At 40.6% G+C, this 71,938-nt stretch overlaps 4 protein-coding genes across 4 annotated transcripts; 2 read left to right on the top strand and 2 right to left on the bottom strand.

Annotated features, from left to right (window-relative positions):
• Positions 1–12,365: 12,365 nt before the first annotated feature.
• mettl1 (methyltransferase 1, tRNA methylguanosine) lies at positions 12,366–20,560 on the bottom strand. Its single transcript, XM_071910801.2, has 6 exons — positions 20,355–20,560; positions 19,934–20,061; positions 19,578–19,762; positions 15,698–15,811; positions 13,864–13,965; positions 12,366–13,312 (listed from the first exon to the last, which is right to left on the bottom strand). Exons 1-6 carry the CDS (start codon positions 20,432–20,434, stop codon positions 13,196–13,198), a joined length of 726 nt encoding a protein of 241 aa, XP_071766902.1. The 5' UTR covers positions 20,435–20,560; the 3' UTR covers positions 12,366–13,195.
• Positions 20,561–23,358: 2,798 nt separating this feature from the next.
• LOC139920876 (E3 ubiquitin-protein ligase MARCHF9-like) lies at positions 23,359–31,626 on the bottom strand. Its single transcript, XM_071910968.2, has 4 exons — positions 31,291–31,626; positions 26,781–26,936; positions 24,580–24,772; positions 23,359–23,687 (listed from the first exon to the last, which is right to left on the bottom strand). The coding sequence occupies exons 1-4, from the start codon at positions 31,624–31,626 to the stop codon at positions 23,359–23,361; spliced, it is 1,014 nt and encodes a 337-aa protein (XP_071767069.1).
• Positions 31,627–38,444: 6,818 nt separating this feature from the next.
• cdk4 (cyclin dependent kinase 4) lies at positions 38,445–51,172 on the top strand. Its single transcript, XM_071910034.2, has 8 exons — positions 38,445–38,664; positions 45,652–45,892; positions 46,011–46,146; positions 46,352–46,519; positions 46,640–46,749; positions 48,990–49,040; positions 49,176–49,311; positions 50,120–51,172. Exons 2-8 carry the CDS (start codon positions 45,675–45,677, stop codon positions 50,198–50,200), a joined length of 900 nt encoding a protein of 299 aa, XP_071766135.1. The 5' UTR covers positions 38,445–38,664; positions 45,652–45,674; the 3' UTR covers positions 50,201–51,172.
• Positions 51,173–54,892: 3,720 nt separating this feature from the next.
• LOC139920926 (arf-GAP with GTPase, ANK repeat and PH domain-containing protein 1-like) lies at positions 54,893–69,075 on the top strand. Its single transcript, XM_078283656.1, has 19 exons — positions 54,893–56,030; positions 60,321–60,379; positions 60,498–60,585; positions 60,701–60,786; positions 60,939–61,080; positions 61,175–61,309; positions 61,458–61,579; positions 61,795–61,956; positions 62,051–62,134; positions 62,414–62,518; positions 62,636–62,795; positions 63,583–63,711; positions 63,808–63,945; positions 64,251–64,310; positions 65,542–65,693; positions 66,242–66,332; positions 67,508–67,730; positions 67,935–68,238; positions 68,794–69,075. Exons 1-19 carry the CDS (start codon positions 54,893–54,895, stop codon positions 69,073–69,075), a joined length of 3,660 nt encoding a protein of 1,219 aa, XP_078139782.1.
• The last annotated feature ends 2,863 nt before the right edge of the window (positions 69,076–71,938 follow it).

The following is a 71,938-nucleotide window of genomic DNA, read 5'->3' as shown; positions in this document are numbered from 1 at the left end:
ATGTGGATTCTGTTTATCTAAATAGGGAAAACTTGTCAATAGCCCATCATCATATGGTTTTCACAATTAGTATGGAGCAGGTCCTTTGCACAGCGAGTTGGCTGGAGTTTAGTTTCACCTTCAAATGATTATCCTATTTTAGAAAGAAACCCCCCAAAACAAAACAGAAAAACTACAGGGGGGTAATAGTATTACCATAGGACATAAAAATACCACAAATTATGATGAAGTCATAATTTAGTCACTAATGAGCACCATAGACACACCATAAGTTCCTATGGGAATATCAGAATGACCTTGCATTAGTTGCAGGCCCCTATAGTACAGTGACAAGGAGACTGGGGTTTTATTGTCAACCTAAATTGATGCCAAATAAGCAGAGACTTTTCCAGGCCTGGTGGCATTCATTGTTGGCCTACCTATTACCAAGTCTTTGCTGACTTGGGGGTTTCCTGGCTAGAGAGAAAATCCTGACCTGATTTAATTTGAACTGGAGTCTGTCCAAAGCGCCATGTGTGCGGACTGTGGTGTGAAGTAACCCCAGGCTGTACTCGGAATCTGCTTTCACATTTGCTCTAACTACCTCTCAGATCGCCCAGTTTCACAGAAATATGGCAATGAAGTTGACTGCCTGTATGCAATCTCAGCAGGACCATAAAGATAAACAAAAATTATAGCCCCGGCGAACAATCACCATATATTCCTATTGGGACATGTAGTGTGTGACCTTATCCTGTACTTTACTGTACTTTTTTATCTCTTCTCTATGATGTTCCTATATAGGTCCTTATAGTTTTGCTGTGATGTTTGTGTGGAATCCTTCTAAACTTTATAACTAGGGATCTTTTTGGGAAATAACTAATTACCAATCACTCTAATACCAGGCCTTTCCCCATTTAGAATTAGGAAATATGACTGTATAGGCCCACTAGTCAAATGCTGCAGTTCTATAGGTGTGTATAAAACTGTGTGTAGCCTGTGTCAGACTGAAAGGAAAAGCTTTATGGATTGGCGCCTAAAACTGAGCACAGCAGCATACCAAAGGTTATCCCAAAAACGACGTGTCAGCTTTCTTCGGATGCTTAATCTACTTCCTGATATCAACAATAACAGTGGACCCAGATTACCAGCACATTATTTAGGTTGGAGTAAACCACTGGCCTGTGAGGCTGAGTCAGTCATGAAGAGACAGCACGGTGTTTTATGGAGTGGAACAGTGAGTAAGCAAAATCAATTCCACAGAGGATTCTTCTCACTGCAGCATCACATGTCCGCCCCGGCCCGCTGTATGGGTTAAAGGGTTACTTTTGACATAATACATGTTTTTGTTGTGTCATGGGCCACTTGGGATTATGGGATCTTGTGCATAACACTTTTACAAACAGACCTTGTGTTTTGGGAAAATTACTGTTTTTTGACTTTGGCTGAGCTCACGTGTCGGCACGCTACAAAGGCGCAAAAGCATGGAGCGCTTGATTTATTTTGCCGGGGGGAGGGGGGGGGAGTAAATATGAGAAATGTGGAAACCCTGGAAGCAGTTAAAAGTGTAAATAAAACATTAATGATGCAAAATTGGGAAGCATACAAGAATACTATGAATAAGTAAGCATTGTTGCTACATGTGATGAACTGAGAGAAAGATTGAAAGAGATTCACACAGACCCGCTGGTATACATTAATGCCCAGAATCAGACACTGTAATGCTGTCAATGGTCAAGGCAAGCTATGGCTGCAACTGTCTGTAGGAGTTTTTGTCACACCAGGTAGGTGAAATAAAATAAAATAAAATAAAATATTTCAAGAAATTCAAGAAATTCCATCCAATGCTTAGAGGTCAGAGGTGCAGAAACAGGCTGTATTTTAAGAAAAACAAGCAAGCACAAGTTACATTACTTATAACACAGGGAAGGTGCAAGAAAACTGAACAAGTGACAGAAGCATGACCAAGACAGCAGCAGTGAAGGTTGTGATATAACAGGGTTAGATCAGTTTGCACAACGATCATGCACAATAAGTCGATGAACATGAGCTCGATGAAAAGTCTCGGGTCGTGGGGAGCTGCAGCTGGAACGAATGAAGGGAAGAGAGTTATTGCAAGAGCACTTTAAAGCACTGCAGACCCCTCAGATCTGAGCTCTCTACTTACTTGACCTGGACACGTGAAGCAGACTCCTTTTATGGAAACCACAAAACAAATTGTAATGCGGAGTTATGAGTTATGAGGATGAAAGCTCAACATAGGGCAAAGATCAAACCCAATGTGTCAGAAAGAGGTCTATACACGAGACATGTACACGAGACTTCTACAACATCCGAGCATTGCATGGTCAAATGATCACTCAATGGAAGATGTACAGTTATCTTCCAGTGTGAAAGATAACCAGTGACCTCTGAAATTTACATTAGCACACAAACAACTTTTACACAACGGCTTCTTCAGCGATGGTTTCATGAAACTTTAGTTGCACTCTTACGCAACACATTGCAAACAAATCACTCCCAAGATTTACCGTTTAACAAATTTAAAAGATCGAACCACATCCTCAGCCTGGCACAGCGACTCAGATGCTCATCTTCAGCCTCCCTCCTTGTTCAGCACATTGGTTTTAAGACCACACAAGACGCCGACACAAACAAAACTCTCTCCAAAACCAGACGTTTTAATTAATCTGGCTCTGCCGGAGAAAAGGGGATTAATATTGATTATGAAAAACATAATATGAAATCCTGTGAAAGAATGGTCTCTTTGTGCTGCGGTGCGGTGCGAACTGATGTGGCCCAGTTGTAGATCATGCTATGGAGCGCGGCGGGGAAAGCCTGAGAGGTCTTTCCCTCTACTGTATTGGCCCAGTGCCCAGAAGGGAGGCTGCTACTCCCAGACTAGTGTGTTAAAGTTCATGGCTGCAGTCTGCCTGTCTGGGTGGTATTAGGAGAGCGTCTCTGCATGTGTGTGTGTGTATGTATGCACCTAAATGTGCACATGAATGAGAAGTACCTAAGTCCGGGGGCGTGTTTACTGTTTTCCCTCACTCAGCAGGATGGTGAGAATGGCATATTTAGCCCCCTTGCTCTGCCTCTGCTGCTTGAATGGCCATGCTTGTTACACGGTCACCCACACATGTCAAATAATCACACAAAGAGTGACCTCATACACTGTAAGAGGAGAGTGACTCAACATTGTGAGTGTTTTAATCCCCGAGTGCATATTGTGAGACATAATTCAGCGCTTGTTGAGATAATTACTTAAATTGCGCGTCAAAGTGCTGTCTTTTCATTGTTTTTCTCCACAGTGATGTACAACAACCCTGACAGTTCACATTTAACTATCACACATCACATAATCAGGAATTGAGTTATTGTGCACATATATCTCGCTCCATAATGTTCACTGTTCAGGATATGCTTTCTGTGATCACTGTGGATGACAGGATTCAGGATTTAATGACGTAAATGCAAATCATTATTAATTATTCATTTACAAATAAAAATACAAACCATTTTATTCATTTCACGTGTTTTGTACAAAAATAAACTATCACAGCACGTGTCATCAGTCATTCCATTATGCGACACAGATGTCGTGTGTTATTTGGGGTCACAGTCAGCTCTGTTCTGTTGCTCACTTCATTCAGATGGTACCTGTGAGTGGGTGCTTGAGCGTTAAAGCCAAGAAAGGTTGTGTATACAATTTTGCATCCAGTGTTTGCCAGGTAAATGTGTTATCTGTCCAAAAGAGCCTAGGTTCCTTTTTAAATTAAGTTAAGGCAAAGGGATGTAATGAATATTTCTGGGGGGGTTTTGGTGCAGATTAAAGACTACACCAAAACACTAAAAGAAGGTTTACTTTGCATCGCTGTGTTCTTCAAGACCCCATGAAAAGGAAATTAGATTGCAGTTCATTACTGCTCTAATAAAAAGTAAATATGGGAAGCAGCTATGTGAGTTGAACAGTGGGGGTGTGCATGGAGTTTGTAACAATGCTAGCCAAATGCCCAACGGCAGCATCTGATTACACAGAATCTGAGGATGTGGTAATAAAGAACAAAGAGAAAGTAATGAAATGACCCTCGTTTTATTGCCATACTCGCTATAACTTACTATAATCATTGTGCTGTTTTTTAAATCACTTTCATGCTAATTGGCTATAAATGTGAAACGGGTGTTTAAGGGACGTGTGATGAAGAGAATCTGTATTGTTTCAGTAGCATTCAGAGCACATCGGGACACCTGGCACTGACTCCAGCCGCGCTGTAGTTTACTTACTTCTATAACTCTAATTTCCTTTTTTGCCACCCCCGATTCCTACTTGCTTTACAAGAAAGAGTTTTTCATACTGTCTACTACAGCGTTAGCACTCACTCAGCCAAGATGGATTTTGCTCTTCGGCTTTGATAACTGCTTATATCTCACAAGCACATCTACAATGTATAATGACACTATGATCAGTGGAATTAATCAAAGGGCATGATGCACAGGTGAATTCTTTATTTTTCCATAAATTCTCACTAAAATCTATAATTAACAAGGAGATGCCATTCCGCTCACACCTGACTCTGCTTAGTCCTGTTCGTCAAAAGGTCACCCTGGTAGGGAGGAAGGGAATGATGTGGAAAGTAAAACCACAGACAATCTTAAATTTCAAACATACACCATGCAATCCAACGCTTGTTTGTGTTCACGCTGTCTTTACCAGAGACTTGCTGTGTCATGGGTTTTGATGTAATAAATAGCAAACATGTACTACAGACATGGTGTCTAGCCAATAATGATCACATTGTTTGTAGCACTGATATCTGAAATTGTAATCTTAGTTGAAATCCGTATTACATTAAGAGGTATGAAATGGTATGCCAAGTGCTCCGTCAACTATGGTTTCAGTTCATAATAATATTAAAGAAAGAGAAATACCCAAACTGTATATTAGCAAGCAATCTAATAATATGACATATTCTGTCTCAGCTAGCTAAGGGATATATCAGAGGTTTCTCTGGGTGTCTTTCATTTTCCAATCATACTTGCATTTTGATCATCTTTAGGCATTTTGCAACTTCCAATGAATCCAATGAATGCAATGGTAGAAAAAGCTTAAATTCATAGATCACCACCATTACAACCAGCCAAAAGTAAGGAGTACAAGGTGCCTTGACGATGAATGTAACAAATTATTTCTGTGACCTTAGAATGGCAAAGGTAGAACTTTTTTTCAAGCTAAGAACATATTGGACCATGTAGAGGAGGAAGATATGGGAAAGGGAGATGTGATCAGGGTGGAGAGAGTGATGTGAAGTGTTTCTTGACAGGGAGTGACTCCTCCCTCAGGAATTAGTTTTGATATTAAGGGCATCATATCTTGCAAAACGAAAAATGTAATATATATGCTGAAATGTCCTTGTGGCCTTGCATATTTTGGAAAAACAACGAGAGCCCTTAAAACCAGGATCACTGAACACAGGAGTGCCATTCGTAATCATGATGCATCAAGCCCAGTAGCTGTCCACTTTACAAAAGCCCGACACAACATATCCACTCTCAGATACATTGGCATCGAGGCTATCAAATGCCCTCGGAGAGGAGGGGACATTGACTCTCTACTCCTGAGGAGAGAACTGTTTTGGATTTATACACTGGATACTCTCGCACCAAGAGGTCTGAATGAGGATTTTAGTATCAGACCGTTCTTGTGAAGATTTTGTCTAAAAGGGCAACATAAGAGACTCTATGGACTTTAACAGACTACTATGTTGATTATTTATGATTGTGATGCCATCCTGTGGTTATATGCTACTTATTATGATTGGTGCTGTGTTCTAGATTGAAATAATTGTAGATTCCTGTTTCTATATCTTAGGGACATCCCCGTTTAAATATAGAGGCGCCTCTATTTATATTTAGCCATATTTAAGGTATGACGGCCACTGGCCTGATGGAATTTTCTAATGTGCTGTTAGGGCCTTATATATATTTTGTTGTATAATATATGTATATATTTATTAACATTATTTTTGTAACATATATTTGCATTTTCCATCATGTATTTGTAGCAGTGGGTCAAATGTGTTGTATGTGTTTTTTCACCGGGATCATGTGATGATCATGTGACCAGAGGGTACTGTGTATTTAAAGATGGCGTCTTTATATACTTGTTTATGTCTGAAGAAGAGCAGTAGCTCGAAACGTCATATGTGGGATGTTTAATTAAAAGGACTAAAGGGAGCTACAGTGTGCGGACCTTCCTCTTTCTTTCATGCCGTTTTCTATTGGTCCAGCACCTGCCTTGAAAGCTTTTGGATGTGTGCGACTACTTCACAGTATTGACAGGGAGTGACCCTGCAGTCCTGACTGGAGTGGGAAGGTCATTCCACCTCGAGGGGAGCCATGAGGTTGAAGAGTCGAAGTTGGATGGAGTGATGACCAAGTGGGTGCAGGACAGGGGGAGCTAAGCGGCTGGTAGAAGCAGACTACAGTAGAGACTGGTGCATAAGGCTCAACCATGACCTGGATGTATTGAGATAAAGCTCAGCACCAGGATTTTTCATTTGATATGAATAGTCACATGCAGTCTTTGGGAGTGCAGGGGGGTAGGGGGGTGGGGGTGGTGACATGGGACAGTTTGGGGAAGTTGACGATAAGGAGAACTGCAGCATTCTGGATGAGTTTAAGGGACTGAAGAGATTTGGCTAGGACCCCGGTCAGTAGTCCAGACTTGATATAACTTAAGCTTGAAGAAAGACTTGAGTCCCTGGTGAGGAAGGGTTTGATTCTCTGTATGTTGTAGAGTGCGCAAGCCTGCAGGACGTGGGCATTGCACAACAGCTGGCTGTGCAGAATCACACCGAGCTTGTTGGTGGTCTGGGCAGGAGTCACTGTGGTGTTGTTGAACGGTGACAGAGAGGTCTTTCAGAGGACAGGGTTTGCCAGGGAAGAATAGCAGCTCAGTGTTGTCTAGGCTGAACCTGGTGGGCAGACACCCAACGGGAGATGTCTGTCAGAGATGCGCGCCTCAACCTGAGTATCAGGAAGGAAAAGAAAGACAGAGTTGAGTGTCAATGACATGGCAGAAGGAGGAAAGATTGTGGAATGTAATTACAGAGCCAAGAGCGTAGGGAGGGGAAGTATGGGGTGGGGGGGTGGGGGGTGAAGACAGAGTCCCCCTCCATGATACCTGATGAGTGTGGTTGGATAGGTAGGAGGCGAACGACGGGAGTCCAGATCCAGAGTCTCCCTGGTCAGCCTGGGTCAGCTAGGGGAATCTTGTGGTTGATAGTGTCAGATGACGCACTGACTACAACAGTGGATAGCTGCCTCTGTAAACAAGCAGTGAGGGGGATTCACCTTTGACCTCCTTAACATTCTGATGTCCCAGACGCAACAAATTCCTTGGCCAAGAAGCAAAGGCAACATCCACATCCCTTTACTGCATAGTGTTGCCAAATGCCAATAATTAGGTTACTTTCTCTTTGTTTCCCCACAAGCTTGTTTATTTAAACTTCTGTTTGATGACCTGATTGTACTGCTTGACAGGCATCAATAAGCAATAACGGATCAGCAGCTCGTCTTTCTAACATCAGAGATTGGATAAACTAGACTGGTCAGCAGCCGTATTATAACTTTTATAACCTTTGGACACCATAAAGAAATTCTGTGACCAATCATACTTTTTTTTTACATTCATAGAAACCTATTTAGAGCTAGAAATAGATCAGAGATTTTTTTTTTTGTGTTTGCAGTAACAAAAAAAGTTTTGTAGTTAGAAATGTAATCTAATCTAATCTATGTAAAAGTGTTTCCAATTTAAATGAAATTGTTCAATTAAAACATTACTGTCTGATGGATAGATGCTATGCTAAATGCAATGCATTTGGCAATGATACTTAAAGAAATTCAACACAGGTCATGTTTAAAAAAATATATCAAGGAAAAATGTTCCTGTGCAGATTATTGCCATGAAATATTTTTTTTTTTTTTTTTTTTACAAAATGTGTTTTATTTCCTTTAATTAAGCCACTTTCCATCGTCATTGCATGATTAATGCTAAAAAGGGAATATTAATCTCCATATCTTAATTAAAATGTTAGTTGAGCAATTAGGCTTTTTTTTTCTCATAGCCTACCGAACTTGTGTAACTATCCAATAACGGGCAAATGTCACCTCTATACATTTATTCCAGAATAAATTATTTATTTGTGGATCTGTTAATGTGTTTTCCAGGGGTACAGATTTGCACTGAAAGGGAGATGTACATGTTCCTTCTCTGCTGACTAATGCTTAGCTTTCCCTGCTTACGGGACTCCTGCTGCTACCAGACATTAATTCAGCTCCATTAAATGACAGCTATACTCTACTTAATGAAACTACTGGCAGAGCAATAGAGCATTATACAACTTCAACTGATAACAATGATAAGGCCTTTTGCCAAATGCTAACTTTTACATTTATCTACAGCAGAATAAAAATAGCATTTATCTAAACAGGTCACTGGACTCTAGTCTCCGTGATAGTAAGTAGAGTCCAGAAAATTGCTTAACTATTAAGAGCTTAACTATTTCATCATAACCTGGTGCAGCTAGGCTGGGAACAGATGGAGAAATGTTCAATGGCAAGGGGCTGAGCAAATACTGCTTGGTGTGTGTGTGCATGTATTATGTGTGCGTTTATCATGTCCACAGATGGAGCTTAACCCACATGCTCATGGTGAATAACTACTTGCAGTATACCTAGGATTATTGGGAGAGGGGGAATAAAGCACATTGTCTGCTTACTGCATATTCAGAGAAGCAGACTGGGTTTCAGGAATAGAGATTTCAGTCATGTTTGGCTCTGGATAGCTCCTGGGAAACACATGCCTGGAGGGGATCCATCTTCGTATCACTGCTGACCGATAAAAAGGTCCACTAGGTCCACTATCTAAAACGCAGTCTGCTTGCTAGGATGGTCTGCTGCAATCCTGTGGGCAGCCTGCTCACTGTGTGTGTAACTAAACATTTGTTTCGGTGCATTTGTGGAAATATTGACAGTACCAGAATACAGTGAAATCCTGCACAAGAGAATTTGAGAAGTGGTTGACAAGCAGCTGCAACATATGTGAGTGGATTCCCTGCTTGATGGTGTAAAGGTGATGCATGCAAAGAGAAATAACTAAGGGTAAAAATGTAATTTACACAAGTCTGCTGGTATGATGCAAGGCTATCTAATACTTTCAAAAGCGTGTGCTTGGCAAAGTTTAAATAGAATAGTGGTTATACAAACGTTACAATCCAAAATGAAGACAGTGAGATGTAACACTTGCAGAGTCTGCACCATAAAATGATGCATGGAAGTTGGCCACGTATCTTAAGTTATTTGGTCCACTGGGGAAGAAATCAGTTGGGTTAAGATGTGGAAAAATGATCCAGGTAGCAAACTCAGTGTCAGCCATAATGAAAAAATACAAGCAAATTCAACAAAACATACAAGCATATGTGAAGTGTATTGTTTTGTTAATTTAACCCTATCCCCTAGTTTCCTAGTTTGTGAGTGTATGAGTGCTTACATTACACTCTACATTCGTCAAGTTTTCCAGTGTGGGTATTTATCATTGAGGCATGTGCTGTCCTGTTCCTAACCACCACCCCCTGCAGCTGCAAAGGGGCAGACTTCAAACCTGCACCGTCCCGTTTCCAAACTCCTGACAGACAAAAATACCTACCTGCAATATATAGTTAAAAGCATAAAAATGCGGGCATTTAGTAGGCAGTTTAGAGGCACATGTAGAGGTAAAGTCATGGTCATTTCAAATGTGCATACGTAAATATGAATTACTTCAGAGAGTACCATTAAGTAATTTAAAAATGTCTTTGGGCACAAAATTCTTAAGTAACAGTTTGATGTAGCATCATCTACAGTGCCTTCATAAAGTCTTCAACCCCCCTTGACTTTTTCCATTTTGTGGTGTTATAGCTTGAATTCACAATGAATTAAGACATTTTTTTGTCACTGACCTAGACACAATAACCCAAAATGTCAAAAGTGGAGTTTTTTGATTACTTTTTTATTTATAAATCCTAAATTAATAAAAAATGAAAAGCATAAATGTTTTGAGTCAAGAAGTACTCAACGGCTTTGCAGTGACAAACTGAATTAAGGTGCATCCAAATTCCTTTGAATGTCCAACAGATGACAGTGAATGTCAGAGCATAAACTCTACCACCAAGTCCAAGGGACTGTCTGTAGAATTCAGACACAAAATTGTTAGAGGACATAGATCTGGGGAAAGGTATACAACTATTTCTAAACTGTTGGGAGTTTACAAGAGCACAGCAGGCTCTATCATTGGGAAAAAAATATAGAACTACCTAGACACTTCCTAGAACTGGTCGTCTGACCAAACTGAGCAGTCACTGCCAGAGACACCGGGAGCTCCCAGTCAGCAAACTGGTGCTGTGGGAGCCAACACACGGGCATCGATCACGGGGGTGTCCCACACCAACGTACGTGGACGTACTAAAGAAAGATGCAGGGGCGGAAAGTACTGGCGAGCTAGTCAGATGCATGGAGGATCGAGATGACTGGAAACGCCGCTGGAGGGCTCGTCCGAGGACGACCTAGAGAGAGCAATTGCCCAAGGACCTTGGTCAGGGAGGAGACCAAAGACCACTCTGACACAACTGCAGAGTTCCTTGGCTGTGATGGGAGATCTGCTGAAAGGACAATACTCAGTGAAGCACTTGACAAATCTGGGCTGTATGGTAGAGTGGCCAGAAGGAAGCCACTCCTGGAAAAAAGGCACGCCAGCATCCCTGGAATTTGAAAAAGGGAAAGTAAAAGACTCTGAGACCATGAGGCAAAAGATTGTGGTCTGCTGAAATGAAATGTGAACTCCCTAGCTGTAAGACAAAGTGCTATGTCTAGTGGAAACTGGGCACACCTCATCATGCACTAACACCATCCCTACCGTGAAGCATGGTGGCGGCAGCATCATGCTGTGGGGGGACTTTTCACCGTCAGGGACTGGGAGAGTTGTAAGGATAGAGCGAACTGTGAATTGAGTCAAACACAGACAAATTCCTGACTGCAAAAAGCAAATGCTTCACTGCACTCAAGTCAGAAAAGGCCCGCTTCACCATAAGATTAATGTAGCAGGAGAGTGTGTTTACACTCAAAAGTTTAAAAGTTTTAATTCAGAGGAGCAGATAAAGGTACAGGCGTTTTAGCCCTTGGCTTTCATTCGTTTGTACCTTTATCTGCTCCTCAAAACTTTTAAACGTGACTGTGTGTCAGTCATCTCTTTGAGTGCAAGCGCTCTCTCCTGCAACAAATTCTTGAAGAGAACCTGCTTTAGCATGCCAAAGATGTTAGACTGCGGCCACAATTTATGTCCCAACAGGACAATGACCCTAACCATGACACCAAATCAACACTGGAATGGCTTCACAACAAGAATGGGAGAATCCTTGAGTGGCCCAGTCAAGAGACAGACTTGAATCCCATTGAAAATCTGTGGAATGACTTGAAGGTTGCTGTTCACAGATGCTCCCCATCCAATTTGACCAAGCCTGAGCAAATTTTTGCAAGGAAGAATGGGAGAAAATCCCCATGTCCAGATGTGCCAAGCTGTGCTCCGGTTTCCTCCCATAGTCCGAAGACATGCAGGTCAGGTGAACTGAAGACTCTAAATTTAGAGTCTTCGCCCATAGGTGAGTGTGTGATGTAGTATGGTATACAGTGATGTATGTATATGATGTATGTAAAAGCCTTTTGAGATATGCTTGTGATAAAGGGCTATATAAATAAACTGGAATAGAAACTGTCATCACTTTTGGGGTGTTTTGTGTATATTGTTGACAGAATTCTAAATTCAATCCATTTAGAATTCAGGCTGCACACCACAAAACGCCACAAAATATAGAAAAAGGCAAGGGGGTTGAATTCTTTCTGAAGGAATCTTGCTTTATATCTTCCTTTGAAATCCCCTGAACAAGCCCTAAATGCAGCCTCATGCATCTAAATGGCAGTTCAGCAGTGGGATGTGTTCTACTCCTTCCCCAGTGCAGTGCAGGTTGACCTTTTGACTGACTACATTTCCAGGTCCTGGGCCAATGCAGTAAATCCTAACCATAGCCACCAAGGTTCAATTCATGTGTTGAAGTAACCTTTTTAACTTAATCTATGGTAGAAACAATGCCAAGGTTTTTGCTGTGGAACTCACACAGAGCCTTGTCATTGAGTCAACTATGTATTTCCACTGTGCTGTGGTATTACTGCAGCAGAGGCTCCATCCCCCAGTAACAACGCACATTTACAGCTGTGGATCCTATCCACATAGAGTGACTCTCTTTTAATATGGTTCTAAAATGGAGCCAAAAAAAAAAGACCAAAAGCTGCAAGTCTGTATTTCGGACTGCAATTACTTTATGTGAAACTGGCACAAAGAAAATAACCTTTAGCTCACTAGCCTTTTGGATCAATCTGGAATGTATTATAGCAATGTCCTGAATCTTGATGTTTGAATTCACATTAGGAGCATAATCTCAAAGAAGACACTAAATTCACTACATGAGCACCGCAAAAACATAATTTCATAGAAACTTTAGCCATTTGAAAGATTTTCAAATAAGTTAAAAACAACAAATCACTAAGATAACCACTATGGCAAGAACAAAATGTGTGTGAAGACAATGTCTTTAATCTTAGCCATTCCATTTCCCTCGTTCCTGCTCTCTTCACTGTTTCCAGACAATGTCCCCACCATAAGTAGCATGGAACCAAAACCAACATTTCCTTCTTCTGTTACAAGTTGATATTTAGAAAGAATTTATGGTAACTGCAGTCCATAATTAAAAAGAATGAAAAATTAGGCTATAAGAAAAAGCTATACAAAACACTTCAAAAGTGTATGTTGAATAGATACAAATCCTCGTAGATTTACTTCCCACCTGGCACATCTTTGTGAACTGACAACAGATTTCAAGCATTGATCAAAAGGAAAAAAAAGTTTAAAGTACTTTCTCCAAATCTTCCATCAGGTGAAAATAAATGTGTCCATTTGTATCAGAAAACAAACCCCTGTTCATCAATTTGGAAAAATTTGCTGTGTCTCCATACAGGAGACACAGCAGCTCCTTTTTGGTCGTCCATTGTGCTGTCCATGCATGGATGACTGTTGAAGATCCTATTTTCCAGTTTATTTCACATCCAAGCTGTTGTGCACCCTTAGGTCTTAGTTTGAATCCTCTATCCTCCGGAAAACTGCGAGGAAATTCTTCCCTCCATTTCTCTGCACCTTCTTCCCTTCCTCTGTACAGGTACCCAAGCGGTTTATGATGACGTCCCCATCCTGCCAAGCAACAACACACGTTTTTCTTAAAGCTTATTTAACATGATTACATATAGGGACGCAGTGCAGGATAAACACACTAAAACTCAGTTCATCCATGCTTTTCAATCGTGACAGTTTACTCAACCTTTTCAGTTAATATAGAAATCTCTGACATAAATTCATAGTATACATTATTGTAAGTGGCATCAAACTGAAGTATGTTAACTCAAATTGTGTCTTTTCAGGAAAATAAACCAAATTGATTTCTATTCTGAAAATATAATTGTTTTTTATTGATACTGGTGGTTGTTCGCCTAATGCTGATCATTGAGTGGAGGTCATAAATTACCCATCATTCACAATTCATTCTTGTTCTGGCACTCATGTAAGAACGCTACTCGATTTTTAAGATCAAGACAGACTTTGTCTCTCAGATAATGCATGAACAAGTTCAACTGAGTCGCCATGATGATGACGTCCTGAATTTCCCCAAGCGGATCAATAAAGTGCTATCTTATCTTATCTTATGATTTGCAGAGATAATGATGAAAAGCTCCTTGTCAGCATACCAGTTCTTCATCAGGGACGCGTTTAAATAGCGGATGCTCAGTGAAATGTTTCACAATCCAGAGGTGAACTTCCTCCACATCCGTGTTGGTGTACACCAAACCCTGAAATGACCAGGCAAACACACGAGTTAAAGGATAAGGCCGGTGTTTTTTAATGCATTGCTTACCGTCAACAAATCCTATGAAAATAACAAAATCAACAATGCGTTTGCTCTACTCCCGTTACTTTCTGACTTCCCACGTACCGTTTTTAGCCGTCAACCCAGAAGTCATTGGCTCCAATTGTAAGCTAAAAACCTTGAAAAACAGCTCACAAAGACATAGTTTTAATTTTAAAAATTGCGAACTGTTACCATGAAAAGTCAGGCTGTTGTAGTTATTACCAAATCAAATTCAAATGGGTACAAATTCTTCATTACGCCGGGGACTATTTTCGGTGCTACGGAACTACTTTCCTGAGATCGCAAACGTCTTTACAACCGGCTTATTAAGTTGTTTGAGGAAAAAGTCGGCTGGCCCGGTGCATCGTGATGATGAAATATGTTGCCCAGAGCAACGGCATGGCTCTTTGACCTGTTTTTAATCGTTTTTTTAATACAATGGAGTTCTATGGCTTCATTGGGCACCGGCTACATGGACGAGACTTGTTGGCAAAACAAAATCATTGCTGATTTTGTTATTTTTATAGGATTTTTTGACGGTAAGCAATGCATTAAAAAACACCAGCCTTATCCTTTAAGGTTAGTTAATACAATTAAGACCTAATACAGTTACTTTATGGAAAAAACTTAACAAAACATTACTGGTGGCCAAACAAATAAACCTTTATAAATCACATGAAAAATGCACACTAGGGATTCAGTATTGACAAAGGATGGCAAATACAAACATCTGTCTTTCTTTCTTAATCTTTTTTTTTTTTTTTTACATTTCTAAACCTTCCAGCCTGAGTGAAGTCATTTCAATACTCTAAAGAGCAATGTTCCTTGCAAAAAAGACAAAAATAACCTAAAGACAACACAGAGGTTAATCACCTATGTCATTGTAGTTTACTTTGGAGCCTGGACAGATAGTATTACTAGAACATAGATTTCTTGGAAAATTCAGCAATGGCACAGATTTCACGGGAGTGTGTATTAGCACGGTGATGCTGCTGCAGTAAAGCCAGGATGTGGAGAGATAGAAGTGGGGATGAGAGCTTGGTATCTGGGCAGGTTAATGTGGGTATGAAACTGCTTCTAAAAAAAAAAAAACTAATTCTTGACAGCCTCTCCACCCACCACCACAGGTTTTGGCTGCATGCCAGTGCTGAATGTCCTTGTAGAGCTTACATACACACTCACACGTGCAAGCACATGCACGCACACACACACGCACAGACGAGGACAAATTATTAAGGTAAATTTAGATACAAGCCTTCCATTGTTCCCCATAACCTCTATAGGCATAAAATCCAAGCGCCCCACTGCAACTCAGATCTGACAGGTAGGAGAGGGGGGTGTGTGTGCAGAAGTCAACCACCTGCAGGCCATGGTGGCTGTTCATTTTCATTTCAATCAATTCAGGGAGTGGATTTCTTCACACTACAAATAACTGATAAACTGATGAAGAGTGTAATAAAATTTCCATCCAACTACTGAAGGAACTGTCTGAACTTAATTTGGAAATCGTTGAATTGAGAAAATGACGCGTCTCCAAACGCGAGCAGCATCGTTCATAATATTCATATGCCACCTGCATGACTTGGTACACAAACATGCTGTAACAGAAACCGGAGGAAAGCGCCGGCCCTATGGGCGACCTCAGCTCAAACAAGGCTTACTTATGCACTCACCCCGGGTCTCAGTATGTAGGCATACTCTGCCAACAGAGTGGGACTAATGATCCTCCACTTGTGCTTGGTCTTCTTAAAGTGAGGGTCAGGGAAGAGAAAAAACATCTTACTGAGCTAAGGGACAGAGACAAAACATAGTAAGGTAAGCATATGGTTTCAACTGGATTTGACCTCAAAATCAAATTTTCTTGAATTAACTTTTTCACTGTAGTTATACAATATATGAATGTCATCACTTAAATGTGGCCCCCATAATATTTTGTTGTTAGTTGTTACGCAGCCTGGATTGCAAAACTGGAATTTCCCTCCCTGATTCTTTTTTTTTTTTTTCCATCAAGTTCCCCATGTCTCCGTCTTTGACATGAAGTATATAACTAGAACAGCCGGCTTGACTGATATTAGTCTGGCTGATACATTTAAAACCATTCCAGTAACTTTTTATTAGTTAAAATAAATAATGTCAGGTAAAGACAGAGAGACGTGGGGATAATCACTGGGGACTGCCGCAGCCTCAGGGGCTGGTTCTGTGTTGATGGAAGATGGAAAAACCTTACACTTTGAATTATTTTCGTTTGCAAAAAGTACTAAGAAAAAAAAAGAAAAGACATTTTGGGGATTAGAGCGTGTTGTTTCAACACTTACATCGTGCATGTGGGAAGGGGTGGAACTGGATTCTGAGCGCTAGTCTGGACGGTTGTCTTCCAAGGGTGAAGCAAGCTAGTAAAACTTTCATCTCCAGGGATGCTGTTCATATATGTGCTGAAGACGGTGACATTGTCTGAATAAAGCACCTTTATGTAAAATGGTCAAGACTGAAATAACAGTCTTCAAGTCAAGCCTCTATGTCCAAACCGTGTAAATGTCTGGATGGTCGTGGTTCTCAAACACTTAAAAACTTAAATGAATGAAGGTGCAGTGATTTACACAGTACTGTAACTCACTCTTCAGCTAATTTAAAAACTTAAATCTAGCTGTACAAATATTAGTCAAATAACACATTCAGATTCAAAAAAAATTAAATCAACATTTGTGTTCTTTATATTTAAAACACCCACATGATTTCTATTTTGCATAAATGCGTCTTGTGTTGCAGCACTGACGCTTTTCTGTTCAACCTCATGTTACAGTCCATACTATATAACACACGGTGCATTTCAGGTAAAGTTTTATCCAGGGTACCTAATTTAACCCTGGTACACTAAGCCCACTGTAATCTAATGCTTGTTTCAACAAGTTATAGATTACTACAGCTAATTGGAACGGATAAGTGGCGTCTTGCATGGTTCTATACTCAGCTGATGCCTGGCGTATCATTCAATAACCCCATTGTTGTGAAATCCTGGATTTATTCAGCAATTCTTATTAATTAACTCTGCCCTGATGAGTCTGGAGTTAATTTGTACGACCAAGTTGACGTTAAAGATAAACCCTCCATATGTTAAACATGAGGAAGGAAAACATTTGTTTGTCAGCAACACATTCATGTTTCGGCTCCACATTCTTATTACTTTAGCAGGACAGACAACTTTAATTTGAGGTCAGTACCAGCCACATCAGATGAAATATTAAAAAACTACAGCCCTCTTTGTACTTTATACTATTGGCACCCCACTTCAGGGTGCCAAAGAATATATACAGTAAAGTAGTCATTTCCACATACAGTCACAATTCATAATTTGCATTATTCTTCAAGCCTTCAGCCCATTAACCTCGCCAGAAGTTTGGTCTTATTTTCAGATGCTCTTATTTAACTCTGACATTTTCCTCAAAATGAAGCCCAATCATGACATGGCGGATCACGGAATTTGGCAAAGTGGCTGGGTATAGATGTGTCTTAGAAGAAGTGTCCATTCTTTTAATTTAAAATTCCAAATGACCACCAAATGTGTGCTAATATTTCAAATAAGAAATATTCCTTTCAAAATTATTTTAAATATTTACAACATGTTTATTATACACCTTTTTAAAATTAAAATAAAATCTGAAATATTAGATGCCAGAGGCTCCTAGTGTAAATGTTTTGCCTCTGTGTAGCCTGGTAGTCATACATTCCAAATTAACTATATTTTGCAGAGAATATATCCAAAATGCATACAAACATCTGGAGTAATCCAGTTTTGAAGAATTGTTTTCTTGGCTGCTGCCCGCAAATAACATTTTTTGTTCAGTAACTCTTAATCAGAATCATCATGATAGACATAAAAAAAAAAGGTTTGATACAAAAAGAATCAAGTCACAGAGAATAGTTTTGAAATGAAAGAGTTGATGAGCTTGATTGTTCGAATTACAATTAAGATGTCAACCTAAAGCCCTTCGCTCTCGATCCCATAAAGCTAAAGTGTTGAGTATCTGGCTGTCGATCTTAGAGAGGAGAATTTACCAAACTGGACACTGGATGGTTAGACAGTGTGGTAATCCATGGGTTATTAGGGCTAATCTTTGTTGTAAGTAAAGAAAATGTGATGTAGCTGTAAGGCTGAACTTTGTTTGGAGGTGTTGGGATGAACATAATAGACCACAGTCATCATAGACTACGGTCTTGTACAGGTACTTGAGAGGACCAAGTGTGCTCCACAGATGGTCGACTGCCACACAGCACATTCAAATTATTTAACTCCGCATTTTCTCTGCATGTTTCCACCCCCTTCACTTTTTACGATGCAGCCAAATCTATGTTTCAAATTCTTATGTCGTGCTCCAGAATTAAGAAGTGAACTAACCGAAGACGTGAACTTAACCCAAGCTGCCTCTACTTCTCCGCACGGCACTTTACAATCTAAATCTGACCATAAGCAAAGACGTCTAATCTGAAAGGCCAGATAATATGTTTTGACAGCCAGCCCAGCTGATAATATAGTCGGCTGCATTAATGTTGTGAGATGAATTCTAGCATGAGTGCCAGCCCACATAAATATAGAAACCGTGGAGCCAATATTATCAAAATATTTAGGAGGAGGTGGTAGCGGTGACATGAAAACCAAAACGTTTTCCCTGGCAATACGTTCATCTTGGCTGTCGTGACTCTGTCTTGGCGAGATCCTTCGAGGTTATCCCACATTTGAATGTCACTTTTGATCTTATTCAGGGCCAAGTCAAAATTATCTTGCGCTATTTCTGAAATAGTTGGACATATTGTAACCCCCGAGGTAGGTAAATGAGTTTTTCACTGGAGTGACTGAGGGAAAACCAGGAGATTGGGACCTCAATATTTTCTAAAAACAGAACGTCATCTGCATGTAATGGGATATGATATATGTGGCCATGAATTGAAACAGGGGAGATAAGGTGGCTCTGTCTAATGGGTGGTGCTCGGGGTTCAAGGGATAAACAGAGCAAAATATTACCAGTCAAAAAACAGATGTAGTGGGAGTATTGTGTATGGAGCTGGAAGTTGAACAAAGACCAAAACATCCCATGTACATATAACTCCACTCATGCCTATCAAAAGCCAAGTGTGGTATGTTTAATGAAAATTAGAAAAAAGCTGCTTCATGATGTAAGTAATATTGGAATATTTTATATATTTTTGGACAGTTACCTGCTGTAGAACATTTTGCACCATCTATCTCTTAATGTCTTGTTTTAAATTTATTATCAAGAATACATTTGGTGCGATAACAAATTTGGTACAAGTCAGACATTTCATGCTATTGTGACATTTCCATTCTTTTCAAATGGAAATGTCAAATGTGTTTTCTTACAACTTTTTTCCACAAATTCATTTTCAAGAAATGCCCCTCAGCAGTGACAGGGTTACTGGCTACATTAAAGTACGTCAAGCATCTGTTTAGGAGCAGGAAGATTAATGTGTGTTAAAAGTGAAACACTTCCATCTGTCCTGTGATTAGACAGCAGCTTGAATGGAGAGGCCCAAACCTACCTGTCCCTTAGAGAAGAAGTTGGGGAGGTACTTCATGGCATTACTGCGAAGGCAGGCGATATTCTGGTAGCTTCCAGGTGTTGAGGCACGCAGAGATCGGATGCGGTCCTGCACATAATCTGACACTTTCACACGGATTTCCAGGCCCAAGATCAGCTTGTCTGGGAAGAGTGGAGATAACTCCACTGAGAGAAGGCAAACAGACAGAGACATGAAGGGGACATGAGACTATGAAATCAAATTTTCTGGATGTAGGATTTATAGTTGCATGGAATAGTTTCTTTGCTTTAATTATTTCAGCAAACCACAGACTGGTGATAGCTGTAAAAACGCCAGCAGATCAGTGACACAGCTACCTAAAAGCCCTCCGTATCCACATCCAATGTCTGCAAACTCGACTTGAGACGCCTCTGTCTCAGACTGGCTGCCAGTGAAGAAGTGTGGGTACAGCTGGGACCAGTCCATGTCCTCAGGGCAGACGGGACTGACGGATCAAAGAGGAAGAAAACAGCGACTAATGATGACCTGGGCTTTATAAATAAACCTTTGATGAGGAACTGGCAAGCAGAGCAGGTAGGTTAGCTGTGCAACAACATGCTTTTCTTGTCAGCGTCTGTATAGCTTCAAGGAACATACACACACACACTTATCGTTAGGTAGTAAAAGAAAGCAAACAGTCCAGACTAGTTCAGTACAGCAGCTACCTAGTTGTCAGAGCAGTATTTACTGTAGGTAGTTATCTGGATAGACACTTAGAGACACATGTGCATCACTCACTACTCAAACGTGTGGTCTGCCATTGGGTTTGAATGGGCTCGCTGTCTGTAGTAACGTTTCTGGGGCATGGACAAACTCATCTTGGATTAAAAAGATTAACGTTATTCAAAAAAATATATATTTAAAAGTGCGAGCTTATTAAATGAAACACAAACGGCTTCCACCCGTCAGTTTCAGCTCTTCAGATAGTCACGTTAGATTTTACCACCGGCTACGAGTCGCGCTCTTTTCTACGTCAGCAGCGAGCGACTGTTCAGGGTTGCCAGATTTTCCGAAGGATAACAGTAAAATAAGCACATAATCCGACACTGACATGGCTTGAGGTGTTTCCACCAGTTTAATACATCCATGGTTTCCACAGCACAGACAGTGGATGACAGTATATGATGTGATGGTAAATGTATCGATGTCGGGCTCCAGAGACCGCGCGCTGCAGGCTCGTCAGACTCAGACAGAGACCAAACCTCCATGGAAACCAGCTCACTTCCTCTCCCAACGTGGCTGCAGGGCTCCACAAGTCAACGGCACAGGACAGATCCACACCACTTTGTACTGATGAGATATTTTGCAATCCAAATATTGTTCCATTCATTCACCCATACACAGCTCATGTGTCTTTTTGGTTAACTGGCATGCTAATCAACTGCCAGAAACCCCTGGCAGCAGCTACACCCATAGGTGCCCCAGGACATGGGATCTAGCAACTGGTGAAATGATTGTCATTTTCTTACCACACGATTAAGTATCTTGTTAACAATCGACCAAGGCTGGAAAAAGTCGTTTGACTTTAATAAACAGCTTATTGTAAAGTATGATTACCTATCCAAATATTTCAGTGACTTGAGCGAGTCTGATCCTGATCTCACACATCACACCAAACCCTCAATGCTACAACTGCTGGAGATGAGTCTAGCCAAAGCATTTGATCTAAATGAGTTATGCCATTTCTATAAGATTACACAATGTTCAGAGCTAATGTTGCTAGGGAATTAATACATTGTCAGCCAATAAGCTTTAAGCTATGTTTTGTGAAACCATGGTGGAGCTGTTGGAAAATTATAGGGTCCAGTATTGTAACTGTTCTGTGTGAAAACCTTTTTAAAAACGAACAAGATTCTAACTAGATTAAATTTGTTTGAAAAACATTATGAAGCACATAATTTGTATCCTGTGAGTGCATTTGAAAACAAACTAGATGAAACAGTTTCATATGAAGCTTTGTGAGCTGAAAGCGCATGAATTGTTGCATTGGTTAATACAAACATACAGGACATATACTATGTAAGTCCAAATTTTCACACATAATATACACCTAAAATTACACACACACACACACACGCACAAACACACACACACACACACACACACACACACACACACAGGTATGTCAACAAATAGATACCAATTAACTGAAAACACTAATTAACAAGAAAGGAATGTTTAAGTGACACTGAAGACAATGACCTGATTGGACATTTTGTAAGAAGAATTGATTTTGGGCCGTCCTGACTGTTCCTGTCTCCAGGTTAAAGACTAAAGGTGACCAGGCTTTGACTGTCAGAGACCCGAGGCTCGACGACCTGCCTGAAGAGCTCCGGCTGGCAGAGTCATTATCATCTTTTAATTCTTGTGCAAAGCTTTAGGTCTCTAGCATAGATAATCTCACTGGAAGTTATAAAGCACTATATGATAACCCATGGCCACATTGACCAATCACAACCAAATTCAAAGGGTACAAATTCAAATTGAAATACAGAAATATTCATATTGGCCATCAGAGGCATGTATCTTAACAGGGGATAATGATTATAAAAGTGTGCAGATTATGAAGTTTTCTGCTTTTTCAGAAGAGAATATGTAGTTAACCTAAGTGACATATGTGTATATGGTAGTGTACAGAAATCAGATCTACAGTCCAAGCAAAAGCCATCCTAAAATCCTGCTGAGACGCAACACTGACCCACAGAGGAAACCTGGTATCAGATTTGTTAGAAAGAAAGACAGAATCAGAACAATTTTGAACAAAACATGAACAAAAAAACATTCTGAACAGTCTGCCAGTAAGGCACTTTTGGCCAGATGAAACAAGGGGGTGAATATTTTTTTTTAAAACAAGCTTTTACTTTTATTTGAAAGTCACAGTCAAATCACATTAATTTCTAGAATATCCTTTCCAGTTAGACAGGCTTGACTCTTGAGATCTGCAAATCTAACAGAAAAATCAGATGTACAAATTTGTTTTCAAGCCACTGCATACTCTAAAGAAAGATAAGGCTTGTGGCCTAAAAACGAGACAAAACACAGTTTCCCTTTGACATGAACAAAGTCTTTATTACAAAAGATGAATTGTACTTTTAGATGATATTTTAAGCAATTGTGTCATGTCCCCAAAAACGTTTTATTGGACTTTTTTATGTGTGTTTTTATGTGTGTTTTTATGTGTGCCTTGAGTTAAGACAGCTCAAATATACCATTATGGAGAACCCTCAGAAATAAGTAAGATGGATTATGGGGGGCAGCCATTGTTACGGTGGTAAAATGAGTAGCAGCAGGTGCAAGAACATTTTCCCCATAAGGCTCTCTGTTATAAAATCAAACTTAATAGCAATACAATTTTTTCTTTAGAAAACAAAAACTGGATTAATGACATTTTTGTAACTTTTGTAATGGTGGCAAAAATGGTACACAGCTTTTGGAATCAAAGCCGTATATGTTTTTTGTCAAATTTCTCACTTTTTTCTACAATCTTTTGTCTTTAACATCAGATAAAGACTCAGATAAAGACTGAGCTGTTCTCCCTTTCCTCACATCTCATACCCTTGTGTTTATTCAATCTGACCGTGCTCAACTTTGAGCTCAGGGAGAATCTGAGAGCAAATACGGGACCAGAACTAAACGGCAGTGTTCGTATGGTAGGTCAGGATTTTTCATCAAATCCCAATCAACCCTTTTACCTCCCATAACTCCTTCAACATCGGAGCCCTTTCCTCTGTATAGCCCAGCCTCATACAGTGGTCACCCTCATGACCACCTCATGGCTGGAACGTATGTGTGGATTGTTGGGTCTCAACTGGTTGAGGATGTGCAAAATGGTGTAGCCACAGTGGTGGTTGAGGATAGTCCGAACGTGCCGACTCGCCCTGCCTCCGCCGCCTGCGACAGCCGGACCATGAGGAGGGTTCCTCCCACCGCGGCCGGCACCCTTGCTGCTGGAGCTGATGGGGTCGCCCAAGTCCTTAGATTTCTCATAGTTCAGTACTTTCCACTGCTGGTTCACCGCCTGCCAGCGCTTAAAGATCCGGTAAACAGATGATCCTTCATGGATTATAAGGCCTATAGGCATAAAGGATAAAGGTTGGAGTGGGGCAGGAACAGGCTTACATACAGACAGACAGTTGTTAGTTCGATGAGTGTCGGAAAACACTGGAAAACAGGTACGAGGGGAACAGAACATGCCAAGAAGAGCAAACTCAAAAGTCACAGTCATAAAAATAAAAATGAATATAAAGTAGCAGCACACTCATAGCCACAATGCCTGAACTTGTATTTATTTAAAGTGTACGGATGTTTCAACGGTTAGGGTTAATCAGGGTGACAGAAACACATTTTCTAGGGATATATAGGGATATACTGTATATATAGGGGGAAAAGAGCAATTGTAAGCAACCACAAGCTCTAAACTCCATGAAAAAGACTGGATATAGACAGGTTTGTGGATATTTTGGAATGATTTACACGACAGTTCAAATATGTAGCTGTTTGGTTAGATATATAATATGTGCTGTATGAAACAGATGACTTCACAAGAAAAAACAGACAGGCAGAGACAGAAGGGAACAGAAATTGCTCATGCACCACAGATGGTCTTTGTCCATGCTTGCCCATGCACTCAGATGAGCACAAATAAACACATACATGCACATGAGTGCATGAAACACACACACCACCAAGAAGACTAATTATATAAAGAAGTAAGGGTTTAGGTTCAGGTCAGGTTAAGGTCAGCTACTGAGTTACCAATGAGACCAAATATAAGTGATAACATTTGATTAAAAACATACAGAAAAATACAAATCTTTTCAAAAGTGATTTAAAGTATTGGGTGTATTCATATCCTGCCAAATCTGTGAAGATGACAATCAAACCCAGACTGATGATATTCAAACCACATGTTGGATTTGAGCTCTTCTGAAATAACACAACATGGCAGCCACCGGTGTCTTACCTATACATACTATGTCCATGAAGCCGTACATGCCATAACATATCTGGAAGAGAAGGTCCTGGCGCTGCCACTTGGCTGAGGGGCTGAGAGAGGACCAGACCAGCCAGGAGATACTGGCGATGAGGAATAAAGAGCCCAGGATGATGGCAGCAATCTGAACCTTCTCAATCACAGTCAGAGAGATGGCCTGCCACTGGAGAGAGAGGAGAGTGAGATACAAAAATAGACTGAGGCCCAGCATTGCATGGAGAAATTGCACAATTCTCTGCTCCTCGATTATGTGAGCTAACAGTGCAGAGTTTGTCTTATTCTCTAGGAAATCTATGCAAATCAAGTTATTGCCCAAAAATGTCCCTCTAAAGAGCACTGTGCACCCAAATGGGCCCATTTGATCTCAACACATTTCCCAAATGGTTTCCCTGTGGTTTCAGAGTATAATCAGCATGTCTCACAAGCGTTGTCGGTGTTTTGGTGCACAATGTTGAACTCAGTCCAACTTCAACACGTCACACTTGCCCTGCTTCTCTGTGGCAGCATACATTGCAAAAAAAAGTCTTAAAATCTTAACATTCTCATTTTCAGTCTTAAAATATTTCTTAAAAAGCTATTTTTCTTAAAACAAGCAACCATTCTGCCACACTTGTTTCCAGTGGAGATTCAGTGGAGTGACTGAAACAAATGAAGTTATCTCCCCCAACTGGCAGATTTTTCACTTGTTTTAAGAAAAAATAGCTGTGAAGCTTCAAAACTAGATTAAATGACTTGATGGATGTAAGATGGATATAATTCTATAGTCTGAGATAGTCTGCTTGCTCTAGCCCTCCAGAATGGTGGTTCTGGTCTCGCCTGGCAGTGTAGGATTAATGTTGGGTTTAATGGCCTCCATCAATAGCCAGGCTTCCACTGACTTATTTGTCAAGGCATGTTAAATTCAGAAAGACTGCATATATCATTTGTGAGACAGATGCTTTATTGCCCAGATTCACTAAGGGCTTGTGAGTGTACAGCATGTACTATAGCTCCAAAATAATGTGACTAGAATGCTAATTCACTAACCAAGCACAATGAGTGGAGAGCTGGAAGAAAATCACAGCCACATTGAGCCATTGCTGGTCAGGCGTTTTGCAAATATAATGACTTGTAGTTGAGGCCAAGCAAATTTGAGAATTATAATATGAATTCATCCAATTCACAAATAATTAACATCATCTCCCCCAATTACTGTGAAAACAACAGCTTTTGAAAAGATGTGGTAAGCCAAATTATTTGCTATTCAGACAGACTACTGAAAATGTCTGATGTTATTGCTGCCAGCTGCAGGCATCATCCAACAAGGCGAACAAGTGAAGGAGCGGATATTCCGAATATCTCTGTTCCAACTTTCAGAAGCTGAAATCACTTAGTGATCCTGTCGGTCAGTCTTCTGCCATGTGCCACACACTTTGGTTAAATCATGTGCCAACTCAGTGAGACGTGCAGTGTCTCAAGCCTCTTCGTTCTTGGCATCCTTATATAGGCCCTCATCATCTTCTTCTTTTCTCCTTTGTTCATATAAACAGTATAAATCCATCTGGGAACATTTGCCACAGGCTCCTCACTCCAAATTTGCCTATAACAAACTAGTATTTGGCAAGTATATATGGCCAGTTTGTAAAGTGCAATGGCAATGTGCTTCCTTTTGGGAATAGGTGTGTGGTGACTGGTCAGAATCAGGATGGTATGCAACCACTGCATGACCTCACCTGCAAGCTATTATGATGTGCACAACAAATAGGGATTTACATAATGCATGTGGCTGTATTTTTCTGCCAGTGTGTTCCACTAATAGAATGGCATCGCATATAGCATGGCAGTCTAATTTGGGTCATTTTCTCCTACTCCACTCAGTATTTTTAAATGTTTGTACCTCAGTGAGTGTTTGCCAAAGAGAATGTTAAAGATAGAAACTGATGCCCACACACACACACACACACACACACACACACACACACACACACACACATACACACACACACACACATACACACACACACACACACACACACACAATGAAATGCATTCAAAACATCAGACTGTCTTTACCCTATAAAGAAAACAACAAAAGTAACACACACACACAGACACACACGCACACATAGAAAGAGAGAGAGAGAGAGAGAGAGAGAGAGAGAGAGAGAGAGAGAGAGAGAGAGAGAGAGTACCTGCAGTGGGTTTTTGGTGCTGATGGCCAGTACATGGTATTTGAAGTAGCAGAGCTCGCAGCTCCAGGAGCCTCTCTCACTGATCCAGCGGATAAGGCAGGGCTGGTGAGTACAGCGCACAGAGCCGGCACAGCGACAGGGGCTCAACAGCTCCCCCTGCAGGACACAGACAGCGACTGTATTCAGACTGGCTGCTGGATGCTGCTTCTGCAATTTAGTCCGTATTACGCTTTTATCCAAGGCGCCTTCCAGCACCATGACTGAAAAGAGTTTTAGCATGGGTGGCACCAGTGGGAATCAAATCCCTAACCCTGACAGTGTTAGTGTCCCGCTCTACACATGGAACTAGAAAACCATTTTAGGTATTGTTTGTGTTTATACTGTTGTTATCTGAGGCTGGTAAGGGATACAAAAATTGAGATAGAAATGGTCAACAGCTAGGAACATTGTAACTAGCAACAGAGATAATCAATATAAAAGTACCAGGAGTATGTGCATACAAATGAACCAAAAAGGTGAATTAAGCAAAAATTGAATACTTTCTGGTGTGCTCCAAGGCACAATAGAGCAGCTTTTGAGGAAAAAGGTGCCACTGCAAAAGCTAACATGAAATTTAGATCAAATTTTGTACATTTTTAAGATGTAAAGGCTAATATTGAGAATGGTAACAGACAAAATGAGACAAAATATGAGAGGTGACTGATTAGTAGTGTAGCAAGAGTAGTGTTTTCTTGCTATTTTCTTTATCAGCATTCATCGTTTATCCAAAAATATGGCCACATGGGTGTAATATGGATGGATATAGCTTATTAGTTTAGATTTTGATTCACACATTAAGTTTTAGATTTTTCTGGCCTCAATGGCATCAAATAATACCAAATAATTAATAACAACAGATAAATAATAAAGGGATATGTCACCAATCACCTTCAAAATGGCTAGTTGAGACCTTGTGAGAGAATCAGTCTTGCACTATTTTCATGCTTTTCTCCACCTGAACAGCTGACTCGAAGTAACATATTACTTTGTACTAATATTCCTCAAAAAACGCTATTCCACTTAAAGAATGTAGGTAATAATGTTGTAATTAGTGCAATACAAATGAAACTGTATATCTTTGCCATGACTCCACTCAAATTAATACCCCTGCACCTTCAAGTGTTTGTGTATACTTGAGCAATTTTCTGTTCAACGCCCAGCGGACTTATTAAACCTGAATGTTGGTGTTTACCTGGGAGTGATTTAACTCCCAAACTCTCAGCCTGGAGGCAGAGAGTAATCACAAGGCTACAGGACCAGTAATGTGCACAGACTCCTCCAGTGCTGTTCGATCAGTTTTGTACTGCTGTCACAGTGTAGTGGAGATATCTCCATTGGCTGTAATGTCTTCATTTAGCCACTGGTCCAGGTTTTGGGGTGGTAACAGTATGTTTCTCTGATGATGAAGTTAACTCAGGTTGACCACAGGTCTTTCCAGCTAATGTTCTCCCTCTCTACACTTTCCTGATTCATTGACTCTGCTTGGCATGAGAAACTGTCTTGGCATATCTTGTCATTTCCCCCAACATACCTGTTCCACCGCCCTTTGTTACCATTTATCTGGAGATAGTGCATTTTTCCATAGATGGCAATGTATCCTATTGTTACAGTTGCTCTACAGTTCAGGTTTCATTGCCAGTTGTTCTTGCTAGACTGCTTCTTTTCAGGTCCTTTTCAGTTCATCTGCCAAGCTCACTGCTGCACTTCTTACCATAGCGCCCTGATACTGTGAGACTCCAGACTTTTTATAATTGATTTTCTCCATTATGTCAGACAAAGGTAACTCAAGGACCCTTCCCTCACACAGTGCTGCACTGCTAATGTAATGTGGGACTCCCAGACATTTCCTAACATCAGAACTAATCATTCTTTCCAGTTTCTCTACCATTGTTGAAGCTATCTCACACATTTCTCGTGGTCACATCAGCCTGAACTCTAGACACCACAGTTGTGACCTACCTAAAAGCAATGAATTCTCTATATACGTGAAGTATTACGCAATTTCAATCAGGAAGACTACTTATCATTCATTCATGCTTTCTCTTTACCCAATCAGAGTTGGTGAACACTTTCCCTCTTTTTCCAGAGAACCAATCAGAGTTAGCCGTCACTTCCCTCTCTTTTTCAAAGAGCCAATCGTCTAAGTGACGGGAGTATATACACGTCACCTTCTATGCTATTGCCCTTCTCTCAGATATATGCCGTATGCTGCTGTCATTCCAGTCGCTGTGCTTACCTTCGTCCCTCCACCACCCCATCACCACCAATGTCCAGGCTCCAGAGGAACTCCCTGGGGGGGCATCCTAATTCCTATGTCTATCCCGGATGTACTCCTAACTTCACGAATGGGAGGAGTTCCTCCATGGTGCTTACGCCAAAGTTTCCATCTTGTTTCATGTCATGAATAAAGTTTTTAATTCGAGCATTCATCCTAGTCTCTCCTGATTGAATTCAGTTTATACCAATACTGTCTTGCCATAGCTCCTTTATCTGCCTCGTCTGCCTTGTCTTTAAGACCCAAGCTATACTGTTTATCGAAACTTGTGACAGGCTTCTTAGATATTATTGTGTCTTTATTACCTTGCAATCTTCTGTCTGACAGCTTCCCCTTAATAATTGCGATGCTGTTTGGTTTGCCCAGCTTTACTTTCATCCTTCATGTCAGTATGTTGCAGTTTGTTTGAATATAATTACGAGTATTTGAAATTTGTAACAAAATGCATTTTGATATATTTCTCTATCTATTCCTGCTAAATGCCATGATCTAGAGATAGTTTGCGTCTCTTGTGTCTTATTAGACTTATTTTCAAGCCTCCATAAAAATTGCAGGTTTGTGTTGTCAGTGCAGGACTGACTCCCTCAGGCCCCCGGACTGACACTGCTCTTGCACATCACACTGTATTTTCTGTCTTGTTCCACTATGGTGGGCTGACATCCATTTGGTGTGCTAGATCTTTGATTAATGGGATATCTGGGGGAAGCACAAAGTTCCCGAGGCCTTCTGTAGCCAAATTTATCTTTTCAAGGTTGATTTGACACATTCAGACCTCCACTTCTTAGATAAGAGTCAGTTGACAAATTAAACACTTTTAAAAACATTTCCCTTACTTGTTCTATCTTTTTCCCCCCTTAGATTCTCTGTTCACCTTAACGTGATTAGATGACGCGCCAACTTTATGGGCGGGTGGAATAGTGCTTAGTGTGACCGTCCCGTAATGGAAGGATCACAGGTTTGATCCCTGCAACATCATTGTGTCCTGCTGAAGTGTTGCTGAGCCACATACTGAACCCTTACCTCCTCTCACACTGAAAATCACTCTGTATAAAAGTGTATGCTAAATGCGTAAAGTTTATTTGAAGGAATCAGTATCTTTTCTTCTGAAACCTTCCTTCATTGCCTTTTGAAACGGCCTCATTTTGTGCAGCAGATGTTGGATTTATTGTTGCCAGGACTTCACTGCTTCACATAGTCATGAATAATAGCTAATTCTCAACTGTTCCTCTCAACATGTCCAGTGCTATTTTCAGATCAGTGTTGATAGATTAATTCCTTATTTTGTGTAGCCCTGAGCCATTTCACTTTAGGCTTCAAGTGATCGTTCTGTGTCTGTTCCTTGGCTGCCTGACCTCTCTGAACTCCTCATTGACTTCTGAACAAGTACAGATCAATGTGAAGTTACTGAAATCCCCATATGACAAACTGCTTACTTTTGCCCTTGGTGACTGTCTGGCCCCTCAGTTGTTACCTTCCCCAGTCATGAGAGCAGACTTGGTGCATAGGCTACATGCAGATATTTGAAACAGTTTGGTACTGAAGTAATGACTTAGCATGGCCACATTAAACATTATCTTTATTATGAATTTTCAAGAATCAATTTATTGCTAGATTCAACTAAATAACCTAATGTTTGGTGGCTTGCTCACAGCAGATCAACTGGTGCTATGAAGAGACATGTTAAACTCTTAAAGGTTAGCACCAACGTGTTAATTTGTACATTTCATATGAAGTTATTGTATATAGATTCTTACATGGGGAAACTTTGTCAGCAAACCTTGGTTGTTCCTTTGGGAATGCATCATGCATCTGAGCGCCTTGGGCTGTGCTGAGCAAGCAGCCTGCTGTGGCTTTTCTCCCAAAACATGTTTTCATGGAATGCTGCTGTTCAGTTTTGATTATCCCATGCATTTCTTTTGACCACTTGGCCCAAACAGCAATGGAAGGGACAATTGGGCAGGTGTGGTCTAAGAGAGACTCCCTTCAACTGGAGGACCAGTTGGGTTCAAGCCCCTGAGTCAGCAGGCATCCGCCCGGCGGAAGTGCCCTCGAGCAAGATACTGAACCCCTACCAGCTCCATGGCTGCTGTTCAGGAGCTGACCCTGACCTCTGACCTCCCTGGAAGGGGTGAAGGCAAAAAAGAGAATGACCCTATACCTGAATCTATGAAGTAACACATCATCATCAAAGTTTACCTGCTCAGGCCCCTGGAAGCAGATCCGGCACTGCGGTGAGCGCATCCCATCTGTGAGACTGGGGAGCGAAACGGCATCCAGGCCTCCCTGGAGTTTGCCATCTTTTTCCTCAAACGCCAGGCTCCGCGGCCGGGCGTCAGTGCCGTAGTATTCCTCCTCATCGTCCCGGTCGGAGCAGTCCAAAGGGGGCCACCCACAGCCGCCTATACCCAGCCCTCGCATCCTGGTTCGTCTGTCTGGATCTGTGTCTGTATCGGTCCTCCTCCTTGATCCAGACCGCATCAGTACCAACACTTTCAGTTCATTGAAAAACATACGGATCCGGTACTTAAACATTCTTACTGTAACTAGTTTAACCAGACCTACACACACTAAGCTGCTCTGTGAAACAAAATAGCCTTCAGCTTCCCTTTGACTCTATGGAGTAGAGTTAGGTCGATCATCAGTTTAATCAGCACAGGCTGTAGGTGTATTATTATTATTATTACTATTACTGTTATTGTTATTATTATTACTGTTGTTATTGTTATTATTGTTATTATTATATTGTTTGCATCTGAACAATTTGATTCAAGTGGACTGTAATAGCTCACATCCTTTTAAACACTGAGTAGAGATCTCGGTCAAAAAGCATGATATTAGCCCCCAGCTCTTTGCATATCCTGTTGTTATAGCATGTGCACCACAATCCAGCCAATAGGGAAGGATTTTTTTCATGGATAGAGGCGTTTTCTTTCGGGATTCAATGGAGGCTGAAAGCCACGAACTGTGAGGAACCGACATAAGAGTCAGAGGGTCCAACTGCATCCTCTCCTGCCTACATTGTCAGTCCAGTTATGTATTAGTAGCCTACTGCTCAAACCCCTGTGTAGGCCTTTTAAAATAGCAAGACCTGTCCAACGTTCGCAACAAAATGTTGGTGCCTATTCTTCCTCGGGCAGAAAGGCAGCGGGGGTGTATGTGGGGGGATGATATTAAATCCTATTAACAACTAAGTAAAATCCGATTTATATTTGAGTTTCTCATCTACCTGGAGGGAAAATCAAATTGCACGAGATGACAACCATGTATCTTTTGTTGTCTCTCAGCGGCATGTTAGCCATCAAATCACCGCCGTCTCCCCTTGTGTCTTCTTTGCTGTATTTTTTGGCTGGTCGATAGAGCGGGCTTCGTCCCACACCTTTCCTCCCCTACGCAGGTCCGAGAGCCCATTTACAATCCAACGGTTTCGCATGTTAAAGAGCGAGAATAAAATCTAAAGAATCATAAAAATCCATTTGACGGAAACTTGCAATGCCAATTTTCTTCTTTTCCCAATCATCTCTGCGCAACAAATCAGGAAGAGCGGATGCCAGATAAGGATCCCTGAAAACACGAAGCGAGCCAACAACAGACTGCAACTGTCCCTTCCGAGTCCTTAAAAACAGCGGGGCTGTCTGCAGATCAACATATCGTCAACAAATCGTGGCAAGGCCTTCACGAATCAATAACAATAAAATGCCATTTCACATTGTGTAGCTGCCTGGCGCGAGTGCTCTCCCTCCTAATAAATCTCGACGGCGTCCAAACTTGATTTCCAGTTGGCTTCGAGGCACGCCAGTTGAAAACACAAACTTGCTTGTCTATATTGTAATGGTCCACACATTTTCATTAAAAAACCCTTCCTCCGTGCAGCCGTTGAGCGAAGACAGGTCCATAGTAGGCAGCGGACTGACAGAGGCTGCTGTCCAAGGTGCTGACTTTCATGTGACGTGGAAGCCACGTGCTGACATTAATCGGCTGATCAAAAATCATTTAGTCTTTGAAACTGTAGTTTCTCTCTCTCTCTCTCTCTCTCTCTCTCTCTCTCTCTCTCTCTCTCTCTCTCTCTCTCTCTCTCTCTCTGTGTGTGTGTGTGTGTGTGTGTGTGTGTGTGTGAAGTCCACATATGAGTTCAACAGCTCAAACATCGTGTAATAAACAGAACAATAGCCATCCCTGGTTGGGACAGTATGGATTAATTAAAAAGACTGCTATCAACCATTCACAAAATCATTTATAGTAGAAGCATCCTGGAAGTATCCCACACTCTCAGCCTGCACTAACACTTGACCTGGACTGTTACACATGGACATTATGCATCTCTTGACTATATCCTGGCACTCAATCTATACAAGCCATATTTATTACACAGGACATAACACCACTTAGACACTTGAGACACTTTTAATAGTTTTATATTCTCATCTTCATATTTTTATAGTTTTATATTTATTTATATTGCCTAATATCTTTCCTGTACTATTTTTATTACCTTTCCTGTACTGCCTTGGCGTTGTTCTGCCAGTTGCTGCTGTGCAAGCTTGTCTTGTGATTGCACTATTATTCATCTAGCCTTTCCAGCAACTACGTTCTTGTGACAGTCTTCTTTCACAATTATAGTAAGCTTTGTGACAATTTGAAGTATTCAGTAATTTGGTACACCTTGTTTTGAGCAGTCCCTATTGGAGAAAACTGTTAGCTTCATGTGCCATTTCCAAGCACTGAATACTGTGATATATCATGTTCTTATTTGTCAGACTGAGAAATAGTTATATGAGATGATTTTCTGTTTAATTTGGTTTAATAACGAATATTCATCTGATTATAAACCTTGGTCGTTATATGTGTTTAATTTTACGTCAGTCTCAAACACGTTGATTAGATTGTGATGGGTGGTGAGGAGGATTTCAAACTAAACTCTATATTTGGTGGGAGGCCAGTGGAGGTTTGAGAGACTAATTTAACACTGTATCTCATACAGAAACACCCAGCAGCAGAGTTCTGCACATGAAGAAGTCTGTTAAGTTTGTTAATAGTGCCATATAGAATATCATGAAAATAGTCCAGCCTAACGGTTAGGAATGCCTACATAAGTGCTTCAGCAGCAGTGGAGGATAGGGAGGCCTGGAGGCAAGAAGACTTCCTATTTGAAATAGGCTGCATGGCTGGAATGAGAGGATTAGGCATAAGGCTACATCATGGTTACAGACATTGGTTGATAACCATATAGTGACGCCACCAGTGTTGCAGGGAATATATTGTGCAGTCGGAGTTAGAGAAATTGGGCCAGTGATAATGTTCTCAGGTTTGTCACAGTTGAGTGTGAGGAGGTCTAACTGCATCCAGGATTTGATTACAGAACTGGACAGGGTGGCTCCTCACAAGGCTTTGGTAGACAGTGTGATCTTAAAGATGCACCTTGAAGATGTCATCCAAGATATCTTAGAGATGCATCTGAATCAACATAAAGGATGTGAAACAAACATGATAAAGTAATTACTGCCACAGGTCTTATATGACACAGATCTATGACAGCAGAAATCTGGTTATGCCAAATTAACATTGTGCCTATTACCTTTTTACCTAGCCATATAATCTACCACAAGAATTAATCATAGAGTCAAAACTTGCCATCTTTTCTGCTAACATGAAATGTATAAAGAGTGGAGCTACCTATGGACATCTAATCTCAGTGCTGGGTCAGTTGTCAACCAGCAGAAAATGTATAAAACCAACAAAACCTACACACCTTTTTAACTTTTATTGTGACAATAACCCAACATATCTTGTTAACATGTCTGGGGCTGCAATGGCAACATGACTGGGAAATATCTACCTATCTAGATATATATGAGAAAGTGCACCTCATGTTTGCCTGGGCTTGTGAAAGGCCAAACAGGCCAAGCCACTCCTGAAGTTGGCTGTGGTTTCATCTTGAACATTTTAGCTTTTAGTGGTTGTTGAGGGAGAGCAGAGTGTTGCTTATTTCCCTCCAACTGTTCAGGTCTGGGGATTTGATTGGCAACCTTCCAGTCACAAGCCCGACTCTCTAACTCTAGACTACTGCTGCTGCTCTGTTCATTAATATGAGGATGAAACAAATGTCTCCAACACCGTGACTTAGTCAGGACTTGGCAGGTCAACCCCTGTTGCTTATATTTGGATTAAGTATTATTGCTTTAAGATGTCGTTAAGGTAATGGATATCATTAAGTATTTTATTTGAAATGAAAAAGCTATAACAAAATGTTGTCAACATGATGTGAAAATGGAATTTTCCACTTTGTTTGCTGTCATTATGATGACAGCAAAATGTGTCATGTTTAAGGATTTATGCATGGACACTTAGGTATATGTGCTTAAATGTGTGTAGAGATGTATATGGGATATATATATATATATATATATATATATACAGTATCTACACATACACACATATATGCATATATATGTGTGTGTGTTTGTATTAATATATACACACGTATATATACATACATACACATATGCATTTATATATACTGTATATACAGTATATATATATATATATATATATATATATATATATATATATATATATCCAAATACACACCTTCATACACACACATGTCCACACATGACTGGGTCACCCACGGCTCCCTCTCCATCTGAGCCTTGCCCTATATGGCAAATTTTTTTGTTCGCAAAACACTGTGTCATGTAATGACACAGTGTTATGGTATGGGCCTTTAATGGTATGGGCCATTAATTTGGCATGACACGAAAATAAAATTTAATTAATTAATTCATTCATTCATTCATACATTCCTGCTCATTCATATATATATATATGTATGTATATATATATATACATACATATATATATATATGTATATATATACATATATGGATATACAGTATATGTGTGTATGTGTGGATATGTGTGTGTGTATGAAGGTGTGTATTTGGATATGTATGTGTGTACATGCATATGTATTTATGCAAATGCATGTGTGTATGTAGATAAATGTACCTATTCAATTATTTGGTTATTCCATTTTATTTACTTTTTTTTTCCACATTTTTATCCTTATCCTGTTCTTTTTTTTAATTGATAACTTCTTTATTATTCTTTATTTTTTGTAGTTTCACTAGGTGACTCACTTCATTAAAAACAAAACACGTTGTTATAATTTTATAAATAATATGTTAAACATCAATTATTATGATGACAATAAAAAATGGTTGGAATAAAAATCCCTCTCTCAGAAGTCACCAGAAATGAGTTTTTCAAAGTGTTTCTTCAGAGAGTTTCCTCCTGGGGAGTGTGGCCCCGGGCAGCGCAGCATTTTTAGGTAAGTAATGCCTTGTTTCAGATTTGTGCCCCAGCCAGTGAGAGAGTGGGCACACCACTGTCACTGAGCATGTATCACATCCCCATTTCTGGCTCCAAGGAAGGACACTGACAGCGTCTACTTTTTTCCTCCTAGCATGCAGCAAGAAGCGGGGGATGGGAAGAAAACGATAAAAGCACTCACAGACTGAATCCCAATGCATTAGTTGTGCAGAACACACGTACAACTGACCAACTGGACTTTTTTATAGACAGCCACAACCAAACCACTTATGTTTTCCATTCCATAACATGCTGTTCTGTGCACATCATGCAGACCATGTCTGTGAGAGTGTAAATCAGCCTTTACTGAGGCTCAGTCACGTTGAGGTGCACTGCTGCTGAAGGCTCATTTATCCCCATTCGTGATCCCCGTCTCTCTCATCATTGTAGACGGTGTCGGAATATGCAGGCCTTCCTATAGCTGACCTGGCAACCACTTATGTTTGTTTTCTGCTAGACTGATGCACAGTATGTATTTCTGGAAGGTGCACATAACTAATGTGAGGTGCCTCTGATGACCACAGATACCCACAACCCCCTGGGTGCATTCCTGTACACTGCATTCAGATGGTCAAAACACAGAGGCCATCAGTTCACCAGGGTGGATGTTTTTTAAGACCTTGAGACATTTCAAACTATTTTGACTTTGCAGACATTGGCAAGGATACTGGCCATTATTCAAAGCAAAAGTAACATGCTTAGATGGAAAATAATTCAAATAATGCAATAATATTTTTTTTACACACACCTTACTTTGTTCATCTAAATATTAGTCTATTTCTAAAGTTATAATACAATAAGTCGTATCTTGTATACATCAGTGATAATAATAGTCTTCATGTTAATGAACTAACATTATTTTCTTTATATAATTGATTTACAAGTGCACAATCTTTCATTTTATTTTTTGCACGCACTGTTAGGCTTTCAAGTTCTATTTTTAAATGTTTTATTTTTATTACATGTCCCAGATATTGGGTTGCTAATGCTGCTTGCACAGCTAATTCCCTTGATTTAGGCGGGTAGGGCTTTGCTCTATCTTAGGCTTGTGAACTTGAAAAATCAGAAATGAGTCAGTTAAGTCCATGAGGCCTCAGTCCAGTGGGATTCACGCCCTGCTTCAACCAGCAAGAAGTCTAATCTGTGTTTGGACTTACAGAAATATAAGGGAGAGGAAGCTCTTCTGTTTTTTTCTTTTCACTTGTTTTTTTTCATTATTTAATCCCCTTCTTGTAGGAAATGTATGTTTTCAACATTAACTTATAGTTGTCAGTTGACTATGAATATAAATTAAACATTGGTGCTATTGGGAAAGTGTGTGGAATTTTTATTAAAATTCAAAGAATCAGATGGAGCCTTACATGAAGGACAGATGCAACAGCATTAAGAGCCAAAAGTAACAGTGGCTTTAGCTCTGTCATTATGACTGTGATGGAAACACTGATGCAAGTGTTTTTTCAGACTTCCAGTCCTTTCCATTATTGCCACAATGATAGAGACAGAAAATATTTGCTAAGGAAACACATTTGTAGTATGTTGAGTAAAAATAGACATACATCTGACATATGCCTATGAGTATAACCATTAATTTGCGGTCAATATTCATATTTGTGATATACAAAAGTGGCCAAAAAGTATTTTGTTACATACTAAAATAAATACATTTATTTTCACTGATGTATACAAGATACGACTTATTGTATTCTAACTTTAGAAATAGACTAATATTTAGATAAACAAAAATAAATACATTTATTTTACACCAAAAATAATAAACTATTTATAGGCTATTAGGGCCAGGATTCTAAGCTCACCATCTGTCGCCTAAATGTATACGATGCCACATAAGTAAAGGCTCATATAGGGACCTTCAACCATTCTGTGCTAATGAAGAGCTCATTGATAAGTTTTCATTATTATTTGAGCGCAGGAGGGTTTGGCTCCGCCTCCAAGAGTTGCTTGAAGCAACAGGAAGCGACAGCTTTACCCCAAAAGATTGCAGGCTAGAAAAAAGTGGAGGCCGAAATCATATCGGATGACTGGCTTATCCACAGCAGATCCACTCCTAGCCTCCAAATCCAAGCCTAGACACGCGGTGTGACTTCAGATTCATGTATATAGGACTTAACGCGGTAGATGAATGAGGATGTCTTCTTTATAAAGCTAAAATAAGATTGCCTGCCACAGAAAAGAACAGACGTGGTAAGTAGTCTACGGTATTTAAAACTGTCGTTAAAATGAAATAGTCCTGCTTGTGATCCTTGTGTGGCACTTTGGAAACATAGGCTACATGACACGTTTGTGTAATGGCAAAAATGTGAAACCAGAAGCTGCTGGCAGTGGTGTGTTTTGCCCACTCCCATTATGTAGGCTACTTTACACAAGTATTACATTGTTTTCTTTGCCACGTCAGAGAGTGTCTAGGTATAAGGAGGAAAGTCCGTGTGGCCTGTTGTTGCTACACTTTTCTGCTCCGATTAATTAACAAAAGAGAGCCATGGAGGAGCACCACGTGTCGGGACAGAGGGCTTTCTGATGTCCTGCCCCAGTGCCCCGTTTCACACAGGCTCTGCCCACTGTCCCATAGGCGTTTGGGGGAAAACAAATAAATATGTGAGCGAAATGTGAACTTCCGTCTATTGGACAGTCAATGCAACAGTATACCGACAGTCTCTCCTTGTAATCACTAGTTCTCGTTACACGCGGTCACGTTTATAACCTTAAGACTACATCAATGAACTCCCAGGTGTTGTGCTAAAGTTTGTATCCCTTAAAGTCACAATGAAATGAAAATATGACTTTTTCACCTTGTTAGCTAATCTTACACGTCATAATACACGCTTCTTTAACAATATATGGCAAAAAAAAATTACAACATTATTATTTTCTTGTATTTTTAAATCAAATCCCGTTACTTTTACTTCCTGGAAAACAGTGTATCTTTAATGGTTACCTCATGTTGTGCCAGTAGGCATACATGCAAATTCCAGCCAATGAAACAATCGTTGATTTTTTGAACAGTCCCGCCCCTTTGTCCCTCTCATCAAATAAAACTGCCTTTCTCTCCCTAACTGATCTCCCATTGGTTTACACTTTTCAATGACCCCTCCCCGTGTTACATCCCGCCCCAACATCCTGTTTTAACCAGAAATATGTCAAGTTAATTATGGAAGCAAGATTCTCTCAAAATGCTGTTTCATTGTGACTTTTTGTTTCCCCTGGTGGTTTGTCATGTTTTGTTGCTGCATGGGGGAATGTTGTTAATGAAGGAGAGCAATGCATTATAGCCTGACAACTTCCTGTAGCATCAGTGGACACTTGTGGTTTGAGATAATTAGATCACAAACAAGCATGTTCTCATTCATTATGAGGCAGCTGGGTAGGTCACTTTCCGTAGGCTACATTCATTCTTTGTAATCATGTGAAATGTTTGAAAAGCCAGCGATAGGAAAGCAAATTTTTAATCACAGGAATCAGACTTAACTTGTTGCACTTTGAAATTTAAAAAGAAAAAAAGAAATTGACTCTCTTTCTTTGCTAGGCCAATGTCTCCAGCCCATCTTATTATTTTCACAACAGAGGTTTGTTCATATTAGTGGTTGTTTGCCTAATGATGATCTCTGTCATCTCGGTCATAGTTTCCCCTGCGTTTTTAACCACTAGATCACTGCTGATTTAAATTCTTAATTGCCCACAAAAGCCCGGTGGAGTGGCTGCCTACAGCAATATCTTGTTGGAGAATTCTTGTCTGGCTGGATATCAGCTCTCTGGGCCCGTAGTTACAAAGCAGCAAACACTAGATGCAAATTTGGCTCTGCTTATAAAATAAAATAAAAGCAAGTTATTATGGCTGCAACTAATGATTATTTTCATTATCGATTAATCTATCAACTATTTTTTAACCATTTAGTCTATAAAATGTTAAAAATAATGACAAATGCCCATTACAAGTTTCCAAAGTGATTCTTAAAATTGCTTACTTAGTCTGACCAGCAGACAAAAAACCCCCAAAATTCATTTTATACTGATATGAAACAGAGGAATGCAAGCAAATCTTAGCATTTGTGAAGCTGTAACGAGCAAATGTTTGGTATTTTCACTTGCTAAATGACAAAAACGATTAATTGATTATCTAAATTATAATCAATTAATTTTCTGTCAATCGACTAGTTGTTTCAGCACTACAAGTTATCAACAAATCCAAACTTATGAAGTGCTCATAACTCCAGCAGAATTTAGAAAAGCTTAGAGGTGACTTTACTTACTTATACATGTTGTTTTGAGGTGAAATGATTTTTGGAAATATAGGTTACCTAGCATGTTGCCAATATGTGCACAAAACACAGATTTCAGAATTAAACACATCAGTTTAGGAATTTAGATTCCTGTCAAGAAACAAATGCAGACTAAACAAACTTAGAGTTTGAGGTTTTTGAGTTTTTGAATTTTAAGCCAAGTGATAGGCTGTTTTTTGTAGCCCATAGGAATGCTAGGTTTATAGGCCTACAGATTAAATATATCAGAAATGTTGTGGAGGGTAAACTCACATTAAATCAGTGTACCCACCTTGTTCTGTGTGAAGTAGTTTTTAGCTAATATAAATCTTAATGAATTAAATTCATTACTCATTCATTCACATTACAGTAAATAAAATTAGAGAATTTGCTAGAAGTTCCATAAAGGTAAGGTTTGCACAAGAAAATAAAACATGCATTAATGCTGTTTTGAAAATGTATGAAATGTATTGAAAATCTTGTTTTATATTGGTGACACTTTTATTCACCACTGCATAGCTGAATGAAGCTGGTTATCGTGTCTTGCAGGAAAGACTCAGTTTTATTTACATTCTAATTCATAGCCAAGTCCCAAAGTGAATATGTTTTGTAGATACATACACATGCAAGCAAGAATGTTATCCACAGACACTCTGGCTCAACTTTCCTTGCATAACAGGAAAAAAATGCAGTGGACAACATGAACTATGCCATACCACTTCCTCTTATTAACTAAAGTTAACTTCAGTTTATTGTGATTAACAACTGCTTAAACAATTATGGTTTGGCAGCATCTTAATATTTGAACCTGTGGTTATAGCATGCCTAAGCTACATCAGCGTACCTCAATGAATAGATCTTAATGTTTACTTTTTCTAGTGTCTGATCCTGTATTTCTACTGATGCAATGGATTGTTGCGTCCCTATCGGAGATTTTCAGTGCATGTATTGAGTTAAAATTATGAGACTTAGGTTGTTGTTTTTTGCCTTACCATATATAACTTGTAAATCCTGTTAGAAAGTCTGCCCACGGGCCTTTGTGCGGAGGCAGATTTGTAATGTTTTATTAAGAGAGGAGACGTTTGCCTCAGCTGAGGCAGCGGTTAGTGAAACAGTTGATGGAAGCCAAAGGTCTATGCTGAGATTTGCATATAGATCTAAAAGATTGTAAATGTGATTCAGTATATCTTTTGGCTGTTGAAAGGCAGCTGGTCTTACATCCAGCACCGAGTCATCATCTATCTTCTGCTTTCCAGGAGAGTTTCACTCTAAACACAGTCATATGAAGCACAGTAGATTTCGGAGCAACTGTCTTGGAAACTTGGGAGAGCCGTATACAAAAAAGGGAGAACAACACATTCCTTGTTGAAGTGTTTGGCTCCGAGTGGATTGTGTTCCTTCTCTTTTGTTACTTTATTTTTCTCACTCTCCTCCTGTGAAGAAACATAATTTTTACCTCCAGCTTTGCTGCCATCTCTTTCACACCATTACCATTTCAGCAAGTCCATTGTGACTGTCGTTTACACACAGTGTCTGACACATCAAGGCAATGAATTGCTGTATCATATGATGATATATAAATGATATATAAAATAAAATAAAACATCATGACATGATTTCCTTTTGAAGGCTTTTTGCTGCTGACCGAGAATGTCTATTGCACAATAACGATGTTTATTTATATTGTTATTTTCAAAACACAGTTACAAAGCGCTTTCAAAGGATTAAAAAAACAAGAGCAAACAAATTTAAAAATCGACAGAAAAAGGAATGAAAGCAAGATAAATAATAAAATAAAAATGAGTTTTAAGAAGTGATTTTGCCAGCCTAAGCTCCTCAGGCAGGTGGTCAGAGGGTGAGATCTGGAGTCATAGATCCTTTTCTTTTTTGGCCAAGAATATTACAAATTCTTTATACTTTACAGCAGAGACTTCAATACAGCAGCTAGAAGAGCAGTTAACAACTGAAGCAGTAACATTGAAAAATACCTTGTTTTCAGTAATCTAAAGTTGACAGGACGATTAGAAGTAGCAGTTTTGATGACTAAACATGGAATTTGAATGAAATTATTTCACAGCAGGTTTCAGTTTTAGATACTACAAGTTCTGGTTCTGCTTTAGGTTGAGGATGAGTTGTATTTCCTACCACACCAACTTGTCAATCCTTGAGGCAGAAATCCATGGATCGTGGTGATCTCACTTTAGAAGGATTGGTCTCGCCCGAACAGGTCAAAGTTCTTGATATGGGGACCCCAAAGGAGGAACAGCAGTCCATGAGCCAACTGTGGAAGCTGTACATATTAAAATGGTCCAGAGTCCAAGTGTGTTCTTTTAAAAGTGCATTCCTTTCAACTGACTTCTGTCATCAGGTCAAGTACTTTGTCCTGTAGCTCCTGGGCTTTTAAAACATTTGGTGCATTTAAAAACAGTGTAAATAAAATCCTCCCCATTAAAAACATGTCACAGAGTTCACATTTGATCACTTTCTCGCTCCTCAAACTAGCTGCAGAGCTCTGAGGAGACGGGCGCTAACAGAGGCGAGCATGGCTAGCTAGATAGTTGATTAGTATTGATAGCAGTCTGAATGATCCTCCTCTCCCAAACGAATGCTTCTGCCATCCGTGACTTTATGGGCTTCAAGTAGCATTATGCACAGAAACGTGTCCAGAAATATGGACAGAGATATGTACAGGTCATCTGTAGTGTGATCAGGCCTCCGCACCTTCTAGTTGGCTGAGGCTGGAGGCGTTGTGGTCTTGTGTAGCCGGCTGGCATTCGGTATGAAGGGAATGCTTGAAATGTATTAGGCGCTGATAAATACATGAGAATATAAATACGTTAAAATACATTAAAATGTAACTTTGGGTTCCTCCTGGTGGCTCAGTGGTCTAAAGTGCATACCATGTAACCGCAGTGTCCTGGGTTCAAATCCAGCCCGGGACCTTTGTCGCATGTCATCCCCCTCTCTCTCCCAGTCTTTCCTGTCTATCTTCACTTTAAACTATCTAATAAAGGCAACTGTATAACAAAAAGAAATGAAATAAAATGTGAATTTGAGGCTAATAAAATGCAGGCAAAATAGCTAAGGCTTCAAATAACATAGCAAATATTATAGCTCAAAAATGAATTATTGGCCACTACACACTGGTAGGAGGTGCGGAGTCGTCTGTTGTCCAGTTTGTTGTTAAATGTGATGTAGACCCCCAGGAGCCTGCAGGACTGCACCACCTCCACATCCTCTGCTTGGATACTGGCAGGGTGAGTGGCTGCTTGTCTGTTAGAAGCACACTACCGGCTGCTTTGACTTACTGTTGTGAGCTGCAGGTGGTTCTCCTTGCACCACAAGATGAATCTATCCCCCAGACTCCCGTACTCGTCCTCCTTGCTCTGATGCAGCTCAGGATTCCTCAGAGAACTCCTGAATCTGAAAGCTGAGGTGTAGAGAGTGAAGAGGAGAAGTGCTTGTTCACCAGTTAAGTTCATTTGGTGCAAAATCAAAGGGTAGTCCTGCCACAGGTGAAATTGGAGACATTTTTCAATTGATTTCCAGAGTTCTTTATTCAAGGACTTACAGCTGACACTCGCAGCACATAAAAGCCTAATCTGCCGACACTTGAAAGTTGTTGAAAAGTATTTCGGAGGGCGAATACTGGCAGCGTGACTGAACATGGATTTAAAAATGGATGTTCAAGCATAAGGGCTGTTGAGGAGTATCGGCTAATACGGGAAGTAAAAGGTTTGGAGGGGAACGCCATTGAATTTCAGCTTTTGCAATATGTTATTCCTCAGCCTGAGGACAGTTCAGTCTTTATTATTCAACATCCATCAGCCAGAAATAAGAGGGAGAGGAGTTTATTTCTCCCCATGTACAGCACAGAGCGTTCACAGAGAATAAATTGGAAAAGCATGGAGCCCATCAGGACCCCAGGATATATTTTTACACTTTTTATTTAATTTGAATTACGCAATCACCATCATGTCTTACTGGAATAACAAACTTGGTGCTGGCCCATCGAACCACCCATAGAAAACAACTTCCCACACATAAAATTCTCCTCTGCTGTGAATTTCTCATAACATATACATGGTGTATCTCATGGTAAGACGTCATGAGAAATGTCTTGATAAAGGTCTTGTAGCCTACCAAAACATCGGCAGGCAGTAAAAGACACAGCTGAGGTTTAATTTTGTGTGTGTGAATCTTTATTTGTTTTCTATGTATGCATGGCATTGATGTCAGTTGTTGTTTTTGTCTGTGTTTATGCCTGTGGGGTGTATCTTTTACTGCTATCTGTTATGATAGTATATTTTCTTAGCAACTGTAGCCTATCCAGGGGCTGGGAGTTGGGTGGGGTTGGGTGGAGGGATGTTTCGGGTGGGAGGGGCAGTGGGACCCAAGGGTGGGAAGGGGGTTCTATATTATTTTATATCGCACGTTGATCTTGCATAACGTAAGGATAAGCTTTCTTGTTTGGAAGCGATCGCTCCGCTGTGAAGCTACTTTGGATGCAAAAGCTCAGACAAACTGGATGAGTTTGCAGAGTTAGTCCCTTGTTCATTGTCAGTACAACAGCTCCAGGCTGTACATTGGTATGATGTGATAGAATATATTCTTGGTATCTCTGCTTCCTACCTTTGGGAGAGAGTTGTTCATGCATACCGATTGGACTTTCCTAAGAAGTCAGAATAACTTATGTGAATTCTTCAGTAGAGTCTTATGCCTTTTTAATATATCTGATTTAGGGGAACTGAATCAGCATCATAGAAGGTAAGAAGTTGTATATGGGGCAGGTGGGGTATGTAGGCTGCTGAGAGTAAGACAAGTATTCAAATGTTATTCTAAGTAGTCCGATGTCTGTAACAATGTATTTAATTTTTCATCATTTATTTGCATCTCATTTCTCTGTCTCTGTCAGTCTCAGTCTGTTTAAGCCTGGCCATGGCCCACGGCACCAGTGTCCAGTATGAGCCAGTGGCAGAGATAGGAGGGGGCGCTTATGGGACTGTTTATAAGGCCCGGGACATGGAGAGCGGACAGTTTGTGGCCCTGAAGAGTGTGCGTGTCCAGACGGACCAGGATGGCCTCCCTGTCTCCACAGTCAGAGAGGTGGCTCTGCTGAAAAGACTGGAGCAGTTTGACCATCCCAATGTGGTCAAGTAAGACAATTATAAAGGTTCATATGTCTGTCTATGGCTCACTGAAGTGTATTTTCCACAATTCACCATGAAACGCCTCTCATGGAGAACATAATGTGTTTTTTCTTGGACATCCCAGGCTTATGGATGTATGTGCTACCCAGAGGACGGCCCAAGAGACAAAAGTCACTCTAGTATTTGAGCATGTGGACCAAGATCTCAAGACCTACCTAGAGAGAGCGCCTGCAGCAGGACTATCCCCCGGCCGCATTAAAGTAAGAACTGAGAGAATCTAAGCTTGTATGCTTAGAAAACCAGGTGTTGTATCAAAAGGTCGCCGTCCTCAGTTGGAGCGGAAAAAGTCGGTATGGGAAGGCTTGATTATTTTGTGATTTAGGCTATATAGAGGTGTTTCAAAACAGTCTATTCAATTATTTAGCAAGGAGGTTGTAGTTAAAATATGCCTGTGTGTTATTGCAGGACTTGATGCGGCAGTTGCTGTGCGGTCTGGCATTCCTTCACTCTAATCGTGTGATGCACCGAGACCTGAAACCAGAGAATATCTTGGTGACCAGCCAAGGCCAGGTGAAGCTAGCCGACTTCGGACTGGCCAGGATCTACAGCTGCCACATGGCCCTCACTCCTGTGGTAAGGATCACGGTCCTTCCCTATATTTGTTATATTTCCAATGCTCACAAATTCTTTTAAAATTAAATAATAAATAGCCAGTCCCACCACTACTGACGGTCCCATGCTTGTGTCTCCCAGGTAGTGACTCTGTGGTACCGACCCCCTGAGGTTCTGCTGCAGTCCACATACGCCACACCTGTGGATATCTGGAGCACTGGGTGCATCTTTGCTGAGATGTTCAGACGCAAGTGAGTGAGCAGAATAAAAATGGCCACATAAGATATACTCTATAAATTTGTTTTATTGACTGTCTGATAGTTTGATACAGCTGTGCCTTTGGTAGTGTTTGAATCCAGGTACATCTGAGGTATATGTGGTCTCCAAGGTCTAAATTTAATTTGAATTGTCTGCACAAATGCCAGCTTTTGTAATGAAGTGTGCAGTTCTCAATTTAAAGAGGGAAAGAAGGCAACTACAAAATAAATGGGCTGTATATGTTTTAAAATTGAATGTCATTGACATTCCAAAAATTGAAAAAATTTGAATGTTGGCCTAAGTTCCAATACATTGTGAAAATGCTAACGTCAGCTAATATAGTCGTCTCATTCAAGACTTTCAAACTGCAAGATTTCCCTCTCCCTCCCCACTTCTGAAAGGCAGTGGGGAAGATATGTCCTGGGCCAAGTAACCCACTACATGCTATTGTACCTGATGCACGTTATTTCAGTTTACTGAATCTGAGAAAGGCTGAGTTGGCAATTTTTTCCCCACCATCAGTGTCCTGAAAATGAAAGGATACACGTTTCTGGGTTTGAATGCAGGATAAGTAGCTTTTCTGCACAAATCCACACACAAACTTCCACATTAGTTTCCCTCATTTTGTCATGTTTACCATATTACTTGTGATTACCATTTACTTTCCATACAGGAAATGTCTATTACTTCGACCAAGGAGGCTATGTTTTCACCTTTTAGTTTGTTTGTCTATTTCTCAGTAGGACATCTCTAAAACTTATGAACAGGTTTCCATGAAATTAGGTGGACAGATGGGCCTTGGGCCAAGGGACAAGTGATTAGATTTTGGAGGTGATCTGGCATTTCTGCAATTAGACGATTATTGTTTTTTAGCCATAACTGCCAAAACTGAAAAAGGTCATATGGAACATCATTAAAACACAAAAGACAGATATAACATTATTCACACTGTATGTGTATGTCATGTACACATACTTTTATCTTCACATCTATACAATGGTGCTGTTCCCACCGCAACAAACAACCACTTCCCATTAGCGCATTGCAACATTTGGAAAAGCTCACGAGAAATCTGACCAGTTCTTTCAGTCAGCTGCAGCTTGACTATGAAGAGATCATTCAGGGGAAAACAGACCAGGACACTTTGGTATGCAAAGTGATGAAAATTATGTTAAATAGGCAATGGGGCGGCCCTGTTTTCCATTGGCTGGACACTGATAGTGGGGGAACAGGCCACATATACAAGATTATGTTACAGAACATCCATATGTTTAATTTCAGTCTAACCAGGCCGTAACCAGGCCTAAGAATGGACTCCAAACACACAAAAATACATCTTGGCGGGCTTGAATTTTAAATGTGACCTGCTCATTACTGGTTATTTTGCCCATTCCTCAAATGAAGTGGATGTGGTCGTCTTCCCCTGGCTTGAAAAAGTTCTACTGGCACCAATTCATCTGTGTATTCTTGGGCACTGCCTGACATACAGTATATAATGCTAATGCTGGACTGTAACACTGGTAAAGGGTCCAGCAGCATGCATGCTGGCACAAACTACTGACAGTTTTTCAATGCTTTGCTCACAGAGTATGAGCTTCTTCCACAGACCCTTAAAACTTACCGCAGTTATATAGCATGTACACAAACACCTTTTACACCTTGTATTGATATGTTGTGATGTGGCTTCCTGCGGTGAAGTGTACCAGGAAGCCAGAACTAAATTCTAACTCATCAATCTCGTCTGCAACATTTCTCCCAGCTAAGCTGAGAACCAATGTAATGCTTGATATACACAGTACTCCCATCTAGTGGTAAAAATGTGTATTGCATGCCTCTACCTCCAGGCTGGTTTGAGCTTGGGTAGAAAGGTTCTTGCCTCCTAATAATGGCACCATGGACAGGTTACACCAAGCTTGTTCAGTATCAGGAATCATCTCAAAATGACACGACAGAGAGAGAGCTATAAAGGTTCATGGCTCACAGTATCGTGAACATGTCGTGGCCACATTCCTGTTGATATTAATGAGATATTGCAGATTTATTTAGATGTAAACAGAGTAGAATCTTTCATGGCCCTTGGTGGGTCAAGATGCCTAAATAGCATCATATTACTGGTTACCCAGGTGCACAGACAGGAATTGCGCAGACATAGATTAGCAAAGTAACACTTCACCAGCAGGTGATACATCTTCTTCAGTATATTAACTTTGGTACAAACTCTTCTGTTTGTTAGACCTTTGTTCTGCGGAGAATCAGAAGTGGACCAACTGGGGAAAATATTTCAGTGAGTAATAAATATATCACTTTTCTTTTTTTGAACACATTTAACTGGCTATAAGAAGTTGTTATAAGTGCTATAAGTGTATCCTGACAGTTGATCATATAATCACCTTTCTGTTTGTAAATTGTGTAATTTCAGAGTTATTGGCTTGCCACCAGAAGAAGAGTGGCCAACTGATGTTACACTCTCAAGAAAAAACTTCCCCCCTCTCTTCCCCCGCCCAATCACAGACTTTGTTCCAGAGATAAATGAGCAGGGGGCGCAACTGCTGCTGGTACGTTATTCACTTTTCAACACAGAAGCCGCCTTAGATTACAGATGTAATTCCTCTTTGCTCATAGTCTGGTGATGATTAACACGAGCCACAAGAATTTCTCTGTGCAACATTGGAAATTCTTGTAGCTAATGTCATTTATCAAGGCTAAATACTCTCAAAACTAAGAGGGTGGGCAAGTCTTGGCTCTGATTAGAGAAAATTATTATTTCTGCATCACATTCACGCAGCACTGACTAAAATCTAAAATCTTTATCCTTGAATAAGATTTAATGAACCAGCAGATCTGAAAGAAGAAATGCAAATGTTGCTTGCCTGTAGCAGAGACTTTACCAATGTATGTTATATTATTTACATGTTTTATTATATATAGTATAATAATATAGAAAAATAAAAATATAGAAAGTACAGGGTGGTGGACAAAATACATGAGAAAGGACTTTACATTTTGAAGTAACTAAATCATAATTACAAAAGGCAGCTGCACAGCTGAGTCATATTAAGCTGAATGCCAATTAGCAGCATGCATCAGCTTCAAAGAGTAAATCCCCACTAAAACAATTTTTTTGAGTTGTAAACTGGTATTTAGTACTATGTAGTTATGAAATACAGCGGCAGTCATATTGTTAACATTTGCTGGTGAAATGAGAGCCATGCAGACTCGCCGCTAAATTGCGTCCAAATTTCACGTAATTGTTCCGCGGTCGATTCTAAAATGGTTTGCATTACAATCTGAATGAATGCAGCTTTTCGACCTGAAACTTCATGGTGACTCAGCCCTAATCTAAGACTGTTCTTTCTTTCACAGGAAATGCTAACCTTTGACCCCCTGAGACGGATATCTGCCCTGAATGCACTAGAACACCCATATTTCCAGGATGAGAATTGACTCAGACAAAAAGCTGAAATGCGGTGAATGATATGGGGAGAAATAACAGCGTCTGAGTCTAGACCTGACCTAACCTAAATGGATTTCAGTTTCGTTCAATGCATTGCCCATCTAAGTGTCGGGGTTATGCCGTGGGATATTTTTTGTTACTTATAACCCTTGCAGACTCTTGCACCCAATGGATTTCTTAATTGAGGTCTGAGAAATGGAATATAAAAGTGAAGAGGAGTGAAATGAAAGGATCACCGGAATATTTCAACGTGTAAATGCCAAAATTAATGATGTTCACATGTCATGTCTTCAAGGACAGTACTAGTGTTTTTGACACTTGTTTTCTGAATCAATGTTGCCAATATTGACTGTCATTGATATATTTAGCAGCCATATTTCCAGTGATTGATCTCCGCTGTAGACTTCCAGTGTGTCTGAAAATGTCTTTTAAAAACTTTCAAAAACCCATTAAAATTGCAACAATTGATGGCTTGCCAACCTCTGAGGTGTCACTTCCTGAAAGGTTGCCCCATGTTACTTTTGTACAGAGTCTACAGAGGGGGAGAATTAGTCAGTTTGTAGCCTATTATAGGCTGAACAAAGTCTCAGAAAAGTGACACCTCCAAGGGTTAGTGTGGACAACTGTTGCAGTAATTTTACTGTATTGTGTTGTTTTTTTTAAATATTTAACATGCAGTGTGATGCTGTATGAAAATTAATAACATATCAATCATGGGGAAAAGATAAACAACAGTCTGAAGTAGTGACTCTCCAAAAATACTGGTACTGCCCTTAAATACTTACATACAGTAATATGCACATATAAAATATTGTTTCATTTGTTGGAGGATTGAAGGGGTAAAGTGCTTATGTATGGTGAGGTATGTATTTTTTGTTTGTTTGTTTTTTGCTCCATTCCTAAAACCACCTGCAATCAACCAGCACTGCAAAGACCAATTAATAAAAACTGTTCTAATCATATTCAGGCTTCATGTCTGCATTATTATGTACAGTGAACCACATTTATCCAGACCTCACAAATCTGAACCTACCTGTATAGTAGGATTAGAATATTGTTGTGAAATTGTGATGAAAATACTAAATACGAGCAAAAGTAAAAAGATGTAAATGTCATTGTAAGGATGCAGTAGCCCCAATAGTCTGCTTGATCCTCCAATATGGATCAAATAATAAACTCTGAGGCTTGTTCTATCCTGCTGACTGTTAAGGCAAGAATTATAGCTCGAGGCTTGTGGTGCTGATGGTCATTACGATTAATTTAACAATGTAGTTTAAAAAATCCTAGTTGGGTAATGAAAGGATTCACAGATGTGTTTGAACTTCTTTAATTTTGGTTGTGAAATTTCATTGTTAGGAAAGTGTTTCAGTTAGGAAGGAAGTGCATGAAAGTGCTTGATTTTGTTATTAGGGTCACGATTGAAAATCGTCATTCTGATGAATTCACTACTGCACTAAAAATCTATTATAGTCCCCAATATATAAGAACATCACGTCAAACTGCATTCCAAAATTTGGCAAACATTCATACACAGCATACTAAAGACCTTTTCTGGCTTATGAGCTGCTTGTAAGTTTGGCATATGATCCAACCAGCAGCGCTTACTTAAATAAAACTGCAACATTTAAAAATGTTTTGTATGTTTTTCCTGCATTTTCAACCAAAATAAAGTATGCAGCAGCTCAATTTCATCAAAATTAAAAGTATCCCCAGTTTCATTAGGACAAATTGTGTTACAGGCAACTATTTGTTTAACATTTCACAACATAAATAGGCCTATATTACTCAACATTTTATATTGAGATTATAGTTAGGGATGGTTTCACAAAATATAAGCATTGTGAGGAATATATTGTGTCTGTCCTTCTGAGTAGTGTTTCTCAATTTTCTCACCAGCCATTCCAGCAAGGTAATGGAGAAAGACTAACTTGGACAGGGGAATATTGTGTTATATCTAATGTGTCCCCTGGACACATTAGAGTCGCTTTGGACGCTTTGGACGCTTTGGACGCTTTGGACAAAAGCGTCTGCTAAATGACATAATGTAATGTAATGTAATGTGTCATCTAATGCATTGGATCATGATAAGATTATGTTTTATCCCTGATGGAAGCACTGCTGTCTCTTTCTCTTTCATACACACGCATGCGCACAAATATGTACACACTCACAACTCTTATCCATATTCACACGCACACATTAGACCAGCCAAGGTGGCCATTTATCACTTTAACTTACATTCTTTTGTAAAGTTAAGTTGCCACTTAATGTAAAGTTTACAACTGAAAATTAGTTATTTCTAATTGTTGATTGTCTCATTGTTGATTCTAATTAGTTAGTTCTTTTCCAAAGGGTCAAAATGACAAAAAAAGGCATTTACCCAAATTTTGTAGAGCAGTGTTGAACTGTAAACTTTTGATTGGGTGACAGCAAATAACAAAAAACAGAACAAAACAGAAGACTCTAAATTGCCCATAGACGTGTGTTTGTGTGTAGTATGGTATATGGGGTATGTATATGACTTAGTATAGGACGTATGTTGTGTGCATATATACAATATGTAGTATGTATGTATGATGTAGTATGGTATATGATGGTATGTAAAGCCCTTTGAGACACGCTTTTGATAAAGGGCTATATAAATAAACTAGACTAGACACTAACAGTTCTGCTACATGAGACAAGAAGAGAGAGGCTGGACAAGCAGCTTCCCCCTCAACGCCAGAGATGGAATTAGTCATAGAGAGCAGAGAGAAAGGTTTTTACTGTGTATGGTTTTCTGACATATTTAAGAAACCACTTTTCATTCTCATGTTTTCCTTCCCTCTCCTCTGTATTCCTCTACTGTCCTCCATCACTTATTCCCCTAACCTGTCATAGTCTTACCATTGTTTTTGGGTCCCTCTCCTTTTTTCTCTCCTAATGCTTTCAGTTTATTGTAATGCCACCTTATTCAGTTTCTGTGTTTTATCCTGCCTTCCCTACATATTCTGAGGTTAATATTTCTCTCCTCTTCCACTTCTCTACTGTCTATTTGCTTTCTGTCTTTCTTATTTTATTCCTTCTTTCAATTATCCGTGTGACATCTGGATTTTTTTCTTTCCTCTTGTGCATCATTACTCAGGGGGGACAGGGAGCGAGGCAGGGAGAGAGAGCAGGAACTGCCCAGAGATTGCCTTGAAAAAGAGAGGGGGAGAGAAAGAGCCGGAGCCAGAGCAAATACACAGGCAGGAGAGGGCTGAGGGTTTTTTTCATTTTTTTCCTCTCCCCTTGTCGGCACAGACACAAATCTGAGCGCATGAACGTGGGCAAAGACCACCATCTCTGTGCGAGCTTCATTCACAGCCTTGCTCTCCCTGTTTGCTTAGAGCTGGATCTGCTATAGAGCTGGTTGTGTGGCAGGCTAACGGTGGGCTAGTGGGGGGCTGGAAGGCTCTGTGGCAGCGTGAAGAGGAGGAAAAAAGGAGGAGGGGCTGTGGTGAGCTGGTGGGCTTCCTCTGCCTCACAGACACATTTTATTGACTTGCTAATTGGATGAGACACTCGGAGGAGAGGATGCGGTGACCGAGAGGAGCTGCTTTCAAGAGGAGGGATACAGGCACAAGGAAGCATTGCTTGTGTTATGTAAATCCACCTACTTTATTGCCTTTTTTTTCTTCTTCTTTGCCGGAGAAATAACAACAGATGTTTTCCAGCATCTCTCAATGACCCTCACACCGTGCATACGGGATTTCATGCATGACATTGTCGAATGGAGACTCCAGCTACCAGACGCTTCGTGACAAGTGAATGATTTCCATTTTGATGTTTTTCTCATCCTATTCACTTTCACCTGCTTTTTTCCCCCTGGACTGATCAATTGCAGCTCTTTTTTGTCTGCCTTGTTTGATGTACAATTTGATATTCATCAGAATCTGATGGCAAGAGAAATTCTTTATTTGGACACAAATCAAATGTATTAGGAATTGTGCAATGGATATTCTTCAGAAAAAATGAAGGTATGATCTAAGCCAAAGCCAAGACACATAGTAAGGTGGCATCATTCAGCCAGACTCCTGTATTAAGTACAGTCCTAATCGAGAAAAAGATTGACCGCATTTGTTGACTGTTGCATAATTCCAGGCTGAAACCAGGGACATCAACACTGAAGAAAAAAAAATCTTCTTTCATTCATTCATTCATTCATTCATGTGTCTATATGTCGGCATTCTATAGAATAAATGAGTTTTGGAGAGAAAGCAACACAGACAGAGGAAAGGACTATGAATGAATCAGTGGTAGAGACCAGTAGTAGCGGTGTGCATAGAAGAGGATTAATGGAGGCATTAAAAAAGGAGAACAGTCTAGACTTGATTCACGAGTGGGTCAGCCTTTTAAATATATTCCATTAATTCACAATTCTCTAGAAACATTCTCATGTTTTTGTTGACTATTCATGTCTTCATCAAGGCCTTAAAAGCCCAAGGAAAGCAGGATTCCTGTGATGTTCAGATGCTCCACATAAGACATAATCAGTTACACAAGATTTGATCATGTATCTGTGTTTGTATCCACATTTTTGTTCTCTATCTTAGATTTTCTTTCTCTTTTGCACCAGCCTTTTTCCTGCTTGCCATGATTGTGGTTTGCAGGTCTGACTAGGTCAGAGAGCAGGTGCTGCTGTGCTAAAGTCTGCTGCCCCAATGAGCAACGCAGGCAACCCACAGAGACGCACCACCTACCTCATCTCCCTCACTCTGGTGAAGGTTGAGGCTGTGCCAGAGGATGTAGCGGGGGCCCAAGTACAGAAGGCACCTCTCCCAGGGAGAGAAGGGAGTCCTGAGGAAGAGGAGGCGAGCAAGGCCACTGAAAAGGAGGAAGGACCTGTATGTGCAGAAGTGGTGGGAGAAGAGAACACAGAGCCGGAGGAAGTGGAACAGGTGCAGGTGAAGCATGGCAGCCCCATTCAGAGCAGGGCAAAGCCTGAGAGGAGAGAAACTCATGGATGCCAAAAAGACATTGCATTAATTGGTAAAAGCAAAGAAGCTCCTTTTGTTCATCCACCTGTCAAAGACCCAATCAAAGTGTATGGAGGGACTTACTCCGAGGGAGGGGTGCGCAGAGAGGGACCCCGCTCAGATGGATTGCGCCCTAGGACAGAGCTCTACAGGGAGCCACCCATGCTATTCCTAAAGGGCGAGAATGGAGCTGACCTGAACAGTCGATCACGTTGCAGCCTCCCCTTCTCTGTCCCACCGCAGGTCAGCCAGCGTCCTGAAGTCCTGATGAGGTCACATGCAGGGGGCGACTCTGCGTGCTGGTGGGAACTGAGAGAGGCCAATCAGAGCATATTCAACTCTGCTAAGACTTTGGACCGCAAGGACAACCGTTTCGGGGACCAGTCCCCCATAATGGCAGCTGCAACTCTTGGGCCTTACAGGGCATCCTGGGCCGACAGTGACGGTAAGGGCACGCTCATCCGCCCCGGGGCTCCCATCGGTGGAGGATTTACAGGTATGATGACAAGGGACAGCCCTCAAGGGGAGAGGCTTAAGACGGTTTCCGCTTCCCTGCCTGCACCTCCTGCCACCCATGTGTCCAAGCCTCAAAGAAAAGGTAAGAGCCGCACCCTGGACAACAGTGACCTACATTCTCTCTCCGAGGACCTGAAGAAGGGGAAGGAAGGCCAGGGAGGAACAATGCAGCGGGCTCCGGCTCGTGACCGCAAGATGCTCAAGTTCATTAGTGGAATTTTCACCAAAAGTACGGCTGTGCCACCTAGCATCAATGCTACACCCCCCCTCTATACAGCTGTGGAGAGGGGGTCTAGTGAGGAGGAAGGTAAGACTCCCTCGTCTCTTTAAACACACACACACATGCAGGCATGTGCACACACACAGAGACCAACATTTATGTTAGGCTTTCCTGATATAAAAATATTACATTTATGATAGGCTGATTCATGCCAACTTTTCTGCTCACCTGATCTCATACATTTTGGCTCTATATACTGTATTTCCTCCAGAGGCTAGAATGAATTTAAGCTGACCCAAATTGCTACACATAACTACCAAAATAAAGGAAACACCAAGATTTAATGTCATGATAGAGCTTTTGGCCACATGAGCCAGCAGCACAACTACCTGAAACTCTATAGAAGAGATGCAACACTTCTTTCATGAGAAATTGGTGTTTGGTTGATATTGGTAGAAAACACTGATGCTGCTCCAGAATATCCTGTAAATGTTCAGTTGGGTTGATATAGCGACTAAGAAGACTGTATGATGAAGGTGATCATTCAGAATTGCATATTTATTTACCTAATTACCTGATATTCAATTATCAGGTGCATCGAGTGCATGAAGCAGAAAATATATTTATTAAAATGATTGCATGCTTAATTTCATGCAAAGTGGATTTGCATTTGGTCATACTTGTAAAATAAATGAAGAGTTGTGTCTTACACAAGCACACTTTAGCAGCAGGCATTGGCTTTGCTTTATGAGAAATGGTTAAGGTTAATGTGAGGAGGTGGTGATTTAATTCTTTAGTATCATGGATGGGTAACCATGTGCCACGGAGGGCCAAGTGTATTCAGTTTTTCATTCCAACTGAACACCAGCTGACTTCACCGAAAACCTGCAGACTCTTGGCCCTCCATGGCACATGGTTGCCCCTCCCTGCCTGACACCAGTGTTGGGTATCTTTTTCTGTCTTTTGAGATGTTTGGTAGAACAATTCTGCATATTCATTACTGCCAAGGGCTCTCGATGTATCTGAAAATGTACTTTTAACAGCTCGAAAATCCACAGAAATAACTACATTTGATGAAAATGCCATGATAATGTGAAAAAAAAGCTGCTCCATTGATGCTCTTCCACAGAAGCTGTACCAGAGCACAATATAGCATATTTTCAGAAAAATGGACACCTAAGAGATTAGTATGACATATTTTTTAAATATTTGGATTGTTATGTATTTTTTAGGTATATAAGGTTATGGTACATTTTCAGAGACTGTGACAGTGACTTCATAATCAGACCACACAAGCAACAAGTTGAGACGACTTCAAAAATACTATGATTTCACTCTATCATGGCACAATGGGCAAACATAACTGAGATTCAATCGATCACTAAATTTGCTATGAAAAAGTGTCATAGGTGTGAAGCTACTGGATTGTGAAAATAGCAGCAGTGAAGATAAAGCCAAATCATCAGGTACCTTGCTGGCAGACTCCTGCCTCCGAAGTAAAATCAACAAGTGACAAAGCTCCTAGACCTACAAGACGTCTGCTGGAGAGTGAATGGAAGCTTAGTTAGCTAAAAAACCAAACTGTTGCAAAACTGGCTACAATTTGACAGTGTGACTGGCTGCAAACACAATGAAACCAGTTGCAAATAGGAAGATGTGGGCTTCATTTAACTTCGCTGAGAGTTTTCCAGTTTGGCTGCAACCTTAGCTCTCATGCTGCACAGTGACATTTATGTCCCTTCTTTGCATATTCTTTAACTTTGACCAGCATTTGATTCTAAAATCTTACTGAAGGTATTTGAATGGTTAAGAAATTCAATAACTGCATTGGTAAAATGCTATCAGCTATTGCACAGAAAGCATGCTGCTTTCAACATTTTCACTATGTATATATATGTGTATTTTTGTATTGCTAAGCAGTTCCCCCAACCATGAAAACCAAATCAATGGAAATGAGTTAAGCCTTAGTTAAAAAGTAGGAAAGCACTGGATGAAATATTTAGGCGTCTCTATTACGATACAATACAACTTTATTAATCCTTAATCTTTATTAATATATTCTTAGGAATATCATATGTGGATATGTGACGGAGGATGTAGCATTGGAGTAAGCTCTGAATAATTTGTCAGGAGTAAGTGGGACATGAATAATTAAGGTTGGGGATACACAGAGCTGTGTTCATCTGAGGAGTGGGAGAGAGGGAAAGTGCCACTTCCTGCTCTGTGCATGGAGTTAATCAGCCTACAAATGGAGCCTATTCATTCACTGACTCTATATTGTGTTTAGGTGTTGCAGAGCAGCATACTCAACAGAAATGCAGAAATGTGAACTATTAATTCTGGCATATAATTCCAGTATTAAGGCCTTGACAGATTAACATTATTGATGAAATTCAATTCAGAAAATATTTTTCAGCCTTCTCTGTATGTGTGAAACACTCGCTGGCGCATTTTCAGCATCATGTGTGTGCAACTGGACATCATCTATCTATGCCTCTCACACACTGCTGTATCCATGAGACCATTTATTGTATAGAGACCCAGGCAGGAGGCTTCTGGAAAATGGAGTTGCCATGGCAACAGCAAGCCGTGAGAGATGCTATTTGGTCTGTGGTGTGACGCCGTTGATGGAGGGGAGTGTGGGCGTGGGGATTGCCCAAAGATGGGGATGGGGGAGAGTCGCAGGGTTTAAAGTTAGAATCCCTCTCCCCCAAGAGACAAATGAAGCCGTGGCTCTGGCCTGGTGGAGGTGTGGCCAGGACGCAGCGCAGCGAGGCGGGTGCACAGTGTCACCCAATAGCTCCAGTGTGAGCGCACCCGCGGTGTCTCTCTGTAACGGTATTGTTTCAACGCTGTTGGACTTCACTGGGCTCTTCCATGGTGTTACCCAGAGTGTGAGCTTGGGTGCATGTGTCCATACTGCCATACATTTGTTTGTCTTTGGTTCAGCTCCGCCCAAGGAATCTATCTGCAAGGAAGCTTTGTATTTACCTCTCACATCTGCAGATAGCTTCTTCATGTCTGTTCGTGTCTGTGTGTATTTGTCCATTTGTCAAGATATCTTTGCAGCTATTCTAGAGAGAGCCATGACACTACCAGAATGCTAAGTGAGGCCATACTGCAAAAATATCAACCTCAACAAGTCATTTAATCTAGTACTGAGTCTTAAAATCTTAAAATCTATCGATTGAGGTATTTAGATAATTTCACTTGTTTCCAATGTAAATTCTTGTGAATAAAGTGAAATTTTCTTGATACCAGTGGAATAGAAAATTTCTGAAACAAGTGGAATTATGCCAACCTATGCCCCATAGGTATAAATTTAATGCACATATGCAGCTAACCTTGCTGTATCTCTCTCTACCACCTTTTTGCATTTTTGTGATATAACTATATAAGTCTTATTTTGCCTATCAGCACCAGACCTGGTACATGGTCAATTAACCAGCACATCTGGAGAAACACTGTGGTCACAATTAGCCACTTAACTAGAAATTTGGTCATAATTCCACAACAATTTCTCCAGTTATCATGAAACTTGAGTTCCATAATCCACCATGGCAACAAAGTCAGCAGTGTTAATACAAAGATGGATGCATATACAGTAGGTCTTTACCGTCACATTGCCATTGGCATGTGGATGTCCTCATCACAAAGAAAGTTGATCAGAGAGCCTGAACAAAACCTCAGAACATTGAAATACAGCTCTTCACCCTTTACATTCATTAAATGGCAACAGATAATTTTACGAATTGGTATAAGAGTTAGTTTGCCTATTTATGGACATGACTGTTAATGTCTGCCTCACCCTCAAACTGATATACTGCAGCTGACAGTTATCTTTTTCCAAAGAGCTTTGTCCTTTTTGGTTGTTACCTTCTAGTGAGGATATAAACTGAACTATTTAACTCAATCTAACCATAATCTCACTATAGGTCTTATTTGTAAATCTAACCTCAATAAGATGCAAAAAAAGACACAAAAATTGGGATTGATTTTAGAAAATTAAACTCTTGACTTTGTGCCTTGACCAGAAAGTGAAAACTCTCCTTTCCCCCTTTTCCACGAGATTTCTGAGAAATTAGTAAATCATTTTGCAGTGTAGTTGACCACAGGACAATCCGTGAATGAGCAACAGATATTCCCTATCCCCAGGTACGGAGCAGCGGAGAGATGATTTTGTCTGTGTGCTCGCTCTCCTGGCTGCTGAAGCATGTTGTGCTCGGATGCCACTGACACTCCACACTCTACATTCAGGAATCCAGCCAGGCCTGGGCAGACATCATTACAGTACTGATCTTATTTTTCATTAATATCAATGATTCCCTCCTCCTTCTCTTCTCTCTTTCTCTCCTTCTTTTTTTCTTTTGGGTCCAGCTGCATGTGCCAGCAGTCAAGAATGGACCATCAGCCAAACTGTACAAGAACTTCACCTGGTAAGTGAAGAAGTAAGACACTGCTATCACAAATACTTAAGTGGAATTTGTTGGTAACTGTGTGTGTGTGTGTGTGTGTGTGTGTGTGTGTGTGTGTGTGTGTGTGTGTGTTGTCCAGGGTGTTTTGGGAGGTCTGTGCAGTGGGAAGTCTGCTCTGGTTCACAGACACATGACTGGGAGTTACCTGCCCCTGGAGAACGCTGATGGTTGGTTTCAAAATGTCTCCATCCACAGACACGCACCATTTCTGTGTTTTTCTGTGACTCTGTTAGTACACAGCTGTCAATAATGACTTGAATGGCTTGTTCCTGTGTCTGCCAGGGCGCCAGTATATTAAGGAGGTGCTGGTTGACGGACAGAGCCACCTGTTGGTAATCAGAGAAGAAACAGGACTCCCAGGTGCTCAGGTGGGTCGGGATTTGAAGGAACCTGCACAATGTGTACAACTAAACTTCATATGACCTATTCTTATCGGCCTACTCTCATGTAGCCATATCTTCCCATAAGCACTACTCCTCTCATCTCCTCCTTTCTCTCTTCTCCCATCCCCTCTCTCCAGTTTGCAAGCTGGGTGGATGCAGTCATCTTGGTCTTCAGTTTGGAAAACGAAGCCAGCTTCCAGGAAGTTTACAGAATCTACAACCAGCTGGGCATCCACCGGCCCATTACTGAGATACCTTTCATAGTAGTGGGCACTCAGGGTAAGACACACACATAAATACAACCGTGCTTTCACTCAAGTATTCGTTGATAGAGGGGAACTGTAGTTGTATTTGTGATTTGTGTGTTATCTAGATAAGATCAGCAGCAGCAACCCTAGAGTGATAGACGATGCCAGGGCCAGACAACTCTGCTCTGACGTGCGGCGCTGCACTTACTATGAAACCTGCGCTACGTACGGCCTCAACGTGAACAGAGTCTTCACTGATGGTATGTCTCCCATTCAAAGCCAGACCAGAAAACACATCATCAAAGGTAATGTTGATGTCAATAGACAGAACAGAAGCAGAAGAAGATGCAGATACAGAGAGGTGATGTGTCTTTTTTTTAGGCTCATGTTATACTTTCTGTGCCACAGCTGCTCAGAAGATCATGGCAGCCAAGAAGCAAGCTGCTCTACTGGCTTCTTGTAAGTCCCTCCCTAACTCTCCCAGTCATTCCGGAGGCTCCACCCCAGTGTCGGGAGTCTTTCCAGGACAGGTAAAACTGTCAGTGACCATCTGTTCTACACTGTCAGAAAAAACCTTTTGTCTGTACCTTTTTTTGAGAGAGTGTATTGTGTGTTTTAGTTTATCTGTCAGGCTATTTATAACGTGCATGCTGTTGTTGCCAAACTGATCTCCCTGTTCTGTTCAACTGTTATCTCCCCTCCCCTCCCCTCCCCCTTCCTTGCTCCCCCTCTTTCCCTTCTCTAGGCCAGTAATGGCGGTCAGAGCAGCGATTATTCCTCTTCCCTTCCCTCCACTCCTGTCATTAGTCATAAAGAGATCTGCAGGACAGCGAGAGGGGAGCGGCAGGACAGTGCCACCCCTGGGTCTGTCCGCAGCGCCCCTCGCAGACGCACATCCCGCTTTACAGTATGTATCACTCCATTACCATCCACACCGCTCTTCTTCTTGTTTTTTGTCTCTGATCTGTTTGATGATTACTCTTCCTCTGCTCTACATCTAGGGCCGGAGAGGCAGTGACTCAAACAGAAGGAGTGCAGACTGTAAGGGGGATCTGGGCAGCGGACGCTCCATTCCCATTAAACAGGTAGGTCACAGACCTCCAATAGACACTAACATGATGTATTTAAGCCTCTGCAGTGGACATCACACCAGCACTCACTTTAAATTAGACGTGTAAAGACAATTTAATTTTGTGAAATGATGAAATGTTCTCATCCCCCATATTGGCCAGATGAATAGATTGTGGGGTTTTTTTGGCAGCCAGTGCCGCTGGCTTCTGTAATCATGCTGCCAAAATGTGTGAGATAGACATACAGGAAATTAGACAGGAAGCCTCACTCTTCTCTTTTGTCATCTCCACCAGAGCATCTTGCTGAAGCGCAGTGGGAACTCACTCAACAAGGAGTGGAAGAAGAAATATGTCACACTGTCCAACGACGGCATGCTTTCCTATCACTCCAGTGTCAATGTGAGTCAGTGTGTTGACAGCTGCCAGAATGCTGTACAGCAGCATGCTGTTTACAGCTTCAGTAAACACCAGTGGTGACTGGCGGTTGGTTGTAATGGCTGACGTTTGTCTTGGCAGGACTACATGCTGAATGCCCCGGGGAAGGAGATGGACCTGCTGCGGGTGACGGTGAAGGTGCCGGGGAAGCGGCCGCCTCGCGCCGTGCCTGCCTGTGGGCCGCCTGTCGGGCTCAATGGGCGGGTCAAAGACGTGCAGGGACCCGAGGGTGTCAGCCCAGGTCAACCAATACACATCATGCCTTTTGCATTCTACACCATGATGGGGAATTTTACTTTATGTTCCTTCAAAAAACGCTTTCTTCTGTGAAACATTTGTATAATAGAATTAACCAAACCAGCACTTTTCCCTAAGTCTCTGTATAAACATCACACCAATTTATACATATACTATTTATAAATCGAACCACCATTTCCCAACCACCCTACAATCAGTCTTCACACAGAGAGAGTGGGGCTATTGCAGTATACTGACAAGAACATGACTGATCAGCTTGTGGCGTGTGCACCCATGAAAAGAGACACCTGACCAGTGTAGACCAGGGGGCTTAGACTTTTTAAACAAAATGACATGATGATATCCTCTATTAGATGTGTTATGACTGCATATAGTTGACGACAACAATCATATTTAGGCATGATGTAAACTGGTGGCTTGGTGGAAAGACCAGTTAGTCTGCACTAGAGTAAATACATTGCATTTCCGAAGTCCTTTGGGAGGTCACGCTACGACAGAATGAACAAAATTTTGCAAGGGAATGCAAAACCTTTGTGAGCGAACAAGAGAGCATCCTAAGGGAATTCAAAAGTTTTGCAAGGGTGTGTGAAAGAACAAAAGTAATCCCCTTCAATGACCCTTCTGGGACTTCTGCACTATTACTTTGTGTCTGTTATTTTTCTGGTGTTCATACAGAATTGGGATGAACCACTGATCAATGCAACAGCAATGTTTAATAATGCTTGTCTCAATTAGTATGAATAAACACATATTTGCTGTCATCTCTCCAGTCCCTGTGAGTGCCAGCGGCCTCCTGCAAGTGGAGGAAATGGAAGGACTGGGTGGAGCGTTATTCCTAAGGAGTAATAGAGGGGTGCAGCGATGCCCCTCCACACTCTCTAACCACGCACAAAGTGTTGGTGAGAAAAGAAACTTCATTTTGTGAACATATTGATTGTAATTTGAGATAATATATATCTTTGTAAATGTACAGCATTAATTGATTTCGTCACCAGACTCTGCAGTTGAGGGTGTGTCCAGCTCCTCCTCCACTAAAGACGTTGGCTCCGCCTCCCCAGTGACGGACAGGAAGAAGCACCGCAGAAAGAAGAGCATGAACCAGAAAGGAGATGCAACCATTGGTCAAGCAGATGGTAAAGCTAAGTCTGATCGATGACATTACATTAAGCTCCTTTCATCATTCCATAATAATAAGTACATAATAATGAAGGCAACAATGCTAATAATAATATGCTAATAATGTTGATACGATGTTAAAAGGCATCATTGAAGGTTGATAGAAAATGAATGTGAAGAAATGGTTTTGCCTTGTATCACTTTTATGCATTTTCCCTTGATCTGCCTCTGCTCTCTCTCTCTCTCTCTCTCTCTCTCTCTCTCTCTCTCTCTCTCTCTCTCTCCTTTGTTTTTCTGGGACGTTTGCTCTTGTCCCCTGTAGCCAAGCGCAAAATGTGGAAACTAAAAAGCTTTGGTAGCTTAAGAAACATAAACAAGACAGGTAATGCTGTTCTGTCAGCCTACACTCTTCAAACTCTCACTGACCCTGTGCAAATGTCAATCTGTCTGCTTGTCTTCTGTGTTTTCTTGTCACATGGATACATTACATCCTGTAATATATGACACTGCTGACAAGCATGGCTGAATTAAACCATATCATCTCCATTAGTTCATTGACATTCTTCTCCATGCATCTTAATTTATTTTACCTTTAAGTATGCATGATCATTCTCAGCAAAGTTTGAGTATTTCATTTCAGCTATACAAATAAAAAATGTAATAAGCAATACCCCATTCTGTGTGTATACTGACTACAAAACAGCTCTCTGACTTGATTATGACTAGGAACAACAAGGTTATTATAATTATGATCATTATTATTATTATTATTATTAATATTATTATTAATAATAATAATAATAATAATAATAATAATAATAATAATAAACTTTTGTTTTTACATCTAATTGAACCCTTTACTTACACAATCTATAAGAGGACTTATTTATAATCTTAGTTATTTCTAATTGCTGTCAGACATGAATGTTTAACTCTACCACTACAAGCAAAGGGAAAGTGTCATTTAAGTTGCTTATGTATTACTGAAATTTCTGAATCTGCTTGACTGCATTAGCTTTTTAGATTGGCAAAAAATATTTTTTTAAATGTAACTTTTAAAGCAGGCATGGCTTGGTTTATTCTATTAAACTTTTAAGTGATGTCGCAGATCTACAGACGGTTCCAGAGGCTAGATGAAATTAATTGGCACTGTGCATTTGTAATTAACTAATTTTTGGTTTATGAAGGTGCAATATATACCAGAGGCACCCTCCCCCATGCCTTTTGTAATTTTGGCATCTAAAAATATCTGTTACTATGCAATTAAAATACTATTATTGAATGTTCAGATGTCTGAAATATGTTGAAATCACTGGGCAACACAAATTCATCCACACACATCACCCTGTATGGTCTAATAATTTGCAGCTGAAATGCCTTTAATTACATGCACAAGGACATTGAAACAATTGTGCTGCATATATTTGTCCATTGTCTGTTTTGGTAGACTGGTCAGTTCAGATGTCTGCACTTTGGAAAAATCGTTTTTTCTTTGTAGCTCTGTAAGCGCTGCTTAGAGATCCATCACCTGTCAACTCTGAATCCTGTCTGGCTCTTCAGCTGTAGTCTACCTGTGCCTTTGACACAAACCTGTTCGTGTTTTTCTCTGTCAGATGAGGATAATTTTGACTTCCTAATTGTGTCAAGCACGGGCCAGACATGGCACTTTGAAGCCCAGAGTGTGGAGGAGAGAGACTCCTGGGTCCAAGCCATCGAGAGCCAGATCCTGGCCAGCCTGCAGCTGTGTGAGAGCAACAAAAACAAGGCAAGGAAGCTCCAGAGACAAACAGTGCGCACTGCACAGACAGTACATACACTATGGTTTACTGTGTTAGACGAAAATATTATTCATGATCATTCCTAATTACTCTCTCTTGTAAAACATTACGAGTACTTGTGTGAATACTAGTGTGTGTGTGTGTGTGTGTGTGTGTGTGTGTGTGTGTGTGTGTGTGTATGTGTGTGTGTGTGTGTGTATGATATAGTCAAAATAAAGGAAATGCCAACCTAACTGTCCGGCTACTAATATAACTATTCTGAATGATCACCTCAATCCCATCATGCATTTCTAATGGGAATGGTATGTTCTAGGATATCAACCCCCTATCATGAAGCCATGAATGGCCCCTACATGATAATGATCTTATCTATATGCCACAGCCTTTTTTACTGGAAGATTCTGAAATCACAATCCTTATGTTATTTATTTATTTATTTGAGTGCAGTACTTTACCCTTACATCATTGCAGAGCTTGCATCACTGAGGGACGTCTGTATGGTGTTTACTTTATTTTGACCCTGTATGTTCCACAGGCTCGCAGGAACAGCCAGAGTGAAGCAGTAGCTCTGCAGGCGATCCGTAACGCAAAGGGCAACAACTTCTGTGTTGACTGTGAAGCTCCGAGTTAGTGACACACTCCAATTGTATTTCTCTTCTTCATATGCTATTTAGTCATACTTTCATACATGTTCATATCTGTGTGTTTTTATTTCCAAATATCAATCTCTTCTTTTTTCAACCCAAAGTAACCTTATGCTTTGCTTTCATTTTTTCCTTTTCAAAGTCTTTGATGCTGATATTTGAATTAGCCAAGTTAAGTTTTAGTCAAACATAGTCGCTGTAAAAAAACAAAAAAAAACAAAAAAAACAAACAAGTCTCTGGTTCAAAACAGCTGATACAAAATCAGTACTACTTGTTCATCTTTTTATAGAGTAAAGTGTTATTTGTGCTTTGTTCACTTTTAATATTTACCAAGTTAACCCTTTCTGCTTTGGAATTAACCAAAATAATTTTTGGGCAACAGTCAAACACTCAGTAGTTATTGCAATTATTTGCTAACTCTGTCTTGGTAAAACTAATATTCACTGAAAAAAGGTTTAGACTTTAGTTTCATATTGTTCACATGCATGTAGTTAGTGACACTGAGACTAATGGATTGGGTGACCACTCATATTTATGTTAACGCAGGTTAGATTTTCCCCAGTTCTGTTGCTGGGATTGTTGGGTCAATTCTATACCTGAAAATATACTATGGCTACTAGAAACAGTCTTTGTAGGGAGACTTATCTTTGTGTTTCCTATATTGACCGTATCCTATACATGCATATATTTCGCCAACAGGAATGAGTAGTGTATTTTTGAGGACTATTGTTTTCATCCGGGTTAATTGTTTATGTGGCGATTTTTAAAATGCTTATCATTATATCTTTATAATGAGCTATTTTCCTCAAAAATATTAAACTGAATAAAAGAGATCAAATGCTGAATATTTTATGCTCTTTGGAACATTTTGAAGAGCCAGACTTTTGAGGGAAGATGAAATTTGGCGCACAGGCCCACAGTTGACAGCCTTGCTTTAGAACGTGCCCAGACAGAATTTCACACAATAACAGACAGTTTTCTGGCACGGCACTTTTTCAACTGGCTAGTATACGTTCACATTTGGATGCTTTGCACCAAGGACTGCATACAAAAACAAATTAAAACCAGGAATCTGTCAACTACTGTATATACACATAATCTATTTTAAATCGAACTGACTGCCTGACCCTGGATCTGTGTGCCCTCCCTCTCCAAGATCCAACCTGGGCCAGTCTGAACCTGGGCGCTCTCATATGCATCGAGTGTTCTGGGATCCACAGAAACCTGGGGACCCACCTGTCACGTGTTCGCTCCCTGGACCTCGATGACCTGCCACGAGAGCTCACACTGGTTCTCAGTGCCATTGGCAACCACATGGCCAACAGTATCTGGGAGGGGCGCACACTGGGCCACCATAAGCCAACACCTGATGCCACACGGTAAGGGCAGGGGGACACAAAGGCATAGGGGGTGACACTGCTTTTGTGAAATGTGTTATGTGTATTAGCTACATACCTAGACCTTATGTGTCTGAGACTGCAGTCTAGAAAAAATATTGTTGAAAATGTTACACTGATCATTCACCTCCTTGTATTCACTCATACTATTCCCACTGTTTCCCTGGCTCTACTTTGCTGGTCCAGAGAGGAGCGGGAGTCATGGATCAGGGCCAAATATGAGCAGAGGCTGTTTGTGGCGCCGTTTCCTCCTCCCACCCCTAGCGAGGGGTCAGACATCACGCTATCTGGCCGTCTTCTGTTGGCAGTGATGGAGCACAACCTCCCCAGACTGCTCCTCCTCCTGGCCCACTGCACCAAGGAGGACATTAACACCCCGGTCAGCCTGGCGCTCGCCTCCAGGTCCCCCTTGGCGGCCCGACTCCCCAGCTCTGCCCTGCACGCTGCCTGTCAGCAGGCTGATGTGGTCATGACACAGCTGCTTGTCTGGGTATGTTTCTATCCCTCTCCTCATCGTTTGTTACAGCTGCTGTTAGCTTGTGATGTAGGAGGTCAACAAAACATCCCTGTTGAGGATCCCATTCATACCAAAATGTAAACAAAATGCTACAACCACCACATAGTTCTATTCACAGTGAATGTACAGTATTTTCAAGCTATGAAATACATATATATATATTTTAAATCATGTCAGTGAAACATTGGATCAGAGTTAGTGTTAGTTAGTTAACAGTGTGTTGAGTTATGCAAAAATGCAAAAATATTTACCTGTAAGCCTTACCTGTCAAGGCTATTTGTATACCCCAAAAAACAACAGTATGGTGAAAGTGGCAATCAAGATAACTGAGCAGACCGTCCTAACTGATCGATATGTGTGACTGCCCTAGTGGGGAGAGTCAGTCCTATCAGGCCAAATCAAATAGATAGACGTTCTCACTTATCCCATATATGGTAAACCTGCCTTAACCTGGAATAGAGGATAATTACATAATGGAAAATACATTCTAATTTAATCATTTCTATTTTCTTCTCTCGTTGCCTGCAGTATGGTGGTGATGTTCGGTATCGGGACGCACAGGGGCAGACGGCCCTGGCATTGGCACGCAATGCTGGCAGTCAGGAGTGTGTTGACATCTTGCTCCAGTACGGATGCCCAAATGAACCAGCCCCCTCCATCGCCACAACAGCCAGCTTCGCAGTAGCCGCGACACCCGGCTTCTCTGTTGCCATGACGCCGAGCCTATCGGTCGCCACGACACTCAAGATCTCGCACAAGAGCAGCGCCACCAGCTTGAGTTACAGCAGCTCGAGAAGAGCAGTGTCATAATCAAAATGTGGTGTGGTATAGTGTGTGTGTGTGTGTGTGTGTGTGTGTGTCCACCGGTATTGAACAGGTCGCTTTGCCCTCATAGTGTCTACTGTAAAGTACCCATACACTCACGCTTGGACACAGTCACAGGCCGGCAGGACTGATGAACAAGCTGCCAAATCTCTCACCTCTAAAGCCAGATAATGAGTTTGTAAAGGGTGTGTGTGTGTGTGACAGGGATGAGGCTACTCAATGTGCCACCGGTCCCCACTGGTACTGACACAGACATACTTAGTTTGCTAGAATGGATTAACCATAACTATGAGGGAAATGCTCCTGACAAAACTGTATAATCACCACCATCCCTGTTCTATGCTTCATAAGACAGACAAAGAAACTGACATCCAGATGCCCCAACAGCCAAATTCGGTAGGAACTTATTGTACTGCACACCAACTGATATGATTCATGATTTATCATCTATCTGAGCCTAGAGCCTTTAAGTAAAGAAGTGCAATAATTTTACTGTTTGAGAGATGGATGTTTCTATCTTCAAGGCTGGGTCTGTCTCAATCCGCTTGAAATCCCAATGTTAAAGACATCAAAGTTTATCACCTTTATTGACAAAAAATATCAGTTACAAATTCAAAGTGCATAGACTGTGTTATGATCAACACAACCAGTCATGTGTTTAAATAATGCTGTGTAAGTGAATTTAGAAAAAAAAAAAAAGTCTCCAATGGCTGGGAAGGGGAGGATATTTTAAAGATTATAGAAAATAACTGTACAGAAATGAATTGATAAAACACTATTACAAAATAGTGAAATAGTGAAAATTTAAAAGTGCTTCATTTTCAAGATTGTTATTGTATGATTTGTACAGTTGGTTCTGTGTATAATACTCAAAGGGTTACCCCATAGCTGTTCAGAGATTTACAACTTCTTGGTTAGGTTTTCCTTTGATAGCCAGATGATTATTCTTCTTTAAAAATCTCTTTGACATCAAAGACAGAGATTTGTAATTTATGTTTGTATAGCTGTGCGTGACACAAGCACTGTACCGGCTGTGCTGATGCTGAACTCACACATAAGTGCATCAACACTCGGAAAGGGAACGATCCCAGCAGCAGCCCTTTGTCTCGGCTAGTAAACTACTAGACATGCCAAGTAAATGAACAAATGAAATGCCTTGATTTTGACTGAATGTATTCCAAAAACAGTGGTTTCAGTTCTTTATTTCAAATACAAATTCAGATGATACAGCTGTGTTTCGACCTCTGTTTTGGTGCACTGTCAGGGCGTTTTTATTAGACTAACATTACTCCTGTTGTACAACTAAACTATTAATAGACAAAACTGTAAGTCTTGAAACTTGGCAAAGGTTCCCATCTGTAAAACTGGGCCCTCTAATGACTATATTTCTAAGTGGCTACAAATCAACATAAGATAGGATTGTTGCACAAACTGACACTTGAAAACCTGGCATAAAAACAAACCACCTGCAGTATGTATGTATTTTTTTATTTTAACCTGAAAACTCCACTGATTGTACACGTCTGTGATGTAAGCATCTCTTTCCATTTGTATTTTTTTACCCATGCAATGATTCATAGAGCATTGGTTATCAATACAATTAGGCTACTGCCCAAGCTGTGATGTTTTATTTTGAGATGTGTGTGCGTGTGTGTGTGTGCATGTGTGTGTGTATCTATGTCGGGGTGGAGACGGGATCATATTTCGAAGTGCAATATGTGTTGATGTTTATTATGTGTATAATATATATTCAGAGCTGGTTTATTTCTCATGATGTGGTGACCAGATGCAATGTATCTAAACCCTTTAAAAAGGCTCCTACACCTCAGTAAACAAAAGGAGTTCATATTTCCGTAAGTGTTTCCCAGACAAACACCTGAGGAGGGTGGTAGGCTGCAGCAGACAGCAACATCTGTTAGCATACAGTATAGTTGTGTTGCATTGAGCCGGTGAGCAGAGAGTTCATGTGTCAAACCAGGCTGGGAGTATTTTCTGAACAGGTAGCGCCTGCCAGTAGCCAGTGGCCATCAGTTACACTAGACTAGCGCTTCAATGTGACATCTTCTGGAACAAACCTTTGTCCTTGTTAAAGAGCCTCAATTGACCATAACCTACTTTTTTCAAAGTCAAAGTCATGGATTCACTTTTGTACTATGACCACGCTGAGCAATCTGCTTTTTTGTTTCATGGCTCTATTTTGAAAAACCGCAAAGGTATCTTGATGGACAAACACATAAACAAAGAGATATTACAAAGAGTAACTGCAAGTGCAGTTTGAGGGTTCAAGCCAATATGGGAATGTTTGAGATTTGTAGCTGTCAGGGTTCGGGAGCTAATGTTGGAAATGTTAAAATATGAGGTTTTGATGCATCAAGTGTCATCTTAAAAAGGGCAACCATCCAATGATGTGCATCCATGTTTGTGTTAACATTGCTGTGACACACTCAAAGTGCTACCATTTGGATACCATTGGGTCAGATTAGCATGAAATTTGGCAGACGTGAGGTGACATGTATACCAGGTTGTATAAGGAAGGTGAAAAAACAACTGGGGCTATTATGTAATTACAGAATGACTCACAGGATTAATTTATGGCATTTTTGACACTGTATTGGTCAGTTTAAAATACCTTTGTAGTTGTGGTTCCTTACATGTGCTCAACAATATGTACAAAGTTTCATGATGATTGGACAAGCGGTCAGAGTAATGGCTAATTTTGTGATGGGTCTATCCCTTTCTCAAGTTAATTGCTTTTCTCAGTCTATGGGTTGGATCCAAGCTACATGTTTTTGACATAAAAAGCTCTTTGATCAACTTACAGTTCAGTATTTAGTGTGCTGCAGTGCTT

This window comes from Centroberyx gerrardi, chromosome 5 (assembly GCF_048128805.1).
Source record: "Centroberyx gerrardi isolate f3 chromosome 5, fCenGer3.hap1.cur.20231027, whole genome shotgun sequence".
Taxonomy (NCBI): Eukaryota; Metazoa; Chordata; class Actinopteri; order Beryciformes; family Berycidae; genus Centroberyx; species Centroberyx gerrardi.
The sequence above is the reverse complement of the archived record's forward strand: the minus strand, read 5'-3'. Positions and strand labels throughout refer to the sequence as shown.

What these genes read in the sequence shown, in the direction of transcription:
- mettl1 (XM_071910801.2), bottom strand. Translation starts at nt 20,434, where the DNA reads ATGAGTTTGTCCATGCCCCAGAAACGTTACTACAGACAGCGAGCCCAT. An exon ending in ACTTCTTCTCTAAGGGACAG is followed by an intron (nt 15,812 to 19,577) that starts GTAGGTTTGGGC and finishes TCTGTCCCTTAG; the next exon opens with CTCAGTAAGATGTTTTTTCT. An exon ending in CCTACATACTGAGACCCGGG is followed by an intron (nt 13,966 to 15,697) that starts GTGAGTGCATAA and finishes TGGTCATTTCAG; the next exon opens with GGTTTGGTGTACACCAACAC.
- cdk4 (XM_071910034.2), top strand. Translation starts at nt 45,675, where the DNA reads ATGGCCCACGGCACCAGTGTCCAGTATGAGCCAGTGGCAGAGATAGGA. An exon ending in GCTGAGATGTTCAGACGCAA is followed by an intron (nt 46,750 to 48,989) that starts GTGAGTGAGCAG and finishes TCTGTTTGTTAG; the next exon opens with ACCTTTGTTCTGCGGAGAAT. An exon ending in CAACTGGGGAAAATATTTCA is followed by an intron (nt 49,041 to 49,175) that starts GTGAGTAATAAA and finishes GTGTAATTTCAG; the next exon opens with AGTTATTGGCTTGCCACCAG.
- LOC139920926 (XM_078283656.1), top strand. Translation starts at nt 54,893, where the DNA reads ATGAGCAACGCAGGCAACCCACAGAGACGCACCACCTACCTCATCTCC. An exon ending in CATAGTAGTGGGCACTCAGG is followed by an intron (nt 61,081 to 61,174) that starts GTAAGACACACA and finishes TGTGTTATCTAG; the next exon opens with ATAAGATCAGCAGCAGCAAC. An exon ending in TAACCACGCACAAAGTGTTG is followed by an intron (nt 63,712 to 63,807) that starts GTGAGAAAAGAA and finishes TTTCGTCACCAG; the next exon opens with ACTCTGCAGTTGAGGGTGTG.
- LOC139920876 (XM_071910968.2), bottom strand. Translation starts at nt 31,626, where the DNA reads ATGTTTAAGTACCGGATCCGTATGTTTTTCAATGAACTGAAAGTGTTG. An exon ending in GCTTCCAGGGGCCTGAGCAG is followed by an intron (nt 26,937 to 31,290) that starts GTAAACTTTGAT and finishes TGTGTCCTGCAG; the next exon opens with GGGGAGCTGTTGAGCCCCTG. An exon ending in CATGGACATAGTATGTATAG is followed by an intron (nt 23,688 to 24,579) that starts GTAAGACACCGG and finishes TTATGCCTATAG; the next exon opens with GCCTTATAATCCATGAAGGA.